Genomic DNA, 72,089 nt, shown 5'->3' with positions numbered 1-72,089 from the left:
CTGATAGATGGTATTCTTCACTTGACAACCAGCAGTTGATCAAACTTTCAGATGCAGAATTTGAAAAAGTCTTTTTGGACAAATGGTCTCGGGCTAGAAAAAAGGAGAATGAGACACATAAGGGGTTAATTGCTACGGGTATATCCTTATTGCAGATTCATGGATTGATTCAGAAAGAGAAGATCATTGTTTCTATCAATCCTAGTTGTAAATATAATTTTATCAGTGTTAATTTGGCAAAAAGATTGCAAGTTCCAGCAAAACACATTGAAACTTTACAAGTTGATAATGAGGATGTTCAAGTGTACAAGGATTTGAAGATTTCTATGGATAAATATGTGTTGCATGGTGATTTTTATGCTTCAGAAATGGATAATATGGATGTTGTTTTGGGATACCCTTGGATGGAATCAGTAGGTACTATCAACATTAATGTGCAGAAGAAATTCTTGAAGCTCTAGTATAAAAAGAAGAAAATTACATTACAGGATATGTCCATTAATAAGCAGGTAGAATCCAAGGAGGTTGAAGGAGAATATGTTACAGCGACTGACATATCATATGATGAGCAGTTGATGGTTGACAATCAAACACAAACAGAGGCTGAAGCCGAACAGGTAACAGGTGCTGACACATCTAATGAGGGTTCAGTGGTTGAAGTCATATTGGAAAAGAAGACACCACAGCAGGGTGAATTAAAGAAACAGACACCGTGGGTTAAAACTTCAACATATCATCACCCACATCACCCCGCAAGAAAACAACCAACAAGATGGCAACCAACTAGCCACAAGGACAACCCCAGAAAGGCGCCTAGATCCACCTACTACACATCAACACAGAAGAACTGCCACGGTCAACTTCCATCTCAAGCGAGCGAGGCACCAATGAGATCAAGGGTTCACCTTTCTCTTGGATGGCTAGATGCACGTGCATGGTACCAGTGGACTACTCTTTTGAGTAGATATTATTATTTATGTTCTTCCCATGTTTCGGGGACGAAACATGCTTAGGGGGGTGGAATGTTATGTACCTAGGGGGTAATATGGGGTACCAAGGGAGGTACCCAAGGTAATAATGTAATAATGGGATGGGCCATAGTAATAAATAAGGTGGTTAACCCATGTCATGTAAGGGACCACAAGTAGTTAATAGTAATGTAATGGGCCCATGGTATTAGTCGATGGTATGAGGGAACCATGGTAATAATCCATGGTATTGTATGTATGAGGCCTATATAGAGGCTAGAGACTCCACATATGAAGATGAAGAGAAGTATTCTTGTATGAACAGGCGTATGGCTTGTGGAGTGTTCTCCTTCCTTAAGGAGTGAATGTATGGTGTTGCCCTACCTTAAGGGTTTGATCAATAAAGAATCATTTCATATTATCTTTGGGTTTATTTGAATTATCTTATGTTTTGATATCAGATCTATAATATCTTTGGGCTAGATCTACAAAAATTGGTATCATAGCTACAACACAATGGGCAATTAACAAGTTAGATGTCACGTTTACAAGCTAGACCGGAGATTGACTGAAGTAGCGTTTATCTACTTCCGCTAATGCAAAGCAAAAGTGTTTCGAAGGCTACTTGGCATAACTTCAGGCTCCGTCTGTAGCTATAAAACAAATGACATCAACAAGAAAACCATTTTCATCCCCAGTATGGTCGCCACTATGTTAGAGCCTAGATTTGCCTCAAGCTGAAAGACAAGGTTCTAGGTCCACATCAAACCACGCTCACCCTCGTAGCTATCCCTACGAGGACAGAAGAGGGCTCTCTCCGGGTCAATCCCGACAAAAGATAATCGATGGGGCTCGATATGACTGTAATAAAAGCTAATCTTAGGCTAGGTATGAAGTACAAAGGTTTGAGTTGAGTTTTTGGGGGTTTTTGTGCTGGAAACAGGGAAAGGCAAATTGGGCTCGGGGATGAGGCACAATTTCTGCAGAGTTCTGATTGGGGTAAGGAAGGCAATCGTTTTGATACTTTAAAGTGAATGAATGGATAGATCAGAATGGTGAGGAGCTAAGGAGAGCAAGAGAGTCTCAAGAATTCTCCTTAAATAGATGAAAACATGGAAATTCAAAGGGAGAGCACAGCAGTTAATGGATTCTACGTTAATCACTCATTTGTTCAAATTCAGAAGAAGAGACAGGAAAATGATACACATAACACTAATGAACTTACAATTACTTAGAGAAGTGCACCATCAAAACATAAAGCCACATGGATCCCAAACAGTGCTGCAAAACCTTGGTCTTTCTTTAGCCAAAAATGCAGAGATAGAATGTACAATGATATGCCAAAGCAATCCCTAGTGTCCAACCCTGAAAATGACTTAGAAATTACATAATATAGACAAGCCAAATCTATTCCCTTGCCTCTAGGGTTCGAGCTCATCATTCTAGGAGTTGTTTGAACCAATTCTAAACAAGGAACTGAAAACTAGGAAGTCAAACAACTTACCCCTATATGCTAGGAAACTGATTCATCCACTCACATTTCACCTTTTGATGAATGAATCTTCTAGAACAAGTAAATAAGTGGCAAAATTACATCATGTTTATAAAAATACGTCATGAAACGTCAAAAGTAACACCAAAAAGCAAAACTGGTCAAAACTGGGCAAATTGTTGAGCTGAACAGTGACAAACAAGCCAAAATTCTCTATGCTTCGCGCCAAAATCTGTATGCACCGCGCCACTTTGGGGCTGATTTTGAGGCACTTCCTAAAGTCCAAATTGAGCCCAAGTGTGCTTTTTGGAAAGCCCTACCTGTATAATTTCCAAGTCAAGTGGAATTTTTGAATTTTTTGCCCATTTTCTCCTCCAAAACTTCAATCTCCCAAGACTGCTTCCTGTGTGTCAAAATAGGGGCAATGAGGTCATTTTTTTAAGTGTTTTTGACCTCCTGAGAACTCAAAACTTTCCCAAACTTCTTGGCCATGCACTAGAAGTCATGATTTTTCATGCCAAATCCAAAAATGTAAACTTTTTGCAGTTTGGAGCTCCCTAGAAAAAGAGCGCGCCAGGTGGCGCGGCGCACAGGGAAGGCGCGACACATTGGGCTTGAGGCGCGACGCATAGAGCCTGTGCGTAGCGCTTTTTACAGGAGACGTTTGGAGGCCTTCCCAGTGTCCAAATTGATCACATGATAGCTCTTTGGAAAGGTATTTGAGTCTAATTTTAAAACCAACTAGAATTTTGCAATTCGGAGTTCATTTGCCCTGTCAAAATTCAAATCTCCCAAGACTGGTCAAAATGTGCCAAATGAGACTGCCTCAAGGCAGGGTTCTGTTGCAGTCAACTTTTGAATGCCTTCCTCAACTCCAAATTGAGCTCATGATATCTCATTGGAAATTTATTTGTGTCTATTTATCATTTGATTCATCAATCATGTCATTTGGCCAACCAAGCTAGGAGAAAACTTGATTTTCCCAAGGTCACTTCAGAGGTGCATCAATTCTCCCGAGGCGACAGTATTTTTGACTTTTCTCTAAAACCATGACACCTGTGTAAAAAGTGAAGGATTATTTTCTTCCTTGGCCTGTTTTGGACAAAAACCTCTCTCAGTTTTTCCAAATTCATCTTTTATTTCTCAGAAACATCATTTTAGTGAAACCTACCCCGATGTGTGGAACAGGGGATTTGTTGAAATGAAGCGAAATGAAGGGGATGGGGAGCTTCTAAATTATTGAGGAAATTTTGAGAATTAGGGAGGGATTTTAGGACATAGGGGAAAGTGGAATTTCAAATATTAAGTGAGGGGAAGGGATCCAAAAGGGCAAAACACAGGCCTAGCCTTGAAAATTGCCAAGTTGTAGCAAGAAACTAGGGTTTGTGCAAAAATGAGGAATTCGGGGGATCTCAGTGATGGGAAGTGTTTAATAAGGTACATTAAGGATAGGAGAAGGTGTATGAACATCATGATACAAGTTTTGTTGATAATTTGGCCGTCCAAGAGAAATTGCCTTCAAAACCCTAGGAGAGGGAAATGACCTTACCTAGGTGCAACTGAAGCATGAACAAGGTGTAAAATGACCCATTAGAACCTGACATGATGATGACATCCCTCTGAATGATGGTAGACTCAGCTGAATAGCGACATAGACCAACATTTGGACAACTTTGAAAGGAGTAAAAGCAAACCCTAGACCTAATTCCTAGTGACCAAATTTTACTTGAAGACTCACTGAAATGATAAAATTTGACCTTGACACCTTAAAATCACTTTGTAAGAGCATGTTTGATCACTGGAGGAAGGCTGGAAAGACTGACACTAACAGGCAATACTCAATCCATTGATTGTGCAAATCTCATGCACAACTATAGTCACAACTGACAGTAGTCTTTCCCTTTCACTCACCTCTAACACTTGTCTCCACTGAACTATCCATGCACTAAGTTAACTGATGTATTCTTTAGTTGATTTATGAGTTAATAATTAGTGAATTAATTAACAATTAATTCACATCACTCATCACTAGTGTATTCTGCAGTTAGACTAAATACAACTAGTTCAACTAAGTCAAACTGAACACAACTCCATCAAATCCTCAATCAACTCCACCAAACTCAACCACATGAGTTCTAACTGAAGTCTTGCATGCAATAGCTCAACTGACCAACAATAAAAGCGTATTTCCTTCTGACAGCTGCATGTGCCACATCTGTAGCTCGAACTGAAGTGCTGCAAGAGGATAAGATAATTTTTATAGTCCAAATATTATTAAGAGCTAATAATATTCGATTGTTCTATTTTTAGACTGGCAGTCTAAAAATAGACTCCGCCCATATGTCTAAAAATAGAAGTCCATCTATTTTTACCAACATGACCAATCATCCACAAATAGCATCCTGCAACTCATAGACCATGATCCATATGTCTAAAAATAGACTTTGCGCCAAAAATAGCCTGTGAGCTCACTTAGTGAAGGCGACTCCTTTCCACTAAGCTCCATCATCTTGTTGCATTTTCAACACTCCCTCTCAACAAGATATGGATTATCTGTAACCCCTATCCTGCAACTCTGGAATGTTCTGCATGCAAAACATTTGCCCGGTCCATTTGCTCCAACAACACTTGGAACAAAAACACTCCCAACTGACCACTCTGTTGGGCTAGGAACATACTCTGATGCTGAAGCTCTACCTACTACTGACAAGTGCTCCCTCTCTGACATCTGTGCTACTGCAACATCTCCATGCATCTCGCACCATTGCACACTTCTCTGTGCCACCTAGCACTATGCAAAACACTTGTGCCTCTCGCATTGCTGCAGCCTGCTAGCTATGCGCTGTCCTGGGATTCATTGCAATGTCGCTCTCTCTGCCACTCCATCCGCATCTGTCTCTACCCAATCAGTTAGTTCCTGCTACTCCACATCGGGGCTCCTGTAGCAAGGTCTCATCCAAGAGTTTGGGTACCTCAAGGATCCTGCCCCTCCTCCTTGGGACGATCACTCTATATCGCCCCACCTCCTACCTGGAGGTATGGCTGCATGTGATCCCTCAGCCCACCTGGCTTGAGTTTCCCCCTACTGGAGGTCTCTACATGAGTAGATGTCTCTACTCGATCTCCTCTCAGTTTCCCTTGTTGTGGCTGCTCCACAACCTCCTGAAGCTGTTGCACCAATCGTGGCTCCTCCACAATCGTCTGAGACTTCTTCTGGCTCTGAATGTTGAGAGGTAATATACGCTCCCTCTCAACCAGCAAGTCTCCATCAGTTTCCTCGTTGCTCAAGGCTTTTCATGCATCTTGAACCTCAAGAGCATACAGGTTCTTGACCCGTGAACCAATCTTCTTCACCTGTCTAGTGATGATGTTCTAAGGAAAACCTTTCCCTTACTGAAGACTACATCACAGCCTCTGTCTTCCAGCATCGCGATCGACACCAAGTTTCTCTTCAGTCCTGGTACATATTTGACATTGGTCATGGTAAGACGAGCTCTATGCTCCCTCTGAAAAATAACTGTGTCTACACCTGAGACACTATACTTCTCATCATTACCCATCGCTATGAGTATTTAGAGATCTTTCTCCTCCAAAGTACTGAACAAACTCTTGTCACCGGTCATGTGGAAAGAAGCTCCACTGTTAATAAACCAACCACTTCCTGCCATGGATGAAACCATGCATGCGAAGAGTGTGAAATCCAACTCAAATTGTGAAGCAAGTGCTTCACCTTCAAATCCTTCCCCGGATCCCTTCTTGGATTTCCTCCGTGGAAAATTTGCAGCATAATGGCCCACCTCATGACAATGAAAGCATCGCGATTTCGATTTGTGAACTTTCTTCCCATCATTGGAAGAACTGGATTCGGAAATAGAAACTTTCTCCTTCCCCTTCTTCACCTTACTCGCTAAGGCACAGTTCTCCTCATCATGCATGCATGAAGAACTTTCTCTGGTGCTCCGTCTGATCTCCTCCTGTATAAGATCCGACCAAAGTCTCTCCCATCCTGGCAATTTCTCCCAACCATTGACAGAGTCCTGATAGGAATGCCAACTCTTCGGAAGACCAAGGAGAGCCAATCTCACCAAGTCCTCATCATCGACAGTCACCCCCACACTTCCCAGCTCATCCCGGCATTGGGTGAACTTCGTGAGATACCTGGGCATACTGTCTCCATTCTCACACTTAATGTTTTCGAGTTTATCCTTGAGCGCAAACTTCCTCTGGTCGCTCTTGCTTTGGAATAGATCTGTTAATGCTTTCCACATCAAGTATGTAGAAGACTTTCCATGTAGGCTGGACACAATGTGATCCTTCATGCCCTCCAATAGAATCCTTCGACACTTTGCTGTCTTCTTTTGCCAAGCCTCAACGTGAGCAGCATCAGTAGGCTTTGGGACCTCAGCCTCTATGAACTCCTTCAGCCCATTGTCATATAACACCGCCTCCATCCTGTCTTTCCATGCAATATAGTTCGAGTTGCCTTCAAGAGCATACTCCAATCACAATCCATTGAAAGACATTTCAACTTTGACACCAAGAAAACACTGCTGCAAATTCGAATTCCACCAGCTCAAAACTCAACCGCTTCTGATCTAAAATTTGTAAGAACAAAGTATTTATCGTACAGAGATTGAGTGTATGGGCTTTTACCGGATATCTCACCTTCCAAAGGAAGGATGAATCCAGAGGCTACCTGGCCCAATTACAGACTCTGCCTGAATAAATAAGATGTAAACACTTTCTGAATAATAGATCTAATGATCAACTCTGCTCTAATACCATGTAGAAATTTTGAATAATATAAAACTTATTCACAGAGATTATCCTGATTATACACTATTTTTGGAATGCATGCATAATACATAACCTCCTCTACTATTGATCATCAATTTGCAGTATTTAGAAACAATCGCATGCGCACATTGAAGCATCAATCACACATATCAACACAGTATATCACGAGGAAAGCATACAATTGAAAACCCCCAACTATTTGTATATTTTATTGATTTAGAACATGTAACAATACATAGTACAATACTCCTCGCAAGTACTCAGTACTATCTCCACATGTTACACACAAACTAGCTCAGATCTGAATCAATCACAGATTCAAATCTCCTCTACTGCTTGCCTGCCTCCACTGCGCAATCTTGCATGAGAATACATGAGAATGGCTGATCCAAACTCGTATTTCCCTTGGCTAAAACACGCAATCCTCATTGGAAATACTCAATCCATTGATTGTGAAAATCTCATGCACAACTATAGTCACAACTGACAGCTGTCTTGCCCCTTCACTCACCTCTAACATTTGTCTCCACTGAACTGTCCATGCATTGAGTTAATTGATGTATTCTTTAGTTGATTTATGAGTTAATAATCAGTGAATTAATTAACAATTAATTCACATCACTCATAACTAGTGTATTTTGCAGTTAGACTAAATACAACTAGTTCAACTAAGTCAAACTGAACACAACTTCATCAACTCCTCAATCAACTCCACCAAACTCAACCACATGAGTTCTAACTGAAGTCCTGCATGCAATAGCTCAACTGACCCACAAGAAAAGCGTATTTCCTTTTGACAGTTGCATGTGCCACATCTGTAGCTCGAACTGAAGTGTTGCAAGAGGATAAAATAATGTTTATAGTCCAAATATTATTAAGAGCTAATAATATTCGACTGTTCTATTTTTAGACTGGCAGTATAAAAATAGACTCCGCCCATATGTCTAAAAATAGAAGTCCATCTATTTTTACCAACATGACCAATCATTCACAAATAGCATCCTGCAACTCATAGACCATGATCCATATGTATAAAAATAGAGTTTGCGCCAAAAATAGCCTGTGGGCTCACTTAGTTAAGGCGACTCCTTTCCACTAAGCTCCATCATCTTGTTGCATTTTCATAACTACAAGAAAAAAGGAGAAATTATTGAGCATATCATGGCTTCGTGCCACATGGCCAACCAATTATGGGAAAAACTCACCTTCAAATGTCAACAACTGTGCAGAATATCGGGGGATATCAAAAGCACCATTCGCAACTGGGCCCCTACTCCATACAACAGCAAGCTTCTAAACTCTCTCTGGACAATCCTCCCAGGCTTATTTTTTTGGACAATTTGGAAGGAAAGGAACAAAAGAATTTTCAAAAATCAAAGCACTCCTTTGGAAATCATCTGGAACAATTTATGCCAGAACATTCAAGAAACCTTGGCACTCCAACAATGGAAAGCAGAGGACCTCCCCACTCAGGCACAGGAACAGAGTATTTGGGAAAATTGGAAAATACGGATCCCACAGGCTCAGAATGATCACAACAAAGCCACCATCATCACCAAGCAGCCCTCACGTTGGAATCCCCCTCCCACAAATGTGATCAAACTAAACTTTGATGGGGCCTCAAAAGGCAACCCAGGCAAAGTAGGACACGGAGGAATATTCAGAAATCATGCAGGCAAACCTCTACTATTATACTTTGGTTCAATTGGTTGGGATACAAATAACTCAGTAGAACTAGAAGGATTATGCCAAGGTATGAATCTAGCTCATCAACATAACTTCTATCCTATTATAATAGAAGGGGACTCTCAAATTGTCATTAATATGGTTACCCAAATACAAATGGGAACCCCAGCCTCAAAAGTCTCCACCAGCTGGAGACTATCGGCCCATCTAGAATTAATAGAGTAATGGATGAAAAATAGAAGAGCCACCACTTTCATTCACATCAAGAGAGAGAGCAACGAGGTTGCCGATCTACTGGAAAACTATTGTGTGTGGAGCATGGTTGTTCAGAGGTATTTGTTTCAGCCGGATGTATACCCCAGGAAGTTTGTACACCCCTCCATGCGGGGGGGTGCGGGGGGGACTTGTCCCCCCTGCAGGGGTCCGGGGGGCCAATCCCCCCCGGCTGGGGGTTCCGGGGGCTAGCGGTCCCCCGGTAGGGGCTCGAGGGCAGCGCCCCCGAAGCTAAAAACATGCATGATTGTTCAGAGGTCTTTGTTTCAGCCGGATGTATACCCAGGAAGTTTGTATACCCTCCACGCGGGGGGGCTCAAGGGCAGCGCCCCCGAAGCTAAAAACAGATGTTAATTTGCCTTGTAAAAGTATAGTAATTTCTAGTCAATCTAGGTCGTTCATTGGGCGGATAATCTGACGGTAGAACTTATGTTTAGTTTAGGGTTTTTTTCCCTAGAAGGCAACCCCTCTCTTTGTATGAGGGCATTGTATTTGAGGCTGTGACATAGATGTGTATTCTCTGAACGAGAAATAGAGAGGTGAGACTGTGAGAGAAAACAGAGGATATTACAGCTGATTTGTTGTAGGTTGTGTCTCTTCATTTTGCTGGATAATAGAAAGGAAGGACTGGTTGTTCGGGGTGGACGTAGCCCAAACTGGGTGAACCACGTATATCTGTGTCTCTCTTGTTTTATGCATTTTCTGTGTTTATATTTCTACAATATTTTATGTGTTCCATTGCTCCGTAATATATAATTTTATAACAACTGGTATCGGAGACGAAGGTCTATTTGGCTGATAAACTCGCAGGAAAGAAGGGTTCCTCGTTCGAGTGGGAGCAATGGCGGAAGATGGTAAGTTTAGGGTCGATAAATTTAACGGCCAAAACTTCTCGCTATGGAAGATGCAGATGGAAGATTATCTGTATCAAAAAGATCTGTACCTACCATTGAGCGGAAAAACAAAGAAGCCGACAGCTATGACAGATGAAGAATGGAACCTTCTCAATAGAAAGGCACTCGAAACAATATGGTTGTGCCTCGTTGCATCAGTCACCTTCAACATTTCGAAGGAAAAAACGACAGAGGTTTTGATTCAGGCGTTTTCGAAACTATATGAAAAACCCTCGGCCTCAAACAAGGTATTTCTTATGAAATGGTTATTTAATATGAAGATGTCGGAAGGTGGATCTATTGCAGATCATTTAAATGATTTTAATACAGTTACAAGTCAGTTAAGTTCTATAGGGGTAAACTTTGAAGATGAAGTTAGAGCTTTGTTATTCTTGTGCTCATTGCCAGAAAGTTGGAATGGTTTAGTAATGACCATTAGTAAGTCTGTCTCTGGATCTAATACTTTAAAGTTTGATGATGTTGTTGGATCTAGTACGGAAAAGCTCCAGTGAGACATCAGGTAATGCTTTGAGTGCATAGTCTAGGGGAAGAAAAATGGAAAGAGGAAAGAGCTCACGATATCGCAATAAATCAAGGAAAGGCAGATCCAAGTCTAGATCAGGGATAGTGTGCTGGAAATGTGGAAAGAAAGGACACCTAAAGAAAGACTGTAGATCTCAGAAGGGAAAAGAAGGAGATGCACAACAAGAAAACAATCATGAAGCAAATGTGACAGGAGAGGTGTTACAAGATGCTTTGATTCTTTCTTTCAAAAATATTATTGATTCCTAGGTGGTAGATTCAGGGGCCTCATTCCATGCCACACCTGATAAGAAATACTTTCATGACTATGTTCAAGAAGATTTTGGACAAGTTCGCTTGGGTGATGATAAACTCTGTAAAATTGTTGGAATGGGTAAGGTTCTTGTAAAACAGTAGAATGGAAACCAATGGCTACTAAAGGAGGTAAGGCATGTTCCAGATCTAAAGAAAAATCTGATTTCAACAAGGCAGTTAGGCGATGAAGGTTGTGTGACAACTTTCACAAATAAAGCTTGGAAGGTCACCAAAGGAGCCCTGGTAATAACAAAAGGCGAAAAGGTTGGTACATTGTATTTATGCAATGGTATTTCTAACTCTGTTAATGCTTTAACTTCCAAAGAAGCAGATGCAGCATTATGGCATCATAGGCTTAGACACATGAGTGAAAAGGGGATGAAGATTCTTCACTCAAGCAATTCGTTGCCGGGTTTGAAGAATGTTGATTTGGACTTCTGTGAGAATTGCATTTATGGAAAACAGAAGAGAGTCAGATTTCTCAGAGTTGGGAAAGAAAAGAAGAGTGAAAAGTTAGAGCTTGTGCATACAGATGTATGGGAACCTGCTCAGGTTTCATCTCTCGGTGGCTCTCGTTATTATGTTACTTTTATTGATGATGCAACTAGAAAAACTTGGATTTATTGTATTAAGAATAAATCTAATGTATTTGATATTTTCAAGAAATGGAAAGCTTTGGTTGAGATTGAGATAGGAAAGAAATTGAAGTGTCTTAGATCAGACAATGGAGGTGAATATTGCAGCAAAGAGTTTGATAGTTACTATTCAGAGCATGGAATTCGCAGAGAGAAGATAGTTCCAAGAACACCACAAGAAAATGGTTTGTCAGAAAGGATGAACAGAACAATCATGGAGCGTGCAAGGTGCATGAGATTGCATGCAGGATTGCCTTTACAGTTTTGGGCAGATGCTGTAGATACTGCTGTTTATCTAATAAATAGAGGGCCTTGAAGTTCCTTGGATTGTGGTGTTCTAGAGGAAGCATGGACAGGAAAAAAGGTAAACTACTCTTTTTTAAAGCCTTTTGGTTGTGAGGCCTTTGTCCATATTGATAAAGAAAATAGAACAAAACTTGAGGCAAAGTCAAAGAAATGTACCTTTATTGGATATGGTGTTAATGATTTTGGTTATCGCTTATATGATTATGAAAATCACAAAATCATTAGGAGCAGAGATGTAATATTCAATGAAAAGATCTTGTATAAAAATCAGTTGCAGGAAAAGAAACAGGAAAAAGAAAACAAGGAATACGCAGTTCTTGATGAAATCACTGAAAAAGTAAAGTTTCCTGAAAATAATAATAATCAACAACAACAACCACCACAATAGCAACAGGCACCCCAAACACCTGAAAGTGGTGTTAGAAGATCTACCAGGATAAGTAGACCCCCTGAAAGATACTCTCCTTTATTATATTATTTATTGTTGACTAATTCTGGTGAACTCGAATGTTATGAAGAAGCAATGCAGGTTGAAAGCAGGAAGAAGTGGGAGGTATCCATGGAAGAAGAGATTGACTCCTTAATGCGTAACCAGACTTGGGACTTAGTCAGGTTGCCTGCAGGAAAAACTACATTGAAGAATAAATGGGTTTACAGGCTGAAGGAAGAAGATGGAGGAAAGCAGAGGTACAAAGCTAGGCTTGTGGTGAAGGGGTTTGCACAGAAGAAAGGTATTGATTTTGATGAAATATTTTCTCGTGTTGTTAAAATGACTTCAATAAGACCTATTTTAAGTCTAGTAGCAGCTGAGGTTTTGCATCTTGAGTAGTTAGATGTAAAGACAGCCTTTCTCCATGGGGATTTCAAGGAAGATATATATATGCAGTAGCCACAAGGATATGAGGTAAAAGGGAAGGAGAAACTAGTGTGCAAGTTGAAGAAGAGCTTGTATGGCTTAAAACAGGCTCAAAGGCAGTGGTATCTAAAATTTGACAAGTTTATGTCTGAACAAGGTTATACTAGATGCCACTCTGATCATTGTGTTTATTTGAAAAAGCAAAACGATGGCAGCTATATTATATTGTTATTGTATGTAGATGACATGCTTGTTGCAGGGTCTAACATGTAGGAAATAAATGTGCTCAAAAGAAAATTGGCAAATTCATTTGCAATGAAGGATTTGGGAGTTGAAAAACAAATCCTTGGTATGAGAATCACTAGAGATAGGAAAAATCACAAATTAACATTGTCTCAGAATGAGTACATACAAAAGGTGTTGAAAAGATTTAATATGCACAATGAAAAACTAGTTAGTACACCTTTTGCTAGCCATTTCAAACTCAGTAAGGAAATGTGCCCAAAGACCCAATAAGACATGGATTATATGTCTAAAGTTCCATATGCATCAGCAGTTGGAATCTTAATGTATGCAATGGTCTGCACAAGGCCTGATATTGCACATGCAATGGGAGTTGTAAGCAGGTACATGAACAATCTAGGAAAGGAACATTAGATGGCAGTGAAATGGTTTCTCAGATATTTGAAAGGTACCACAAATCAAGCATTATGCTTTGGTGGTGCAAACATGTCTCTACAGGGATATGTTGATGCAGATATGGCAGGTGATAGAGATAACAGGAGGAGCACTACAGGATATGTATTTACTATTGGTGGAACAGCTGTCAGTTGGGTTTCAAAAATCCAAAGTATTGTTGCACTTTCAACAACAGAAGCAGAGTATGTTGCTGCTACAGAAGCTAGTAAAGAAATGATTTGGTTACAAAGGTTTATGGGTGAAGTGGGTAAGGAGCATGATATGGGCACGTTATATAGTGATAGCCAAAGTGCCATTCATCTTGCAAAGAACTCAGCATTTCATTCTAGGACTAAACACATACAACTCAAGTACCATTTCATACGATCAGTGTTGGAAGATGGAGAGTTGAAGCTGGAAAAGATACACACTAGCCAGAATCCTGCAGATATGCTAACAAAAGTTGTAACTAGGGAGAAACTGAGAATATGCTCAGTTTCAATTGGTCTTCAAGGATGACGATGAATATGAGAAATAGCTAGGTCCAAGGAGGAGTCATTGTTTAGAAATGAAGCAGCGGTGGAGTTGCTATAATCATTCTCCAAGTGGGAGATTGTTGTGTGTGGAGAATGATTGTTTAGAGGTCTTTGTTTCAGCCGGATGTATACCCCAGGAAGTTTGTACACCCCTCCACGTCGGGGGGTGCGGGGGGACTTGTCCCCCTCGGGGGATCTGGGGGGGCTGATCCCCCCTGGCTGGGGGGTCTGGGGGCCAGCGTTCCCCAGCGGGGGCTTGGGGGCAGCGCCCCCAAAGCTAAAAACAGATGTAAAATTTCCTTGTAAAAGTATAGTAATTTCTAATCAATCTGGGCCATTCATTATGCAGATGATCTGACGATAGAACTTATGTTTAGTTTAGGGTTTTTTTCCCTAGAAGGAAACCCCTCTCTTTTTATGAGGGCATTGTATTTGAGGCTGTGACATAGATGTGTATTCTCTGAGCGAGAAACAGAGAGGTGAGACTGTGAGAGAAAATAGAGGATATTACAGCGGATTTGCTGTAGGTTGTGTCTCTTCATTTTGCTAGATAATAGAAAGGAAGGACTGGCTGTTTGGGGTGGACGTAGCCCAAACTGGGTGAACCACGTATATCTGTGTCTTTCTTGTTTTATGCGTTTTTAGTGTTTATATTTCTGCAATATTTATGTTTTTCATTGCTCCGTAATATATAATTTTATAACACAAACATAGGAGTCGAACATGATCAGGCACTCCATTCTGGAACCATCAACATTTTAAACAACCAAACTCAAATACAAGATTGCACTGACCTGGTGCACAAGGAAGCACAACTCCTGGATGTGGGTGCACATCAAAGTTAATAGGATGGCGGCAGAATGGGACGACAAGTGGCCTTGCCACATGGCCCTCTGTAATGCTACACACCAATCCACAAATTGTGTTAATAGTGGCCATAAATGGCAATTAAGCTAGCACTATCTTTAAACCAACTGCATCTACCCACCTCGGCTCAGCTCAATGATGACCTCTGGTAATTTTACTTCCACTGCCCCAGTCTCTAATCCCCTACCTCTACATTGCCAATGTCCTCTGGCAGCAGCGGAACCAAGTTCTCACACTACTACGAGCAGGCGCTGCAGCATCCTTTGATGCACTAATCTTGGCTCAAGCATACATTTGACTCAAAGCTTGGTCTGCAATTTCATCTTCCACCCTGCATCTACAGCTAATCCTTCCTCTGAGCCGACCTCTGAACCTACTGCACCCTCTCTTCACTGTGAGCCGTCTCCCTTCAGTCTTTCTCCTACCCCTGGTGTCAATATGCCCAGAACTCACCATAGAATGCACAATCGTAAAGGGGGCAGCAGAGGCAGATTGCCCTATTCTCCTCTGTCTTCGGCCTTTGACACTTCCTCCCCTTCGGCTCAACAGACTTCAGGCAGATACCCAAATACTCGCAGTGGCAGAGGCCACTCACGTCCTCTCTGCCTCCACCCGACGCACTCTAACTCGCCACCCAATGAAATTCCCTCAAGTTCTCAGCCGCCCCTCTGCTCAGCCCAATTCATCTACCGTTGTTCCTTGAACCAGCCCATCATTACCGAAACCATCTCCCTTACCTTCTACGAGGAGGAGCCAGCCACAACTAGTGGACACCCTACTCGTGCGGAGCCTACCAGGGTCAAAAGGAGCACACACTATGCTAGGGCGAAGCAAGACACTCCTCTGGACAAGCAAACTGAAGAGGTGATGGACCATGACCATCAAGCAAAAGACAGCATGGAACACTCGGAGCAGTGGGAAGATGACACACGAGCAATGCAGGTAGAAGATGACATGGATGAATATAGATGTTTCGTTGTTGAGGAACACCCGTCACCGCCGCGTAACACCTAGCTTGCTAGCATGCAACCTGACCAGCCACACAACTCGCCACATGTCTTGAAGTAGCAAGTTCCAGGAATTATGGTTTTATTTTTTTCGAGGTTTTTAGGAAAATTTGATATCATATGGTTACCTTGATGATTTTTTTGTTTTTCTGAAAAATTGGTTAAATACTATGCGTAATTGTTGGTTTCCCCTACGTGGGCAGCAAGATAACACCTACAACTATAATTTTGAACTGGACTAGTTTCCCATTATGGGCAATCCAAACCTTTTTTTGCTAGTTTTGGGCCCAAACTATGGCATGGATAGGCAAAGGCTACAACTTCAGTGTACCAATATGTTTCAGTAATAGAATTTAGCATAATTTAGAAAGAAAAAAAAGTACTACTCTTTTTGAAAACCAAATTGAAAGTTTCTCTTTATTATTGAATTGTTAACTTATTTAAGAAACAATTTAGAAATAAAAACTTTAAATTGGAATCTAAATATTGAATATATTTTAAAGCTTTGAGATAAGAGAACCATTTAATTGTGAAATCTTTTGGTTTGAAACTCTTAAAAAATATATTTGTTGTGAATTGGTTTTGAAAAGTTATCTTTATAAAAGAAGAAATTATTATGAAGTCTTTAGCATATTTTATTTAAAAAGGTCATCTAAGACTCATAAAGAGTGAATGAAACCTCCTCATCTATTTATTTAAAAAAATTTGAGAGTGTATTTCAAAAATATAAAAAAAGTTAAAAGTTAAGTGGTTCCATCACAAGCCTGCTTACCATGATCATAGGAAACTAATAAAATTGACATCATCACTATTGGCAACCAAACCAAGATAGTAGCTCATAGTCACCAGACTTTGAGACAAGAGATCTCATTACGAGTCGGCTTGTTCAATTTTATTACAACTTGTGAATGCAATTATCATTTTATGGATACCAAACTAGGATAATGACTTTTAAGTAAATAAATAATAATAATAATAATAATAAGAATAATGAAGAAAAAGAAACTCATTACTACTAAGGAATTTAATTATAACATGGATGTGATACTGGTTCTTTTTGGTTCAATGGTAACCTTGTCGAGGCTATGAACGCCTGCTTGCAACAATGGCTCTACCAATAACAAATAATTTTATCCAATACGCTAAGCTTCTAATAGTTTTTGCTTCATATTTTCAACCTATTAGCGACTAATTTACACAAACAAACATTTTCATCTATAGCAAGCCTTGAAAAAAAATTACAATAGAACAAATTATTTCATCTCAAAGTTATCTATATCGATCTAGATTTCAATCATTTTTGAACTTTCTAAAAGATTTCTTGATAAATATTGACATCTTATTTATTATTACGAAGATTAACTATTTTGACTAGTTTGTCACCAATTGTTGTGGTACTCAACAACCCTCCATTATTTTTAGACTTAGGAGAAAGAACAATGGGGGACCTTAAATTTTTTTAGGATAGAATCCTTTCTTGTTTAGATAAAATAGGATAAGTTTTATCTTTGTTCTTTTATTTTGAATAAAACAAAAAAAAAATTATGAAAAAGACATAAAACCTTTTTAGGATTCCTTTTGTAGTTTTTAGGAAATAAATTGCAATTCTTACGAATCCCAAAAGCATAACAAATAAATAAAAAATTGGTCTTATTTAAACCCACATGTAGTATCAACAGTTTCAAAGAAAAGAAAACAACGAAATGCCAATTGCAAAATATAAAAACCAATTGCGAAATAACGAAAAGCTGATTACGAAATAATGAAAAGCCAATTGTGAATTTCCGATAGCAATATCTGTGAAACACTGATAGAGAAATGCTGAAATCGATATCACGACCCATCAAATGTCAATATTGCATTCCGTTAATTGATGGATATCGATATCGCATTCCATTTAAACCCCGGTATTTCGCTAAATATAAATCCCGCACCTATATGTTTTTTAGAAATCGTAGATCATTGAGTTATGTCAATGTCACCTGATACTAAACATTGATATAGGATTTCTCGACATGATGACAAGTGTCAGTGTCACATGAACAAACATTCAAAAATTAAATGACCACTCTGCGTAGTTCTACTTTCGAGGTTTTTTGATGATTTGTAATAATTTTGAGTTAATGTGAAAGGATTTTCCATAAGACTCACTTTGAATTGATATGACTCTTTGCATGTTTAGAGTTCTTGCTTCTTATCTTGGTTTGTTTCTTAACAAGTTAATTCCAATAAAGAGCAATTAAAGGACATGTCAAGGATAATAAAGGCGAGGAGAAAGTTTGTAATTCAGCAAGAAACAGTCTTTCCCCCTGAAGAAGTGTCTAAGATGTCTCCTTTCTTTACAGATGCTACATGCACTCTGGATGTAGGTTCCTCCTCCTGGTAGGCAATATACAAACTACTCGAGGATGAAAATCCAAGAATAATGGTGAAACAAGCTACTAATGCTAATGATTCTCCTCCAAATAATAAAGACACATGAAATGATGTGGCCAACTCATTTCTCCACAAAATTGCTACCTGCCCCAAAATTATGCCATATACAGATATGGTAAGATGGGTTATTGACCATCTGGACATTATGGAAAAAGCATTTATAACTCCGAAGAAGACATTTATTGGGTCTTTCAAAGCTTAGGATTTAAGGAAAATGTATCATGTACCTCAACCTGAGAAGAAATATGATACATAATTTGTCCATAAATTCATGCAAGAGAATCTAAATCCTGTGGAGCTGATCAGAGAATGGATAAGGGACCCATACAAACAAAAGCATGAGGACAGGGGTATGTATTCATTAGCATCTATTGTTGGCCCTTTCTCTCATATTTCTTCTATGTTATGTCACCTCTATGGTTATGCAAATACAAAGAAATTCCCTAAATAATGGGTGCCATCAATAGAATCCACTACTAATGGATATATCATGGATTGGGCGACTATTTTGTTCAACAATTTGACCACTCAAATCCACAATTATAGACATAATCACAATGTTCTTGAGATAACAACCCCTCCTTTCTTTATGAGCACATATGTCATGGATGCAATTTGTTTTTCTTATATTTTTCCATCTCTAGGATGGAAATGGACAGATCAATTTCCTGGTCCTATATCAATTTATCTCGATATCCTTTGCGAAACCAAATACCATTCTCACTTCGATAAAATATGTCATGAGATCATGCTCCCTATCCACCAAGAGGTCTTTGGCAACAAAGTACCCATGCTCACTACGGAAGCCAATAGAGACTTAAAGCCATTAGGAAAGTGGTTTGGGGAAGATTCATTTACTTACATTCGAGTTTTTGATAGCCTTTCCCATCCTCATGTTTTGCCCCTTTTTGTCCCGAATAAACTATTGGCTAAGGAAATTACTTATGAAACAATTGGTAAGGGCTTGACTAAAGTGCTTAAAGATGCCAAGAAAACTACGTGGTTGTCTTTTCCTATCTCATGTGGTACCTATGCCTGAGAGAATTCCAAGCATTCCTTGCTTGAAATTGAACAATTAAAAGCCTTTAATTTTCAAACCATACCAAATAGGCCATATGACCCTGGTGTCATGAAAAGTGTTACAGCACAAGCTAATCTCAAACAATTTTCAAGCGAGCTAGACAAGTTTGATGATTTGTTTGAAATGGTTCTAGAGTATTTTTATGGTAGAAAAATTAGCAGCATATCATTTAAGTTCTGACAAATTGATAGATTAAATCAATATCATCACCGAAGAATATCCCATAAATTGCCAGAATTTCTTCCAAACAGTCTCGACAGAACTCAGAAGTTTCAGATACATCAGCATCCCCTTTGAAAGCTCCAATTATTGCCAAAGCCTCTGAAACAACTACTGTAGTTGTTGAGAAAATGAGAAAAATTAAAGAGGAGAACAAATTGGATGAAGTATGTGAGGAATTCAATCATGTTTTGACAACCAAAGAAACTTGAGTTATAGGTATATATGTCAATATACAAGTAGAATAGGTTACAATCAATAAAGAGACATAGCAGGTTCCATAAACTACATGGACAACCCTATTTACTATTGAGGCTTCCCAAGGGAATATTATTCCTAAGACTCCTAGAGTTTGAATTGTAAACGTTGGTTCGAAATGTCAATTACAAAAAACATGAATGCGATGAATCCAGAAGATATCACCACACAAAAAGAACATTGATGCTGAAATTGTTAATAAATCCACTATTGTCGATGATATGGAAATAATTCTTGCATTCCCCACTGCTAAGATAATCATAAAAATCCCTCTAGACGTATTTTACATTCCAAAACATAAATTAGTAATGAGCAGGTCAAGAAAGAAAATAAAGTTAGAACAATCGCAAGCGCTAGTTTCAAATGAAACTCCTTTTCAAGTTCTTTGGAAAGGAGCTCAAACAGCCACTGACGAGGAATTGAAAAGACTATCTTAGTTTGCAGGAGCTTACACTAGTGCTATCATTGATAAAGCAATGGAGATACAATTGTTGATAAAGTAAAAATATCAAAGGATTATACAATAAAAAAAAATTGCAGGTTGAAAAGAAAGCAATTGAGAAAAAATGGAAAACAAACCTTACCAAGTTACAAAAAAGTTTTAATAATTTAAAACTACAATTTGAATTTGAAATAAAGGACAAAGATGAAAAAATACTACAATTGCAACAAATGATAAACCAGTTGAGGGAAAATCCAGATATAAATGAAGTCCGCAAGGAGGCATCGGAACTGGATATACTCCTAACAAATTAACAAGCTATCTTTTGTCAGAAATTGGCTCTAATTCAAGACTTGTCAAAGACCAGCGGTTCTTTAGTAAACCAATTGTCCGATTTGAAGATGTTTTATGAAGAAATTGATAAGAAAATCTCTGAGTACATAGATTGGCAAGAGAGTGCTAAGGGAAGATCCACTGATATCCTTCGAATTGAAGAATTATAGAAGGATATCATTTTCGGTAATTGGGATATAAAAATGAAACAGGCAGAAATGGATATTATCAGATCCAAAAATCTTGCCTCAAATTTCATCGAATACATTACAGATACCTTGTTATAGGCCAATATAATACAGGAATGCCTGAAGGACACCTTGCCAGATGTCAAAAATTTAAAACAATCTTGGTAGGAAACATCTAAGAAGAAGGTTGAAGATATTTAGAGTTTATCACAAGAAAACCTTGAAAGTTATTGACATTTCCTAGTGAAACCACATAGTCAGTGGCTCGTGCTGAGGTATCTCTCGAATGCAGTAGTGCAACTTCTTCCAGCACTTAGTGATGCAGTGTTTACGGGGCAAATGCACATGCAACTAGTACATCCCCCCGAGTTGAAGCCTCCCACAGACATATATGGTCTCAGAGAGCAGATGAAGAATCAATCTGGAGCACAGTCATGAGTTCTTTTTACAACAAATCACTAATTTAGTTGCCATTTATCTTAGCTTAGTTTGTTGAATCTTTTCTGAATGCTTTTTTAAAGTTTACTATTTTTGTAATATTAATAGGTTATTTAAACCCCTTTCATGCATTTAGAAAGGGGTTAAAACTTTTGAGAAGACAAATTTGAACTTGCACTATTGTTTGATTCAAAGTTATCTAATTGAGAAGTTTAGCCTGAAAGCTATCTTTTCATAAGCAGAGTGCTAACCCATCAGGTACTATTATCTTTATGTTATCGCTATGTGTTTGAATTAGATAGTGAATCTCTTATATGTTATTTCATTATATAAATGCTTTGAAAACAGTTTGTCATTATCACTATTGATGTGCAAAATTGAATGATTTGTGATTATGTATGATATAACGAGATCTTTTATGTGATAGATTTTTAACCAACAAAATTAATTAACTAGTTAATTAATTTAGTTGATCATATATGCTTTCTTTTCATAAAATTATTGAATGCCTATATTATTATATAATTTGTCAAATCTTTCTTTGAGTCACATATAAAGGTTTTCTATCCCGGGAAATAGGTAGAATAAGTTTATTTGTTAGCTTTATCATTAGCTATAAAATCATTTCATTAGTTTCATTCTATTATTATCATAAATCTCTTTAAAATGGGAAATAGGTCCCTTTATACCCAGTCAAACCCATCAATTTCAATGGAAACAGAGTTGATTTAAGCTTCCGAGCGGGTGGTATTCCCTGATGTTGAGGCAATCAAGTTCCAGCCTTCAACAGTGCTGAGGAGTGTTAATGGCTTAAATTGTCCAGTTCCAAATTCAGTGAAGGTTGTGATCAACTCTGGGGAAGATCTTATGAAGGGTAGCACACCATCAGGGGTGGTGGATATATTTTTTCTAATAGTATGTGAGCTGGTCAATTGCAACAATTTTTCCCTCACGAGGGAACATCATTATCTTGAAGACAAAATATGCCACTATAGTCATTGCATACATGTAACTTTGGCCAAGAAAGATATTATAATCCAACTATGCATCCAATACTTCTATGTCAATGAGCACGGTTTTACCAGCGAGTTGCACTGACATGTCTTGGAATAGGCCTACAAATTCCGTAGGGCGCCCATCATATGATCTAAGAGTGATGTCAGAAGGTTTGAGTTCAAGCGATCCTAGTTTTTGCCAAACTATTTTGGACATAATACATGTAGATGCTACTTCATCAATTATGTAGTGGGGGATGTTGGTATTTTAGATTGTGACCTGAATTTGGAAGGCAACTATCAATGGAATATGTGGGGTAACATTATCCAAGTTGAAAGACATTAAATGAGAATCAGAAGGGTTAATTTAACCTAATGTTGAAAGTAAGAATTTATGTTGGGTTGGGCATGTTTTTAGGACTTCCAATGCCAACATAGTTGATGAAGATTGAGCTAAGTCATCAATTATGTTGTTCTGTGAGAAACCTTTGAGTTATGTCTCATTCATCGCAAATTCCCTTTCACTATTCTTTCGATGCATTCTATAGACTGTCAAGGGATTATGATAGGTGTTGTAGGTGTTGCAGTGGTAGAGGTGGATGGGTTATTTTTTGGAGGAGTTCCGTAATCATGGTTCTAGGTCTATAGGAGAACTTCTTAACCTTCCATGTAAATGTCGCGACTTGAGGTGTTCTTAGAAATTCCTCCTGGAGGATTCTGATACTATTGTTGAGAGGGTTCATACTAAATATTTACCACACCTTGATGGGGGAATGATTCTGTATTACTATAGGTTGTTGGTTCCCTCCTCCCTGCACCCTAGTATCTTTCATCCTTTTAAATTCCTGGAGTTGAAGGAAGTGATGAGTGTAATGACCGTATTCCTCAAAGATGGCCAAGCATGATTATTTCATAGAATGGGGTTCTTATTTTACCTCTGTGGGTTATTATTGATATGTCCCTGGTTTGGATCCTCATTTGGGTTGCCCCTAATTAGTTCCCACAGAGGTTCTTGTTGATTGTTTCCCACTTGGCTAGGCTTCCCTTTTGTCTTTTTATTTACTTTTTCTTAGCAGCGTTAGGTTGGTTAGTTGTGTTTAGTTGTTCATATGATTGATTCTATTGAGGGAGACAACGTTGCACTAAATTAACCCATGTATTAGCCTGTGTTTGTGGGTTATTCTATTGTGCTGCTGGGAAAGGGAAATACAGGTTCCCTTGTCCTTGATTGGAATATGTGTTACGGGAAGAGGAAATTTCTTCCACATTCCTAGGGGTACTAATTTTCATATGTGGGAGGATATGGGAAACCTTGCATAGGAGGGTATTGTCCACCCAGCGTGGGATGGTATTGGTTGACCTATATAGCAGGATTCTGCATAGGTGTAGGTTTACAGGGGTAATAAATTGTGTTTTGTGGTGATGGTGTTGCAAGTGTGGCACTAATGGTTGGCCACAATATGTATTTCCTGGGTACTGGAAGGTGTTTAAAGGTTGATTTTGGGGTATGGACCCAATCAATCTATCAGTAGCGATAGTCCTAAAGGATTCTCAACTCAAATTATCAACCCGAGGTTCATACAAACCTATGGGTGACAATGTTATATGCACAATATTTTAGGTTCTACTCATCTCACCCTCAGTCATGAAATAATACCAACGTATTCAGAGACCACTCCTACAACTAACTACAGTGAAAACTTCCTATAAAGGAATAATTGAACCTGATCCTAGCTACAAAAGTGAAAATGCCATTCATTCAAATGTAAATAATTATTGACATTGCATGAAAGAAAAGGGGCTAACCTACTTGGAGAGGTAAATAATGCAACTCTACTTTTCACATTTAATCGCATCAATAATGTATTTGTATGCATCATTTTTCTACTTCACATTTTCTTTAAAATAAGGAATCTAATTTTTAACATGCTTATGAATAAAGATACCAATTCTAACTTTGTTTTGCTATATGATAGTTGTAGTGAGGAAAGTAGGAGGTTGGAATGGTATTAGAGTCTTCCTTAGTCATCAAATCACAAGTTGGGGGCCATTATTCATCTTAACTAGGCTAGGATCAAATTGGGAAGCAAATATAGTTGAAAATAACACTACTACATGAGGTGCTACAGGAGGGCCTGTATTGCTACAAGAGGCCCCATTTTGCTTCAGAAGGGGGTCCAAGAGCGTTTAAAGGATGGAAATGGTGTCTTAGAAATGGAGGAATGTAGATGGTGATTAATAAATTTTGTGGGAGCCCCTTGGCCAAGCCTAGCACCCCTAGGAAGTCTATCTTGCACCAAAGTTGATGCCCATGGTGTCTCTTATTTGCCTTTATAGAGTTATTTTAGAGACAGAGGTTGGGAGCAACATGAGGTGACTAGGAGGAGGATGGAGAAGTCCAGGTGAATGTAGGAATGTATGCCCACTTCTGTAGATTTTCACAATCCTTGCAGCTAGCCAAATACATGCATCAAGTGACCAATAACATAGTGAAATAAATTAACATGGAAAATATGAGTTGAATTTGATTAAAATATATTCCATCCCACAACACCACTCTTTTCACTAAATAAATGACATTAAATCCTAAGTTTCAAATAATAAGCATGTAAAAGGATCACAACTAACATCCATCCATTTCTAGGAAATCATAAACAAATATTTTTGGATTGTGATTATCAACCCTTCCAATCACTCTTCCCACAAGAGAGGTGATAGGCAAGCCTGCAATCATAATTTTTATGCTATAACATCTACTAAAACAAGAGAAAGACTACAATTGTTTGCAACAAGAACAAGAAGGAAAAAAAAAAGGGCTAAAGGCTATGGGTTGGGCCAAAACCCAAGGGTTTCAACACTCCAAAACTAACTCAGATGCAGATCAATGGTAAGCTTCTCATTGACATAAAATAATGGACTCATACATGATATGAAAGTTAAGAATAACAATGTCAAACACTAGGATCAATAGATACACTTAGTTGCAACAAAAAATCGAATCCTAATGAGCCTTTAAGTTGGTTTATTTATACAAAAAGGTAGATGATGGCAGCGACCTTGAAAAGAGGAGTGATTCCCTCCAAGATCTCGAGAATTGTGGATTTGGTCCTCCTTGGTCTTTACATGTACATGGATTCCCTCGGTGGTTAGTGAATTCAAACCATGAGTGAGGATTCTATGATACCAATCAGAGTTAGAGAGTTAACGAGGTGTACAAGGCCCCTGTATTCTCTCTTGGTTGTCTCCATGAAGCCATTGCATAGTAAATGCCCAAAAAATGCTTCTTTTTCCTTAAAATCAATCACAGTAGGCCACACAATATGACAAACACATTTTAATATTCTTACTAAGCATATTTTGGCTAAAAATGCTAATTAGTGTGATAAAATGATAGTTTTAGGGCTAGAGGATAGCATAATGAACTTCAAAATATACAACTTGGGTGGGCTTAATGGTTAAGAGCATTTTTTTTCTCCTAAGAGGTCACATGTTTAAAACCACAGGGGGGTAGAGTATGTATGCCTTCATAGACTTAGCAATCAAATCACTGCGTGGAGGTACGTCCCTTGTCCCACAAACAAGGGGGTCTCATACACCAATTTGTTGTCTAACTTGGTCGTGTCCTTAAAATTGGATAACAATATAATAAAAATAATTGGATAATAATAATAATAATTAATGGGACCCATCATCACCCCCCTGTTGAAGGTTTTTCTCATCCTATAAGAAACTTAGTCGTCCATACGAAGCTCATTCATGGCCCTGGTGGCCTCTTTGACATCCCAAGGCACCTCGAATGGTGTGCATTCCTGTGGATAAAACCCTGCATTTGCCTCTATCTCTATCCATAATTTTTGTTCCTCTAACTGGTTTCTTCCTTCTTGTAAGCCCAATAGTAAGGGAGTATTTAGTTTGAGTCCTATCCATTTGTTTTTTAGCCTTTGCATGATCCTTTTTTACAAAAATGTTATTTCCAAGGCATTCCTTAGTATTTCTAGAGACTGATACTATCTGATTTGTAAACTGTGAGGTAAGGCCTACCGCCTTCTTTGAAAAGATTTTATACTCTCTATTCCCAACATCCTAAAAGTGTCCTCAAAATTTAGAATGGATTTATCTTGGGTTTCTATGTACCGAGGTGTTATATCAGAATCAAAGGAGATGAGATTGTGGTTGCTTATGATAGTTCTGGGGCTTACTAATTCTACTTTGATGTATAATGGCTCTTTTTCTTCCTTTTCCATCACCTTCTTTACCTCTTGATCTCTTGTATCCTCATGTGTCAACCAAGATGCTAATGCCATGAATTTATTGTCCCCCAATCTTGAATTGGGGTCCTATACATTCAGATCTACTAGGATCATATTGTGCATATAAAACTCAACTAGTTTTTCCCTATCCTCTATACTTACCTTTTTACAAAAATCAATAAATTTCCTGTAGTCTTGGAAAGGTAGAGACCCATATTGTTCTAGTGTCTTTACCTGGAATTGCAACCACTGCTCCTTAAGTAAAATATCATAGGATTTGGATGGATTCTTGCATTGTATAACTTCCATAAATAGGCTTTCAATAGTAGCAAGTTGTGTTTCCTTTTCTTGCAGATGTTCTTTTAGCCTAGTGTTCTCTTCCTATAGTTTCTCCCTCATGGTTGACTCCCTTAGTTTTAGGCCAGTTAATTCCTTACCATTTCATTGATCTTTTCTTCCATGAGGCCCACACATTATACATTTTTGGACTTGGAAATTTGTATCCATCTATGTGTACTTCCTCTTTCCTTTTCTAACTCAAAGAAGAGTGGGATGGAAAAATTGTCAGATATAACCCTATCTCCTTCAAGAAATTTGTAGTAGGACTCTAGATTGGGTTATAGATTAGGCTCCTATATCTCTTGGATACCTTTTTAATCCTTTCTTGAGGTGGATGCTCTTTCTTGTAGCATCTCCTTATCGTCCTGTAGCTGCTCTATTTCCTTCTGTAGCTCTTCTTTTTCTCGTTGTCCAATGGTAGTTTGTGTTTTGAGTCTCTTAAAGGTGTCTTCCTTAGTGGTGGGCCTTCCCATAGGCATCATAAGTTTCTTTGTTTTGGCCTTAAGAGAGGTGACCTCCTCAATTTTTCTCTCACTGGGTCCCACTTATTCCTCTTTGCTTGGTGACTCATCAATAATGATAGGGATTTTCGAAGGAGGCTATGGTTTCCTTTATCTTACCTTAGTTCTCTTCCTTGTTTTGAATTATATGGGACCTTGCCTTGAATGCCCCCTTTTGGGCTTAACAGGTGTGCTCAATGTGACAAATTTGGCAACCACTTCTTGCTCTATGTTCCCTAGATAGAAACATGGTTTTTTCCCTTGTTTTCCTATCTCTTGGGGCTTAGGGGTGTCTTCAGGGTTCTCTTTTTACTCTACCTGCTTCTCTCCTTCTTCTCCCTCTATTTTTTCTACCTCTTATTTATCTGTTTCTACTGCCTCTTCTTCCTCTTCTTTTTCTCCCCTACCCTCAATGATAGAGGCTCATGTTTCTCCATGTGTGATGGCTTCAGTTTCAATGAAATTTTTTGTGTCCACGTATAAAAAATCATTCCATAGAATAAGGTTTTTAAGTGAATTAAATAATCCATCACAATTAACTTATTGAGGCCATGGTGGGAAAAGTGTTGAAGCTTCCCTTCCCTAAACTTTTGTCTCATTTCAATGATAGATTATAGGAGGAAATTGGGAACACTTAGTCTCTTTCGAATTGGTAAATATACTTTGAATCTTAGCTCATGGAGTAGCAAAAAATGATAGGCATATACAACGCTCAACCTACCCTCACAGGATATGTATTTGAGAATGTGATAGGCCAATTCATCCCAGGGGTAAGGTAGGATTTCTCTTCTTACTCCATTCTTATCTTCTATACGCTTCTCTTTCTGAATGAAAAAGTTCTTCCTAACTGTAACACCTATTTATTTCTCATCCTTGCTCCATTGAGCTCCTAAAGATAAGGTAGTCACTCTGCTTATGGTTTTAGGACTTAAAGAGATGTTCAGTCCTCTAACAACAATAGTGGCACTATCTTCTCTTTAAGAATGTAGTGCCATGTAAAATTCTTGAGTTATGTCATCATCATACCCTTTGAACTATTCAAAGAAGCCCATCCGTTGATGCCTTAGAAAAATGTCTACTACAGGAGGATGTTGGTGAATTCTCTTTATGTATGTGGGCTCTCTTCTATTGATTCCTCCCTCCGTTTCTTCTGTTGCTCCTTCTCGGGGTCACTTAGGTGTAAATTTCAATGCTTCTTAAGGATTATTTTGGTTATAGAAACAATACCACAACTTCATTTTTATCTGAGAGGGAGGATGATACTAAGATTTATACCAAAACAAATTCTCTTTTTTATCTTTCCTTTACACACATCAATTTCCAAAGGGAACTACTGCTCAATTGTATATTACAGGGTATTAATCTTCAAGCATAATTCCTCATGAAAATCTATGGAAATTAAAAATGAATCCTTTTCAAAATAGATTTGTCATAAGCATGAGGGTTTGAGGAAAAGCTTGGGTCACCTTGGATCCCTTTTTCCCCTTCAATTCTCTCCTTTAGATTCTTTTCGTACCTCTTGTAGCAGTTCAGGTTCTCTTGTAGCTCCTCTTATAGCTTCTCCTCGGTCTTGCAGCTATAGTTCAAAGCAGCTCGGTGGAACCCAATGTATTCTGATAGCACTAGATCATCCTCTGTAACTGTTTTTTCTTGGGAATGAGTGACAATGCAATTGTATTTGAGCCTTGTACTTAATATTCCATTCTTTTGGTAAAGGCTCGAAGCACTTTGGTGACATGGCTCTTACTCGAACTTCCCTTTTTTAACCATTGTCCCCTCTCCTTGTAATCATCACCCTACTCCTCATGATCATCACCTCACTCCTCATAATCACCACCTCACTTGAGTTTAATTTTCCACATTGCATATGTGACTCAATGAACTTTAGTTTACTTGTCGAGGGTGGTCAAGTTTACTGGCCACCTCCAACCCATAAAAATTCCTTTCTTGACCATTAACACATTTTAGCATTATATGCATAGGGAAGAGGTGAGAGTTATCATAATTGAGACTAATTGTGGGATCGAATTGTTGGAAATTCCTGCATGCTGGAGCTGGACCTCATAACATAGTTATCTTGAGGGTGTTGAATTTATTTGCTTGTTTCTACACAAATCTTCATAACTTGATGATCCTTTTTTTTTCTATGCTGGTTGCTTCTGAGTGTCCAGGCTAGTACTGGTGGAGTGGATGGACTGCTTCTTATGGATGGTGTGCCTCTTCTCCAGTTTAGAAATGGCTTCATGATGCTGAAGGTGGCTAGACTTTCTGCTATGTGGGTGAAAATAGAATTGATGATGAGTTATGCTGTGACTGTATAGGCTACTACAGGAGGGGTTTCTTCCCTGTAGTAGTCCCTTAACTCCATTTTTTGAGACCTCATATTGTATGCCAGATTGAGGGAAATTCATGAGAGGTATGAGCAAAATATTAGGGTCATGAGGAAGTGGTGTAGGTCATGGAAGAACCAAAATCAAAGTTTTTTGTGTTTTTTATATGCATGACATAGTGGAAATTGAAGCTAACTTTCTTCTAGATGGAGTGGATGGGTGATGAAATTAATATTGTTGGACCTCTCCAAAAATTACCTAAGGAAGACATGACCTTTTGGGCCCTTTCCCAAATTAGATCTTCCTCCTGAAGCATTTCAGCCTACTCCTGTAGCATTTTAGGCTCCTCTTGTAGCATTTTAGGTAACTCTTGTAGCATTTCAGATAGTTTCTATAATATTACAGTTAGGAGGAAAATTTTGAATCTGTTGCTAGATGGATGATGGAGAGAGGTGGGGATGTGAGTGGAGAGTGTGAAAATGCAATGGGTGGCTGAAAAAATGGACGAATAAACTTGTAGAATCTGTCTTGTAGCAATGGTTTCATTGATTTCCTAGAGTCCTGCAAAAGAGATGTTAGAAAAAGTAGTGTAAGAACTCGTTTTTTTTTTCTTTTTCCTTTTTCTCTTTTTTTTGAGACATGCATGTTGCCTCTATAGAGGTTTTCAACCTGCATGCCTCCCTAGGTGCCTCAAAGGAGGTTTTCACCTGGGGATCTTTTCAACTTTTTTCTTTTTTTTTTCTATTTTATTTTTTTTGCTCCTGGGCTGCCTCAGAGAGGTCTTAAATCTTGAAGTTGGCCTCAGATGCCTCATGGAAGTTTTCATCTAGGCCCTCTTATTATTTTTCTTTTCTTTTTTTTAAAGAAATTTTGTGGAATGAGGGTTGTGAGCCTACCAATTGTTAGGGTCTTATGATTTTTGATGTCAAATGTATTTTCCTTATTCATTCATTTTCAGTTTTTGAATAAGTTGAGCCTATGACCCTTGCTATTATCATAGTCTCCAAATTCACTTTCGACATTGTCGAGTTTCTGTCATAAAGGTTCACCAAAAGCATGGAGTGTCAAGTTAATGGTATTCATGGTAGTTGCGCAACTGCTGTGCAGGTGGGCATCAACCATTTAGGAGGCTTGAAAGAGTTGGAGATCCTACTTAAAGAGTTATACACCATCACACATACATATAAATCCTACCCATTTGATCCATTCTTCCATAAGAGGTGTGCAACCATACATAGAATGAAGTGCTATGCAGATTGTTCGTTGCACAATGCTGCACAAAATACCATGTTTTAGTCATCGGTTTGAAACGATGCTTTGGACCACATGGAGACAAATTTAAAAACCTAAAAGGATTTTCTCTCAATAACATACCAAATACCAGTAACGTCTTCCACTTTCTGTACAGGTGTCACAGATGGAGATTTTCGAATGAATCTTTAAGGCCTATTTTTTGGACTGTGTATTTTCCTCTTTTAGCTATGATTTTGTAGAACCATTTTTGAGGATATGGGGAAAGAATTTTAAGAAATAGAGAGAGTTTTTCTTCAAAATAATATCATATACAAAAACCTATATCATATTTGACACAAGGTAACTTTTTGGAGGTACATGTGTCACTTGGTGGCCCATTTTTGCAGTTTTTATTGACAGAATGATGAAATTTTTGGATTTCAGTTTGAAAATGTGGACATGTATAGCTATCCAGAATGATGTTGGTGATATGGATAGAAAGGAAGGATAAGGATCAGAGAAGGAGATAGAATAAAGCTAATTTTATCAAAAAATATGTTTCAGTTTTATTTTTGGCTTTATCTTAGTTTTTTGCTTTCAAATATTGATGTTTCTAAATTGAAGATGATTTGATCCTCTCAAGTGGATGAAAGATAAATTGTATCTTATTTTGATTGTTCAATATGCCTAATGTATTTAAATTGAAAAAAATAAGAGAAAAGGGTTGGGTTGAGAGTGTTAGAGGTTAGACTACTTTTATGTAAGTTTTGTATCTTTGTTGAATGAATTGAAGAAGGAAGGTGCATATTTATATAGTGATACATGTGTCTGACTTATTGGTATCTTGTTCCTCTTGTTACTTGATATGTATTATTTTTATATATTCTTATAGTTCTTAATTTCATACAATAATTTTCTTCATGTTCATGTTTGAAAGATTTCTCAGAATTCAATAATTTGCTTTGACAATTTTCAACTAATCATTATATGTGCGTTGTTTTCTTCCATGGAAAGTTAAATACATCCTTGTATGGATGATTAGGCTGTAATTTTTCCCTTTCCTCCCATTCATACTATTACTACAACGAAATTAATTTTTCACCCGTAGGTCTGCCTATGTTTCTATTGTGTGAATTACACCATATCTCTGGTTCATTTGAACCTATAACAATGTTATGATCTAAGTAGTCCTACCCTCTATACCCACCTTAAACAAATCAAAATCAAAACATCCTCTATTCATCATAATCAATGTAAAATCCATATCCTATTAGTCTTTTATTGATATTTGATCCAGTGAAAGATCTCTCTCAAAGGTTAGGGGGACTGGACCTTAATATACAAGTGGTTTATGGTCACCTTTGGGATTTCTCTCATCAGTCTGGAGAAATTTATGAAGTACTAACACCAATCACATTCAATTCTTTGCTAACTAAACTGACAAACTCTTCCTTGGACAAAGGTCTTTTATACAACTTCAACCTATATCCATCTACAAGTAATGGAATATCTTCCTCATCATTCGTTCTAATATGGACCAATCCATTCTCATGGAATTTATCTACTAGATATGGACCCAACCATCTTGTCACTCATTTCCCCTTGAAATCCTTAAATCTAGAATCATACAACAAGGACCAATATCCTTCTTGAAAATTCTTCTCCCTAATGTGTTTGGCATGCCAAATCTTTGTCCGCAGCTGGATTACCTCAGTGTGTAGGAGGGCTTGCAGCCTGATCTCATTTAAGCCATTAAGTTGGAGCAGCATCTCCTATTGTGTTGTGGTGAAGTCTAGTTCCAACTGAGATACCATCCTAAAGGCATTGTATTCAATCTCAATAGAAATTAGAGCCTTCTTCCCATAAACTAGCTCATATGGAGTGAATCTAGTGGTGGTTTTCCAAGTGGTGTTCTAAGCCCAAGTGTCTTCTACCAATTTATCTGCCCAATATTTTCTACTGCTTCTAATAAACTTGGTTAGAATGTTCTCCAATGCTCTATTTGTGACCTCTACCTGGCCATTTTCTTGAGGGTGATTGGAAGTGGATGTCTTGTGCTTGATGTGTTGCTGCTTCATGAGATATTCAATAAGATTTGATGTAAATTGTGCTCCTTAATCAATAACTAACTCTCTCAGATTAACAAAATTGTAGAATATATTATGCCTTAAAAACTCAGCTACCTTATTCTTAGTTGTTGGTTTAATTACCTTTTTTCATCCCATTTTTCAGTTAATCAATGCACACAATGATATATTTATTTTGTCTCGCTGGGGGATCAATAGGTCCAATGAAATCCATGCCCCACTTATCAAATGGCTCTATGGTCACTTGAGGTTGTAACGACATTTCCTCCTTGGGTGTGGGCTTACCCATCCTTTGGCACTGATCACACCTGGTGGTGTACCTCCTTGCATCTTGATGTAAAGTGGGCCAATAGTAACCAACTTGTAAGACTTTGAAGGTTTTCCTCTTAGAAACAAAGTGAACCAAAAAGGTCCATCATGGCATTGTGAGAGGATTTCAAAGACCTTCTCTTCCCTCACACGTCTCCTCAGGATTTGATTTGGTCCCAATCTGAAAAGATTTCCCCCAATCCAAGTGAAAGGGGAAGTTTTCCTGACAATCATGCTTTTCTCCTTGGATGATTAATTAGGAGGGAACCTTCCAATAATTAAGTAGTTGGATATGTCAGAAAACCAAGGAGAAAGCACCGAGATGGAAAAGAGATGTTCATCTGGAATTTGATCATCTCCCATCTCCTCATTATCTGCAAGCAAGCTTAGTCTTGACAGGAAAGTTGAAACCACATTTTCTTTCCCTAGTTTTTTAATGGTAGCTCTATAATAATAAAAACCATATAATTATCATAGCATTAAAATAAGGCTTATTCATTAAATACTTAATGGTTGCATGATCAGTGTGAACAAAAGTTTGATAACCAGTGAGATAGTGCCTAAACTTATTTAAAGAATGTACCACAACCAAGAGTTCCTTTTCAAAAACTGTATAATTCAACTCAGCTTTATAAAGGTTCGTACTAACGAAACATAAGGAAATTTGTCTTCCACTTGTCCTAAGCTCTCCCCTACAACTTTATGTGATGCATATATGTGTATATTGAAAGGTAATTCCTAGTTGGGACCCCTAAGGATAGGTGCATTGATCAAATTCTCTTTCAACACTTCAATGGCCTCTTGAGAGTTTCTTGTCCAACAAAAGTCTGATCTTTGGCCAATAATCCAAACAAAGGTGAAGCCATCTTACTAAAGTTTGTAATGAACCTTCTATAATACCTAGCTAATCCCAAGAAGCTCCTAACATCTCTTTATTTTTCAGGGATGGGGACCCTTTTAATGGTGGAAATTTTGTTTGGCTCAACCTGTATCCCCTCCTTGGATATAGAATAGCCAAGGACAATCCCTGCATTCATGAAAAAATAAAATATCTCAAGACTTAATCACAAATTAATTTCAATGAATTTTTGTAAGACTTTGCACATATTAGACAAAGCTTCCTGGAAGTCACATCCATAAGGAGTGAAGTCATCCATGTATATCTCAACAATGTCATGAAAAATTTCAACAAATATATTTAAAACTACCCTCTAGGAAGTAGCAGGGGCATTTCACAGACCAAACGGAAGGACACTATAGGAAAAGGTATCCAAAGGACATATGGATGTGGTCTTATCTTGGTCCTTAGAGCTAATCTATATTTGGTTGTATAGACTAAATCCATCTAGGAAAGAGAATAATTTATTCCCTATAAGGCCATCTAGGACTTTGTCAATGAAGGGAAAAGGAAAATGGTCCTTCTTTGTAGCATTGTTAAGTTCTCTATAGTCAACATAGATCCTCCACTTCCCATTATTCTTTGGGACTAAAACGAGAGGGGACACACACTCACTATTTGAAATGGGGTATATGAACCCTGCATCCAATAGTTTTTATAACTCTTCTTTCACTATGTCCCTAAGAGCTAGGTTAATACTTCTTTGGGATTGTCGAACATGTTTCCATCCTTATTTAATTTAAATATTATGAGTACAGACTGAGGTATGCACACCTTTCATCTCCTTATAATCCCAAGAAAAAGCGTCTAGGTGTTGCCTCAGTACATTGCACAATTGTTCTTCATGTTTGGATGAGAGAGGGGTTGATATTTCAAGTTCTGGAGGGGCCAAAATCGACAATATTGGCATGTTCTGGGATAAAATCAACAGAGCAAAAGTTAGTCCAAGGACTACTCTCAGATTCTTCCATCAGTTCATTAACAGTTGTGGCAATGAGAGGTCGATTTTGTAAGATATGGTCAATAATGTCATCTTCATCAAGTTCCCCCCGTCCTATAATAGTATCTAGAGTGAAAACTGGGTAGAGAGATGTTTGATAAAATTCTTCCTCTTCCTCAACCTTTAACCATAAGGATAAGTCATGTTCACTAGAAGGTTAAGTAGGAGGATACACCACAAGTTGTTTCGATAAATTCCCATTCTTAATAGTCATGTTCCCAACCTTGCAACTAATGTAGGCATCAATAGTGGCCAACCAAGGTCTTCATAATGAGAGTATATACATTAAGCTTTGTTTTTGGGCTGGAGGACTAGGAAATTAGTGGGGTACTCTGTTAAGTCAATCGAGACCATCACATGCTCAATAACTCCCTTAAAGCTACTATGGATCTATCTACAAGTTTTAAAATTGTGGTCGTCTTCCTTAAATCCCATTATAGGTTGATATTTAGCATGGTTTCCCTATTTTTTACATTGATTGCAACCCCAAGATCAATCAAGGTATTAAGGAACACAATGCCATAGATGTGCACACCCACTACTGGACTACCAAGGTCCAAGTACTGCGGGGAAATTAATCCTCCCAACATCAGATCAGATAGTTTCCCAACAAAATTGATTGTGGAAGTATCTCTTCTCCTCCCAGGCCTTTTGAAAAAATCCTCCTTGATAATCTTGTTGTAAATGGGAACATCTTGGATGACATGGAGGAGGGGTATCTTGTCACACAAATTCTTCAATTCTCCTAGAATTTCAACCTCTTCAAGGGTGTGTTGTTTAGGGTAGACCAACCTTTCAGGATAAGGAGGTGCATTGAATTGAGGGGAACTCTCTTCCTTCTCTTCTTAAAGCTCTTTAGGTGGGGAAGATAGGTAATTATCTAAGATCACTCTCCTAGACCAAAGGTTGATCTCTTGTGTTTCCACAACATAACAAGGATAGGATGTTCCCCACTATAGACCTATTGTGCCTGCTTATTATTCAGGTTCAGATTTGGTTGAGCGGGAATTTGAGGTTGTTTAGGTTGAGTATGTTGAGGGAGATATGGTTGTGATTGAGGTGGAGGTAGTAAATCACGAGGTTAGGGTGTTTTAGGCCTCCACCCTTGTGAGGGGTTTCCCCATTGGGAAGATTGAGGTGGATATGGATCGAAAGGAGGGTGAGTAGTCTGGGGAGCATATTGAGGAGCATGTTAGAATCCATCTTGCATGTTTGTTGTCAGCCCGCTGCAATCAATTCGCACCACTTGAGTTCAAGTCTTCAGCAGGACAGCTCCTCTATTCCATATTCAATCAAAGGGAATCGAATAATATTGGATGAGACACATTTTATCAAGGAAGCTTTAGCTATTGTATTGGAGATCCATGAGTTTTTATTGTCCATTCCATGCCTTTTTGCAGAACCTAGATTCAAATTGTTTGGCAAAACAACTGCCATTGCTGCTAAGTCAGGACTTCTCTTGAAATGGATGCTTCCCCAACTGTTTGCATTTGCAGTAAATGTATTTGTTCAGAAGTTTTTACACGCACAGAGTTTAGTCTTACCAATAGTTTGGATATCGGGAGGAGTATTAATCTTGCACCTTATATTCTGTTGGATAACTGCCTTCAAACTAAAACTAGGCCTCATTGGTATTGTCATGACACAATGTATCGTGCTGGTTTATGACCATCCTTGAGTTTCTTTACATAATGCATTCTGCTTCATGCAAAGCTTCATGGACGGGCTTCAAATTAATTGCATTCCATCAACTTCCATCATTCTTAAGACTATCTATATTTTTAGCCATAATGGTATTCCTGCAGATATGGTACTATCAGATCCTCGTTTTTCTTGTTGGGACATTGAATGATCCAGCAGTTGATATAGATGCACTTTCCATAAGGTAGTTAATCGTGATGCTCCACGACATTGGTTATCAAAGCATTAGTATGATACTTCTGGAGATGATGATACCACTTGGCTTCAACGCAGCCATAAGATGTTCCCTCCTGTTCATAATATTCTCTTTGCAGTGTAAGGGTCTCCAATGAACTTGGTGTTGGGAATGCTGAGACTGCATGCTTTTCAGTTTTTGTTTCAGTCACGACATCTTCAGTCATCAGCATATTCTTTGCAATAGTTTTTCTTCTTTGCAAAAATGTCTTGGGTTATCTCTTCACAAGTAGCTCGACTGTCACAGAAAGAGTCTCAGAGTTGGTTCCATCTATCCTTCTTAATGGAATACAGGCAGTGCTTTCAGGTGTGCGCTACGCATTGGAGGTGTGCGCTACGCACCGGGCAGTGCGCTACGCATTGGGTTAGCGCGGCCAGTGTAAAAATACATAGGCGCTACGCACCGGGCAGTGCGCTACGCATTGGGTTAGCACGGCCAGTGTAAAAATACACAGGCACTACGCATCAGGCTGTGCGCTACACACTGGGATAGTGTGCTACGCACTCAGTCCAGCAAAAATTTTGTTTATATTTATGCGCCTAGATCGTGTCTAATCGCCTCCAAGTCTGCAATGTTCCACAACCACACATTGCATTTGAGGCTCGGCTAGTAACAGGAAAGAGTTATGACTTTGGACCAATGACATGTCCTGAATAACATGTTGCACCTTCAACAATTTCTGATGTAACAGGAGGCTGAATTGAAATATCCACAAAGAATTTGAAGGTTGCAGTTATTTCCACTGTCAAAAACAGAGGAGGAATTGCGGCCAATAGATCGTTTTGTGGTTGAGGAATATTTGCTTGATGTGCTGCTATACATGAATGGCTGCCGGAAGGAATGTCCTGTATACATGGTTGGCTTACCATTCTTATTTCGGCCCTTCCTGGAGCTTTCCCTGCAGTAGTGGCTGGAGCTGTGCGTACACTTTTTGATAGAGTTGGTGAATTAGATATGGAGTGCCGGACTCGCTTTGTCCATTGGTTTGCACATCACTTATCAAATTTCCAGTTTATTTGGCCTTGGAAAGAATGGGCGCATGTTTTGGATCTTCCAAAATGGTCATCACAGCGTGTCTTTGCACAGGAAGTTGCTTTATGAGGGAACAAATTATGCTAATAATATTAGTTCAGCCAGTGCCAAATCCAGGTCACTCAGTCTGAAAATCATTGTTAGCAGTATCTTGCAAAGTATGGGTTCGGCAAACAATATAATGGCTGTAGGCTTTCTAGTTGTGGCAAATATATTGGAGAGAATAGAAGAGGACCGCACCAATAGGATGGAGTGCCTAAGCCTTCTGAGAGAAATGACCAAATTAGCCAACGACATTTCTTTTGCTCCCATTAGACTAATCGAAATGTTCAATTCTGGAGGAACTCGTTGCATTGAGCGAAGTTGTTGGCACCCAGAGTAGAGGTCTTGCTCCAGATTTGATTTCTTCTTTGTCTTTGTCTAAATATGTGCCAGAAAGTCCAAGTTCAAAGCAACTCTGAGAAGTGTGTCATCTGTCATCTGGAATATGAAGGAGGGGACATAATACAGACCCTTCCATGCAAGCATCAATACCATTCAGATTGCATCAAAATTTGGCTTCAAATAAATAAGATATGCCCAGTTTGTAGTGTGGAGGTCTCAAATAGAACAAATCATTGACATGGATAGCTACATAGTTAATCTAGTACTTTCAGGATATAAGCTTGGCTATATTTGTGGAGTAACTTGTAATTTTATTGGTAAAAGCGTACATTTTTATTAGGATATTAGGACAGGCTCTTCTGCATTGATTATCAATTATATGTTCATGTAATTCAGAGAGTGAATGGCGGTTTGAAACAACGTTTCATAACGTTCCACCTCAGAAATGTTATCGCTAATGGTGTTGCACATGTCAAGATGGTAATCAAACAGTGGTGACACAAGTAAATGTCTTCAAATGAGAACACGTGTTGAGCTTGGTAAATTGCAGCTGGGATTGTTCAGGTGAAATCTTTAAAGGGCCAGTTCTATTAAAAATTATTGTTATTCAAACAGAAAGCAAAGGTGAAAGGTCAAAGTCCAATAGCCAAACTTAAAACAAAGATATTTACAACAGACGAATAGGATTCGATTCCTATTTAGGACTCCAGTTAATGATTCAACGGGATCTGCGCTCCAGTTTGTTGGCCATCAGAGGATTTTAATGGGAACGATCTTCTGTTTTAGAATAAAGAAATGACTCCATCTATATTTTTGTAATTTCAGGTGAAACAGCGCCCTTGTTTTGGGTCGATCTGTTTTCTCCTAGAATAGTTTTTTTTTTTTAATGTATTGAAAATCACTTGTAAAAGTAAGGGAAGGATTTTTTATTTTTTTTATTTTTTTTTATTTTATTTTTTTTTTTATTTTTTTTTTCTGAGAGGTGCATGGAGGAAAACAGAGCATTTCATTATACAGTTGAATGATAGAGATTAATTAAATGGCTCAGCTCTGATCTGTAAGATCCTTGTGGTGTGAAAGTTTAGCAAGTGTATCTTTCTTTCTGTTTCAATGTCTTTTGTAATGTTTCATAGTCCATTCATAATCGTTTCTAAATGAATACTTTTAAGTGAGAAAGGCAGAATTCAATTTATTTGCTCTGTCTTGAGGAAGTGTTCATATTTAATGTTTTCTTCTGTTTGATAAGGATCCATCACACATGCCCTTATCGACTTCTCAGCAGTCTTGCCATTCCGTTTAATCTCAATTTTATTATTAAACTTCACTCCTACCTCGCCTTATGGATTAAGCTGTGCCTTTGATTAAACCTCTGCTCTTGCTGTCTTTGCGCAGCCCAGAAAACCCAATCATTCATTAAAACCCCTTTTCATATCTCTTTACTAGCCTAAGATCAGCATTCACTATAGGTCATCTCAGCCCCTTTGAAGAATTTTTGCTGAGATAGACCCGGAGAGAGTCGTCTCATGTCCTCGTAGGGCTAGCTACGAGGATGAGCATGGTTTGATGTAGCCTTGATTCTTACCTTATTTCAGCCTGAGGCAGATTCGAGCGCTAACATAGTGGCGACCATACTGGGGAAGATGGTTTGTTGTTGATGTGACATTCGACTTGTAGATTGTCTTGTCCCAGTATATGAAATAAAATTGCAGATCTGATGCTGATGGTGGACAACAGTCAGACACTTATGAAGGCTGAGAGATTCACCGAGCGACTCCAACTCGATCCAGACATTCCAGTGCTCGCTGATCCATTTATGCAATGGTGGGGTATGTGGCAAACCCTGCACTGTGTGAAGTTGTAAAAGATGTTAGAAATTGGTTAGCGGATTTTGAAATTAATGAAGATTTTTTCAGTGCCTTGCTTCAATGTTTGAAATCTCCGACGTTTCCTCTTGAAGCTAAAACTAGTGTTTGTGAATTAGTTGTTGAAAGAGTTGAGAAGGAGATTCAGTGTTTAGATGAGCAGATCCATTCATATGATTTCCAAGACCCTAAAAAGTTCTTGGAAATCCTTCCTCCTTCGAAACAAGAAATAATAGAATTGCCTACAGATGTTTGCATTGACAGGGTGCACCTGGAGGTATGTATTGCGGAGTTGGGGAAGCCAACAGAGTCTGGCTTTCGTGATCCAATGGCAACATACATGGAAATGTTTTTCAGTTTGATTGATAGATCAGGCTGTATTTTCCGTGACCAGGCTCATTACGTGTATGAAGGACTGCCAGCAATTACATCTGTGTCCTAGTGGAAGAATTCTCAAGCGGCATCATTCTCAGGTTTACTTGAATGGTTGATTTGGCATTTCAGTATTACCTGATCTATTGTTTCTACAGCAAAGTAGGGTAGATTTTGTAAATAAATAAGCAGTCAAAAGGAAGCATTTTGTTCTAGTGCCATTGCAGCTTTAGTTTCAAGTTCGTTGAGTAAGTTTTCAGTCATTCAGATTTACAATTAAGTCGGTTTTAGTCCAGTTTCAGTCAATAAATGTGTCAAAGTCTATGTTGGTTGTCGAAATGATGACTCCATAGCCCAATGGATGAAGGCATTGTCTGCTCACCCAAAGATCAGCAGTTCTTGGCACCTCCAAGAAGCGGCAGCTGCCATCCCCATTGGAGCCAATGTTAGACTCCGTCTTGCATGTTTGTTGTCAGCCCGCTGCAATCAATTCACACCGCTTGAGTTCAAGTCTTCAGCAGGACATCTCCTCTATTCTATATTCAGTCAAAGGGAATCGAATAATATTGGATGAGACACATTTTATCAAGGAAGCTTTAGCTGTTGTATTGGAGATCCAGGAGATTTTATTGTCCATTCCATGCCTTTTTGCAGAACCTATATTCAAACTATTTGGCCAAACAACTGCCATTGCTGCTAAGTCAGGACTTCTCTTGAAATGGATGTTTCCCTAACTGTTTGCATTTGCAGTAAATGTATCTTTTCAGAAGTTTTTACATGCACAGAGTTTAGTCTTACCTATAGTTTGGATCTCGGGAGGAGTATTAATCTTGCACCTTATATTCTGTTGGATAACTGCCTTCAAACTAAAACTAGGCCTCATTGGTATTGTCATGACACAATGTATCGTGTTGGTTTATGACCATCCTTGAGTTTCTTTACATAATGCATTCTGCTTCATGCAAAGCATCATGGATGGGCTTCAAATTAATTGCATTCCACCAACTTCCATCATTCTTAAGACTATCTATATTTTCAGCCATAATGGTATTCCTGCAGATATGGTTCTATCAGATCCTCATTTTTCTTGCTGGGACATTGAATGATCCAGCAGTTGATATAGATGCACTTTCCATAAGGTAGTTAATCATGATGCTCCACAACATTGGTTTTCAAAGCATTAGTATGATACTTCTGGAGATGATGATACCACTTGGCTTCAACGCAGCCATAAGATGTTCCCTCCTGTTCATAATATTCTCTTTGCAGTGTAAGGGTCTCCAATGAACTTGGTGTTGGGAATGCTGAGACTGCATGCTTTTCAGTTTTTGTTTCGGTCACGACATCTTCAGTCATCAGCATATTCTTTGCAATAGTTTTTCTTCTTTGCAAAAATGTCTTGGGTTATCTCTTCACAAGCAGCTCGACTGTCACAGAAAGAGTCTCAGAGTTGGTTCCATCTATCCTTCATAATGGAATACAGGCAGTGCTGTCAGGTGTGCACTATGCGTTGGAGGTGTGCGCTACGCACCGGGCAGTGTGCTACGCATTGGGTTAGCACGGCCAGTGTAAAATTACACAGGCGCTGCGCACCGGGCAGTGCACTACGCATTGGGTTAGGGCGGCCAGTGTAAAAATACACAGGCGCTACGCATCAGGCTGTGCGCTACGCACTGGGATAGCGCGCTACGCACTCAGTCCAGCACAAATTTTGTTTATATTTATGCGCCTAGATCGTGTCTAATCGCCTCCAAGTCTGAAATGTTCCACAACCACACCTTGCATTTGAGGCTCGGCTAGTAACAGGAAAGAGTTATGACTTTGGACCAGTGACATGTCCTGAACAACATGTTGCACCTTCAACAATTTCTGATGTAACAGGAGGCTTAATTGAAATATCCACAGAGAATTTGAAGGTTGCAGTTATTTCCACTGTCAAAAACAGAGGAGGAATTGCGGCCAATAGATCGTTTTATGGTTGAGGAATATTTTCTTGATGTGCTGCTATACATGAATGGCTGCCGGAAGGAATGTCCTGTATACATGGTTGGCTTACCATTCTTATTTCGGCCCTTCCTGGAGCTTTCCCTGCAGTAGTGGCTGGAGCTGTGCGTACACTTTTTGATAGAGTTGGTGAATTAGATATGGAGTGCCGGACTCGCTTTGTCCATTGGTTTGCACATCACTTATCAAATTTCCAATTTATTTGGCCTTGGAAAGAATGGGCGCATGTTTTGGATCTTCCAAAATGGTCATCACAGCGTGTCTTTGCACAGGAAGTTGCTTTATGAGGGAACAAATTATGCTAATAATATTAGTTCAGCCAGTGCCAAATCCAGGTCACTCAATCTGAAAATCATTGTTAGTAGTATCTTGCAAAGTATGGGTTCGACAAACAATATAATGGTTGTAGGCTTTCTGGTTGTGGCAAATATATTGGAGAGAATAGAAGAGGACCGCACCAATAGGATGGAGTGCCTAAGCCTTCTGAGAGAAATGACCAAATTAGCCAACGACATTTCTTTTGCTCCCATTCGACTGATCGAAATGTTCAATTCTGGAGGAACTCGTTGCATTGAGCGAAGTTGTTGGCACCCAGAGTAGAGGTCTTGCTCCAGATTTGATTTCTTCTTTGTCTTTGTCTAAATATGTGCTAGAAATTCCAAGTTCAAAGAAACTTTGAGAAGTGTGTCATCTGTCATCTGGAATATGAAGGAGGGGACATAATACAGACCCTTCCATGCAAGCATCAATACCATTCAGATTGGATCAAAATTTGGCTTCAAATAAATAAGATATTCCCAGTTTGTAGTGTGGAGGTCTCGAATAGAACAAATCATTGACATGGATAGCTACATAGTTAATCTATTACTTTCAGGATATAAGCTTGGCTATATTTGTGGAGTAACTTGTAATTTTATTGGTAAAAGCGTACATTTTTATTAGGATATTAGGACAGGCTCTTCTGCATTGATTATCAATTATATGTTCATGTAATTCAGAGAGTGAATGGCGGATGTTCATGTAATTCAGATAGTGAATGGCGGTTTGAAACAACGTCTCATAACGTTCCACCTCAGAAATGTTATCGCTAATGGTGTTGCACATATCAAGCTGGTAATCAAACAGTGGTGACACAAGTAAATGCCTTCAAATGAGAACACGTGTTGAGCTTGGTAAATTGCAGTTGGGATTGTTCAGGTGAAATCTTTAAAGCACCAGATCCATTAAAAATTATTGATATTCAAATAGAAAGCGAAGGTGAAAGGTCAAAGTCCAATAGCCAAACTTAAAACAAAGATATTTACAACAGACGAATAGGATTCGATTCCTATTTAAGACTTCAGTTAATGATTCAACGGGATCTGCGCTCCAGTTTGTTGGCCATCAGAGGATTTTAATGGGAACGATCTTCTGTTTTAGAATAAAGAAATGACTCCATCTCTATTTTTGTAATTTCAGGTGAAACAGCGCCCTTGTTTTGGGTCGATCTGTTTTCTCCTAGAATAGTTTTTTTTTTTTTTTTTAAGTATTAAAAATCACTTGTAAAAGTAAGGGAAGGATTTTTTTAATTTTTTTTCTGAGAGGTGCGTGGAGGAAAACAGAGCATTTCATTGTACAGTTGAATGACAGAGATTAATTAAATGGCTCAGCTTTGATCTGTAAGATCCTTGTGGTGTGAAAGTTTAGCAAGTGTATCTTTCTTTCTGTTTCAATGTCTTTTGTAATGTTTCATAGTCCATTCATAATCGTTTCTAAATGAATACTTTTAAGTGAGAAAGGCAGAATTCAATTTATTTGCTCTATCTTTAGGAAGTTTTCATATTTAATGTTTTCTTCTATTTGATAAGGATCCATCACACATGCCCTTATCGACTTCTCAGCAGTCTTGCCATTCCGTTTAATCTCAATTTTATTGTTAAACTTCACTCCTACATCGCCTTATGGATTAAGCTGTGCCTTTGATTAAACCTCTGTTCTTGCTGTCTTTGCCCATGCAGCCCAGAAAACCCAATCATTCATTAAAACCCCTTTTCATATCTCTTTACTAGCCTAAGATCAGCATTCACTATAGGTCATCTCAGCCCCTTTGAAGACTTTTTTCCGAGATAGACCCGGAGAGAGCCCTCTCCTGTCCTCGTAGGGCTAGCTACGAGGCTGAGCATGGTTTGATGTAGCCTTGAGTCTTACCTTATTTCAGCCTGAGGCAGATTCGAGCGCTACCATAGTGGCGACCATACTGGGGAAGATGGTTTGCTGTTGATGTGACATTCGACTTGTAGATTGTCTTGTCCCAGTATATGAAATCAAATTGCAGATCTGATGCTGATGGTGGACAGCAGTCGAACACTTATGAAGGCTGAGACATTCACCGGGTGACTCCAACTCGATCCAGACAGTCCAGTGCTCGCTGATCCATTTTTGCAATGGTGGGGTATGTGGCAAACCCTGCACTGTGTGAAGCTGTAAAAGATGTTAGAAATTGGTTAGCGGATTTTGAAATCAATGAAGATTTTTTCAGTTCCTTGCTTCAATGTTTGAAATATCTGACGTTTCCTCTTGAAGCTAAAACTGGTGTTTGTGAATTAGTTGTTGAAAGAGTTGAGAAGGAGATTCAGTGTTTAGATGAGCAGATCCAGTCATATGATTTCCAAGACCCTAAAAAGTTCTTGGAAATCCTTCCTCCTTCGAAACAAGAAATAATAGAATTGCCTACAGATGTTTGCATTGACAGGGTGCAGCTGGAGGTATGTATTGCGGAGTTGGGGCAGCCAACAGAGTCTGGCTTTCGTGATCCAATGACAACATACATGGAAATTTTTTTCAGTTTGATTGATAGATCAGGCTGTCTTTTCCATGACCAGGCTCATTACGTGTATGAAGGACTGCCAGCAATTACATCTGTGTCCTGGTGGAAGCATTCTCAAGCGGCATCATTCTCAGGTTTACTTGAATGGTTGATCTGGCATTTCAGTATTACCTGATCTATTGTTTTTACAGCAAAGTAGGGTAGATTTTGTAAATAAATAAGCAGTCAAAAGGCAGCATTTTGTTCTAGTGTCATTGCAGCTTTAGTTTCAAGATCGTCGAGTAAGTTTTCAGTCATTCAGATTTACAATTAAGTTGGTTTGAGTCTAGTTTCAGTCAATAAATGTGTCAAAGTCTGTGTTGGTTGTTGAAATGATGACTCCATAGCCCAATGGACGAAGGCACTGTCTGCTCACCCAAAGATCTACAGTTCTTGGCACCTCCAATAAGCGGCAGCTGCCATCCCCATTGGAGCCAATGTGAGACTCTGTCTTGCATGTTTGTTGTCAGCCCACTGCAATCAATTCACACCGCTTGAGTTCAAGTCTTCAACAGGACAGCTCCTCTATTCTATATTCAGTTAAAGGGAATCGAATAATATTGGATGAGACACATTTTATCAAGGAAGCTTTAGTTGTTGTATTGGAGATCCAGGAGTTTTTATTGTCCATTCCATGCCTTTTTGCAGAACCTATATTCAAACTGTTTGGCCAAACAACTGCCATTGCTGCTAAGTCAGGACTTCTCTTGAAATGGATGCTTCCCCAAATGTTTGAATTTGCAGTAAATGTATCTGTTCAGAAGTTTTTACATGCACAGAGTTTAGTCTTACCTATAGTTTTGTCAATGAAATTGACAAGTGATTGTCAGACTGAAAGTCTCGACAACTTCAGCGAAGTCGCCAGTGGGCATCTTCATCAGTTAGTGGGCATTTTTCATCAGCAGTGAGCCAAATGCCAACCATTTTCCAAGTTCTCATGTTGATCCTCAAAAACATTGCTTGAAAAAACCGCCAAAACTGGATGCTGGAAAAAACTCAAATCTGAAGAGAACATGAATCAGCTGCATGCCTGATTCATCTCTGAATGTTGCTTGACAACTCCATCACGTGCCAAGTTGCAAAAGGATCCAACTGTCCTTTGTTTTAAAACAGCATCCGGTGTCCACTGACACAATTTGATGAACGCCCACTGGCGTGTTTGCTGATGACTGCCCACTGGCTGAAGATGTCGAAAAACAACTCAATTTTGTTTTTGCTATGATCAAAGCTGCTCACTGCTGCTTCGGCTGTCGATCGCCCACTGGCGAATTTGCTGATGCTCACTGCTGATGACAAATGCCCACTGGCTGATGAAGATGCCCACTGGCGACTTCGCTGATGTTGTCGAGACTTTCAGTCTGACAATCACTTGTCAATTTCATTGACATTTCCCCCCTTTGTTAGCTGAAAGGAGAGACAATCTTCTCCAAAAGATATTTGAACTCCCCCCCTTCAAGTGTAGGAGATTTTCACTGTTGTACTCCCTCATTCAACTGCATGAGAGTACCATTATCTGTTCACTACTGGCTGCACTATGTGTGATTGTAGTCGGTTGTAGAACTGAGACAATCTTTTGACTGTGGATGACCATTCCCAAGGATCAATCCATTCATAATGTATCTTCAATCTGGATGATTTTTGTTGGTTGCGACATTTTTCTGAGGAATGATTGGGCTTGCCACAATGGCAACATGGATGGAGATCAAAACACTGATCTTCCATATGACCAGTTCTTTGACAATGAGAACACTTTGGTTGAACTTCAACTTCAGGTTGCGTGCAATTTTGTTTGTCTGCAATTTTCTCAGAACCTTCTGAGGTGAGTTGTTCAAGAAATCCTGCACTCACAAACTTAATTGGCTTGGAATAATTTGGGATTTGTAAGTTGCTGTCATCAGTGACATATCCTAAGCCTCGTCGATTCTTGTTATTTTGAATCTCCTCCTAGGGCTTGATGATGGGTTTGGAAGAAATTTGAATTTGATCATGAACAACTTCAACACTTGAAGTTGTTTGGATGAGTGATTTGGAATCAACATTTTTATCTTCATCTGTATGGTTGAATGACTTGGAAGAAGCACTCTTTTGTTGCAGCTCATCTCTTTGTAGTTGCGACTCTAGTTGAAGAAACTCAATGGTTTCATGTGTTTGTTGTAGATGCCATGAAAGATCAGCAAGAGTTTCTTTGCTGATGTGCACCATGTCTTCATCACTGGAGATGATCAAACTGTGAAGAATGTTTAACCACTGAATATGTTGCGCCATCTGAACTTGCTCACTTGAAATCAGGCTCTCTTGTCGTAGATGTCGTGCTTTGAATTGTTTCACTTGATTTTGTTACTTGAATGACAGGCTCGCTTGATATGGGACTTGAATGGCACGCTCGCTTGATTTGTTGCTTATTGCACTTGCTGGGAACACTTGCTAGAGTTGTAGAACTTTCTTGCTTAAACTCTGGAATTCTCGCTCGCTTGATGATGATCATATTTGCATGAATGCTCACTTGCCTTACTTAATGACTTCACGCTCCCTTGAAGGAATAGCTACGCTCGCTTGATGTCAATTTCAACTTTCTTGATTAGTGTTAGAGTTGAACTTGTTTGGTTGCTTTGATGGTTGCTGTAATGAACTTCACTCTGGCTTGCTTGAAGGTTTGAACTTTGTACTATTTTGATACAAATTGCTTGAATGAATACTCACGCTCGCTTGCAGGAGATGTGAACTTGTTTTTTGTTTCATTTGGAGTTAAAACTCATGGACTCACTTGATTGTGCTTTAAAGGAAGGGTGTCGAACACTGTCGAAAATGCACCCAAAAAAGCTTACAATGATTTCAGTGATTCACGACAATGAATGCAATTTGACTCAATTCAAGACTTGGGTGTCGGTTTCAACCGAGAATGCACCCTTACAATTCAATGTGATTTGAGTTTGATTACAAGTTCAACAATGTTGATGTAGACTGTGCGCTGAAACGTTGAAGTTTACAGATTCATTAACTTGAATATAGTGATGTAGACTTTGCTTTGAAATGTTGGAGTCTGTAGATTCATGAACTTGATTGTATTGAGTGAATTTGATTGTTGAGGTAGAATACCGATGTTGAAAACTTTGATTATTTGTTGTAGTGACGCAAATGCATGTGTTGAGCTTAATTATCCTTCCTTGATGCTATTCTGTTACAAGTGTTGTACTTGCTTGCATTGAACTTTATGTGTGTTAAATGAGATCATTTATGTGTCAAAACTAGACACAAATCATAAGCAACAACATGAAGCCATAAAAACACTCGCCATCACAAATACACATGGTGTACCTAAGATCCCCTTATTCAATTTCGGGCGGATCTTGGACACAATCACCATAAATAATGTCTTTATTGAGTATTGAGATCATCAACCTTGCATCTTTTACAACATTGCCATGAAAGCTTTCTCAAACAATGAGAATTTGACACTCACAAATTTGGAAGAAAATGCATTCAAAAACCTGACTCAACCTCCTATATCAATGAGCTCTCCTTTGAAAAATATATCACTTCAAAGATTTCAAAAATTAAAGCAGCCTTATGCAATAATCCTCTTTCCTATTCACTCCTTATATCTCCCAAAATTATCCACCACTTATCACTCCAAAAAAGGTTTTACAAATTTAAAGTCACACCTTATCACTCCATTATGAAAACATCCCTTAAAAGAATTTAATGAATTCCCTTTTAAAGAAGTGAATTAAAAAGTGAACGAATTTCATGAAGTTCCTTTTTGAATGAAGTGAATTAAAAAGTGAAGTTTATGGATTCACTTTAAAAATGAAAAATCTCCTTTAACAAAGTCAAATCGCATTTTTAAAAAAAATTTCATGTGGAGAAGTTATGTAGAACAACATAAAAAAAAATCAACGCACTGAAAACCTCCGAGCTGGCTCAATGCACAAACAAATGCTCAGGACACTACAGTAGCCACACCAAGAGCAGAACTCGGCTTCATGCTTTCACACTTTGGCTAGTCCTCATGTGATTCTCAGGTTGTATTACCAACTTCCACCTCTCGTGACACTATATGGCAGCTAGCGCGCGCTCCTTTTAACCCACATCGATCTCATATTTTAGCAAATATCAGGGCCAATTCTTAGCTGCACTAGACATGGCCTTCGACTCATCAACAACTTCAACACACAAGAAACGTAGGGCCAATCACTGTTGGCGCTTTACTCCAGTGCATTGGTGATCCAGATCAGCGTGAGCAACTTTAATCCAGAAACAAGCATCTCTGATCTGGAAACAAACATCAGCACTGCTACTACCAAGATTCTTCAGCTTCGGCACCACGGATCAACAACGAGATGGGTACTATCATTTGACTTGGTTTTGCTGCAGATGATGTGACTAATGTGCATGATTGGAGTTCCACCTTTTTATGTGCACATGTGTGCTTGGGATTCCAATGTTTAGAGTCTACTTAGCCTCTTCACGCCATCAGAAACCTCCACATAGGTCTGCACGGTTAATGCCTTGGGGAATCCCTTACACTCAACAACTAGCAACACTGTAATAGATGTCAATTATTGGATGCAAACACATAAGAATTTATCATATTCTACACTCTGATATTTGAAAAATAAATACTCACACACATTATGTATCTATGTATGAAGAATAGAACATCATATCTTTCTCATCTTTCTGGAAAGAAATGGCGAAGACTCGGCCCCAACCTTCATTTCTTTATTTACTGTCTATTTCACTTGCAAAAAGAATCTACTGCCAAAAATCATTTGATCATTTCGCTTCGAATTGAATTGATACTCAGAACTTTGGTAATCTGGATCGGATTGGCAATTCAGGGGTTTTTAAGGGGTTTTGAGAGCTAAATTCAGAGGCAGTTTTACTAGTATTACACAAATACTTTAGCGATCAAATTGGAAACCATGTCTGAGCTAGTCTACGGAAAAAAGTCACTTTTTGAAGATATGCAGACTCTACCACCCATCTCCAAGAGGCTTCACTGTTCGGCTAGTAATTCACCAATCTGATTCTCTTCCTATTCTCCCACAAGGAGCCCCACAACAATATATATTCATAACCAAAACCACTCTACCAATATTGGCATTCCAGTGGAAAAACGGGTTGCTAATGACCTTGCTCCTTGATCCAGTTCAAAGCAGCGATGGCTCCGACTCCATACAGTGATGTGAAGGAAAAATACTCTCATGTACGATTTTCCTGCGAAATTCAATTCTTAGTGGCTGCACAATTGCAGCAGTAAGTTAAGTTGCACCGCGTTTAAAAGAGGCACCTATTCATCTTTATCAATAAGCAAATAGATTTATTTTTTTTCTCAGCAGGCTATTGGTCATATAGCAATTGAAGAAGCTTCGATACCACATATTGAAAAGAGAAATTAACTCCAAACAGATTACAGAAAAAACACACACCAATATAGGAGTTACCTAAATTAACTCCTATCTTAGAGGAACAACCCAAGAGTTAGGCACAAATTCCTAACTTGGAATATTTAATTTATTTATTTATTTTGAATTTATTATTGTTTTATGAGAGAGGCTAACAAGTTTGGATCTCGGGAGGAGTATTAATCTTGCACCTTATATTCTGTTGGATAACTGCCTTCAAACTAAAACTAGGCCTCATTGGTATTGTCATGACACAATGTATCATGCTGGTTTATGACCATCCTTGAGTTTCTTTACATAATGCATTCTGCTTCATGCAAAGCTTCATGGACGGGCTTCAAATTAATTGCATTCCACCAACTTCCATCATTCTGAAGACTATCTATATTTTCAGCCATAATGGTATTCCTGCAGAAATGGTACTATCAGGTCCTCGTTTTTCTTGCTGGGACATTGAATGATCCAACAGTTGATATAGATGCACTTTCCATAAGGTAGTTAATCCTGATGCTCCACGACATTGGTTATCAAAGCATTAGTATGATACTTCTAAAGATGATGATACCACTTGGCTTCAACGCAGCCATAAGATGTTCCCTCTTGTTCATAATATTCTCTTTGCAGTGTAAGGGTCTCCAATGAACTTGGTGTTGGGAATGCTGAGACTGCATGCTTTTCAGTTTTTGTTTTGGTCACCACATCTTCAGTCATCAGCATATTCTTTGCAATAGTTTTTCTTCTTTGCAAAAATGTCTTGGGTTATCTCTTCACAAGCAGCTCAACTGTCACAGAAAGAGTCTCAGAGTTGGTTCCATCTATCCTTCTTAATTGAATACAGGCAGTGCTATCAGGTGTGCGCTACGCGTTGGAGGTGTGCGCTACGCACCGAGCAGTGCACTACGCATTGGGTTAGCGCGGCCAGTGTAAAAATACACAGGCGCTACGCAACGGGCAGTGCGCTACGCATTGGGTTAGTGTAGCCAGTGTAAAAATACGCAGGCGCTACGCATCAGGTTGTGCGCTACGCACTGGGATAGCGCGCTACGCACTCAGTCCAGCACAAATTTTGTTTATATTTATGCGCCTAGATCGTGTCTAATCGCCTCCAAGTCTGCAGTGTTCCACGACCACACCTTGCATTTGAGGCTCAGCTAGTAACAGGAAAGAGTTATGACTTTGGACCAGTGACATGTCCTGAACAACATGTTGCACCTTCAACAATTTCTGATGTAACAGGAGGCTGAATTGAAATATCCACAGAGATTTTGAAGGTTGCAGTTATTTCCACTGTCAAAAACAGAGGAGGAATTGCGGCCAATAGATCGTTTTGTGGTTGAGGAATATTTGCTTGATGTGCTGCTATACATGAATGGCTGTCGGAAGGAAGGTCCTGTATACATGGTTGGCTTACCATTCTTATTTCGGCCCTTCCTGGAGCTTTCCCTGCAGTAGTGGCTGGAGCTGTGCCTACACTTTTTGATAGAGTTGGTGAATTAGATATGGAGTGTCGGACTCGCTTTGTCCATAGGTTTGCACATCACTTATCAAATTTCCAGTTTATTTGGACTTGGAAAGAATGGGTGCATGTTTTGGATCTTCCAAAATGGTCATCACAGCGTGTCTTTGCACAAGAAGTTGCTTTATGAGGGAACAAATTATGTTAATAATATTAGTTCAGCAAGTGCCAAATCCAGGTCACTCAGTTTGAAAATCATTGTTAGCAATATCTTGCAAAGTATGGGTTAGGCAAACAATATAATGGCTGCAGGCTTTCTGGTTGTGGCAAATATATTGGAGAGAATAGAAGAGGACCGCACCAACAGGATGGAGTGCCTAAGCCTTCTGAGAGAAATGACCAAATTAGCCAACGGCATTTCTTTTGCTCCCATTGGACTGATTGAAATGTTCAATTCTGGAGGAACTCGTTGCATTGAGCGAAGTTGTTGGCATCCAGAGTAGAGGTCTTGCCCCATATTTGATTTCTTCTTTGTCTTTGTCTAAATATGTGCCAGAAAGTCCAAGTTCAAAGCAACTCTGAGAAGTGTGTCATCTGCCATCTGGAATATGAAGGAGGGGACATAATACAGACCCTTCCATGCAAGCATCAATACCATTCAGATTGCATCAAAATTTGGCTTCAAATAAATAAGATATGCCCAGTTTGTAGTGTGGAGGTCTCGAATTGAACAAATCATTGACATGGACAGCTACATAGTTAATCTAGTACTTTCAGGATATAAGCTTGGCTATACTTGTGGAGTAACCTGTAATTTTATTGGTAACAGCGTACATTTTTATTAGGATATTAGGACAGGCTCTTCTGCATTGATTATCAATTATATGTTCATGTAATTCAGAGAGTGAATGGCGGATGTTCATGTAATTCAGAGAGTGAATGGCAGTTTGAAACAACGTCTCATAACGTTCCACCTCAGAAATGTTATCGCTAATGGTGTTGCACATGTCAAGCTGGTAATCAAACAGTGGTGACACAAGTAAATGTCTTCAAACTGAAAACACGTGTTGAGCTTGGTAAATTGCAGCTGGGATTGTTCAGGTGAAATCTTATTTAAAGGGCCAGTTTTATTAAAAATTATTGTTATTCAAACAGAAAGCGAAGGTGAAAGGTCAAAGTCCAAAAGCCAAACTTAAAACAAAGATATTTACAACAGAAGAATAGGATTCGATTCCTATTTAAGACTTCAGTTAATGATTCAACGGGATCTGCGCTCCAGTTTGTTGGCCATCAGAGGATTTTAATGGGAACGATCTTCTATTTTAGAATAAAGAAATGACTCCATCTCTATTTTTGTAATTTCAGGTGAAACAACGCCCTTGTTTTGGGTCAATCTGTTTTCTCCTAGAATAGTTTTTTTTTTTATGTATTAAAAATCACTTGTAAAAGTAAGGGAAGGATTTTTTATTTTTTTTTCTGAGAGGTTCGTGGAGGAAAACATAGCATTTCATTATACAGTTGAATGACAGAGATTAATTAAATGGCTCATCTCTGATCTGTAAGATCCTTGTGGTGTGAAAGTTTAGCAAGTGTATCTTTCTTTCTGTTTCAATGTCTTTTGTAATGTTTCATAGTCCATTCATAATCGTTTCTAAATGAATACTTTTAAGTGAGAAAGGTAGAATTCAATTTATTTTCTCTGTCTTGAGGAAGTGTTCATATTTAATGTTTTCTTCTGTTTGATAAGGATCCATCACACATGCCCTTATCGACTTCTCAGCAGTCTTGCCATTCCGTTTAATCTCAATTTTATTGTTAAACTTCACTCCTACCTCGCCTTATGGATTAAGCTGTGCCTTTGATTAAACCTCTGCTCTTGCTGTCTTTGCTCATGTAGCCCAGAAAACCCAATCATTCATTAAAACCCCTTTTCATATCTCTTTACTAGCCTAAGATCAGAATTCACTATAGGTCATCTCAGCCCCTTTGAATAATTTTTGCTGAGATAGACCCGGAGAGAGCCCTCTCCTATCCTCGTAGGGCTAGCTACGACGGTGAGCGTGGTTTGATGTAGCCTTGAGTCTTACCTTATTTCAGCCTGAGGCAGATTCTAGCGCTAACAGAGCATAAGGCCAAGAAGGTGTAGGCCATGATGGATGAGTGGAAGGGTACCAATCATTTGGATTGTAATGAGAATAATGTGCACCTTTCATGCCCTATTGATATGGTTGAGGACCTTAAGGCCTTCTTTGGTTAATGAAACAAAGTTTCTCTGATGCACCTTCTACCCCATGGTATACAACCTTGATACCTGAAAAAGAGGTACATTTATCTATTACATGGTTCTCTTCGCATACAAATCATAATTCTATGACATTCAGTGGGCACTCATTCCTAGGGTGTCTCTTAGTCCATTTAAGGCAGAAGATAGCTATTGTCATTTCTTCTTCCTCTTGTTTTCTTTTGATTTTCATGGTATCCATTTTCAAGGAAAAGGTATGAAATATTTCAATCTTAAAATCCTCCAACATACTTCCTATCTCATGCTTGATGGCTATAGTAGAGGGAGAAGAACTGACCATGATTTCACTAGACCTACCCTTTTTTCTAGCCACCCTGGAGTGATTTCTAAATATAGTTTTGATGTCATCATAAGGCAGTTGGTAGATATTTCCTCTAGACAACATGTTGAGAGTTTCCATTACATTCTCCCTAATCCCTCAGAGCATAACTATATTGAGTGACTCAGGATCAAGGAGGATCAAGGGTATAGTTGGCCCTACTATAATTTAGTTGGAATTTTTCCTTAGTCTTCTAAGGATTATTTAGGTCCAAGGGTCATCCTAAAAGTTTCTTCCTTTGTTTCTTTGGACCTACAATAGTCCTTGTACTTTCCATTGAAGGCTTGTTGCATATAGTCCCAGGTAGTGATGTTGTCTCTAGGTAAACACATAAACCAGTGCAAGGTTTCATCTTTGAGGGTAGATAGAAACAACTTCAAATTTTGTTCATCAGAGGCATAGTCATAGGTCCTATAGACAACAACAAACTCAAACGTGAAATAGGATCCTTAGAGGTTAGGCCATGGAAGTTTAGCAGGGAAGAAAGGCTTATATTATTCATTTTGGCCTCACCATTGGTATCTTTGATAGGGAAAATCTCATTGTGCCTATTTTCAGCCATGGTTTGGGTGGGGGAGATGAGTTCTTCTTCTTCCCCAATAAGTTCTTCAAAAAATTCAGGTTTCTCACCTAGAGGGCACTCTAACTCCCTTGTAGTTAGAGAGGGAAGTTTGTAGTAACTGAAGAAGAATGAACATTGAATTCTTGAGAGGGTGGGGGTTGTTGGTAAGAATTTCCCTTCATTATCACTACTCCTACAAGGAATGAAAGCACTAGCTCTTTTTTTTTTGGATTTTTTTCAAAAACATTTTAGAACAATAAGATGGATGCAAAACAAGAGAAATTACTCCTAAATAGAAACATTAACTACTTAGAAACCTCCCTGAAAATGACACCATAAAGTGATGAGCCCTGGTAGTTCACCAATAATATTGCAACTCCCAAAGGCTTCTCAACTCAAATTATTAACCCAAGGTTCGTATAAACTTAGAGGTGAAAATGTTATATGCACAATAGGTTAGGTACCACTCATGTCACCCTCCATCATGAAATCATATCAAGGTGTTTAAAACTTATCCAACTAACTATAGTGAAAACTTCCTATAAAGGCATAATTGAACCTAATCCTAGCTACAAAAGTGAAAACGCCATTCATTCAACATTGCATGAAATAAAAGGGGTAACCTACTTGCAGAGGTAAACCATCCTACTCTAATTTTCACATTTAATCACACCAGTAACCTATTAGTATGCATCATTGTTCTACTTCAGATTTTCTTAAAAATAAGGAATCTAGTTTTTAACATTTCTATGAATAAATATACCAATTCTAACTCTGTTTTGCTATTTGATGGTTGTTGTGAGGAAAGGAGGTTGGAGTGGTCTTAAAGTCTTCCTTAATTAAAAAATCACACATTGGGGGCCATTATTCATCTTAACTAGGATAGGATTAAAGTGGGAAGAAAAACTAATTGAAAATAACATTGCTACAGGAAGTGTTATAGGAGGTCTTATATTGCTACAGGAGGCCCTATTTTGTTGTGGGAGGGGGTACGAGAGCGTTTTCAGGATATAAATGGTGTATTATAGATGGAGGAAGGTGGATGGAGGTAGAAGGTTATGAATGAAGGTTTTGGGAGCCCCTTTTCCAACCCTAGACCCCCTTAGAGGTTTATCTTGCACCAAAGTTGATGCCCACGGTGTCTCTTGTTTTCCTTGACAGTGTGATTTTGGAGACAGAGGTTGGGAGAAATGTGAGGTGCTTGGGAGGAGGATGGAGAATTCCAGGTGAATGTGAGAAGGTATGTCCATGTTTGATGCATCAAATTACCAATAACACAATGAAATAAATTAGCATGGAAAAGATGAGTTGAATTTAATTAAAATCTATTCTATCCCACAACACTACTTTGATCACTAAAAAAATGACATTAACTCTTAAGTTGAAGAGAATAAGCATGTAAAAGGATCACAAGTTCTATCCATTTCCAATAAATCATAAAAAAATATTTTTGGATTGTGATTATCAACCCTTCCAATCACTCTTCCCACAAGAGTGATGATAGCCAAGCCTGCAATCACAATTTTTTATGCTATAATATCTACTAAAACAAGAGGACGATTACAATTCTTTGAAACAATAAAAGGAATAAAATACAAAAGGGGGACTAAATTATCTAGGTTGGGCCGAAACCCAAGGGTTTCAACCCTCCAAAACTAACTCAGATGCAAATCAAATGTAAGCTTCTCATTAATAGAGAATAATAGCCTCACACATTATATAAAAGTTAATAATAACAATGTCAATCACTAGGCTCAGTAGCTACTCTTAGCTGCAACAAAAAAACGAATCCTAATAAGAATTTTAGCTCATTTATTTATACAAAAATTTATCTGATGGCATCTCCTTGATATTCACCTGTACTTGGAGCCCCTTAGCTACTAGTGAATTCAAGCCATGAGTGAGGATTTTGTGATATCAAGATGAGTTAGAGAGTTAAGGAGGTGGACAAGCCCCCTATATTCTCTATTGGGTGTCTCCATTAAGCCTCTGCATATTAAATGCCTAAGAAATGCTTCTTTTTCTTGAAACTCAATCACATTAGGCCACACAATATGAAAAACACCTTTTTACCTTCTTACTAATCATATTATGACTAAAAATGTGAATTGATGTGATAAAATGATAGCTTTAAGGTTGGGGGATAGCATAATGAACTTCAAAATATACCTATTAATGGGACCCATCATGCAACATTAGATTCACCTTGTAACTCTGGTTTAAAAATTTTCAGGTGGGGTGCATCTGGAGGGACATGGGAGAGGTATCTAGATTGCGTATATATGAGCTCTAATTGTTGAGCTTTGATGATGGCCTCTTCCTCATTTTGTGGGGAGGAATTCACCACATATTTTGAGATTTCAGATGCGAGCGATGTCAAGAATAAGTCAACAAGGTTTTTTTCTTCCAGATGGACCTTGCACAAGCTACAACGTTATCTCCATTCATGGATGTGATCTGAAATTTGCGTGGAATATGTATTCTTGAACTGAGTTAGAAGATCTAGTCCCCAAACTTCACAGACGAGGAGCTGAAAAAAGGTGAGGAATGTTATGGCTAATGAGCTGAAGTCCCCATGATACCCATAGGGTTGACCTATGTACCATTTTGTTGCGGGCTCTTTAATGGTTTGTTGAAAGAGTCACAGGTGAATAATATCTTCTGTGATATTGTTAGATGAAAACCAAAGTTAAAATGTCATAACATGTTTCCCTGGATCTTCTCCTTTTTTCCCTTAAAATTTTGGCACATTCGAAGGTAGCTTTGTTGGCATAGGTGGCCAATTTTTGCCATGAGCAATAGGTTCAATGGTTAACTGGATTAAATAAAGTAGATTTAAGGTAGCTAAAAATAGGATTTGGAATTTTTTTTCCAATAAAAAATGATTTTGGATAGCTATATGTAAAGGGATTCCTTGTGGGGAAGTGTGAGAGGGGTTACCCTGGTGGGTGCCTTGTGGATTTTCCGAAGGGGTGGTTTGTGGGATTCCTAAAGGGGTAGCATGTGGGGACCTTGAAGGGGTAGTGAAAGGAGTGTTTTACGAGGAGGGGACCCGACAAAATTTGCACTAATAAAAGAGGATCCTATAATGGTGGTTGTATGGTGTCATCTATGCATAAATGGCGAGAGACGAGTACACCTCTCGATAATGGGGGAGGTTTTGGAAGCATCTAGAGTGATGAGAAGCCATGGGGTCCCCTATAGTGTTGAGTAGAGTGTGTTTCACTTTGTGTGATGAGGGAAGGAATAATTATCAAAGCAAGTAAATCACATACATAAAACAAAGAAAAAAAATAAAATGATTACTTTCCATTTAACTTATGTTATGTGATCAATCAAACAAAAAATGGTTTGTGTTTATTTTTTCATATGATAAAACATCCTATGAAGACCTATTCATCCTTACCACTCTCAAAGTAATTAGGCCTTGTAGATATATCTTTTGACAAGTACGAGGGCAACATCCTAAGAGAACAAGCAACACTTTCCAACAACTAAAGAATCAACCAAGGTATCAAATGAGGCTTTAGTTCTTCTAGGACCTCCACATATAGCGAAATGATGCCCTAAATTTGGCCCCTAAGATACCTTCATCCCACGTGATCATTCGAGTCTTTAGATTCTTGGTAGTCAGTTACTAGTACTGAGCACTAGACAGGTCAGGTAGCACCAAATAGTACCACACACACTGGACCTATGTCAAACCCCCTCTGAATTGGGTCTTTGACATGCTCAGATATTCTTTTCCATGGGATGATAAAGGATTTTAAACACCCTAAAAGTCAATTTCTATGTTTAAAAGATGTAACTTGACCATGGCAGATTATGGGATGCCTACCCCCAATGGTCCTAACTTGAACTATAGATTATTTTGTGGCCCTTGTGGGGAACTTTAGTTGGTTCAAGTTATGGTTTCTTTTAGGAGTCTTGCTCAATTATGGTGTGAGACTAGTACACCTCCTGGTAATGGGGAGAGGGTTTAGAAGTGTCTAGAGTGACAAGGAGTTGTGGGGTCACCTATGGTGTTGAGTAGAGTGCGTGTGACTTCGTGTGATGAGGGAAGAAGAGAAGTATCAAACCAAGTAAAACACATACATAAAACAAAGAAAAAAAATAAAATGATTACTTTCCATTTAAATTATGCTATGTTATCAATCAAACAAAAAATGGTTTGCATTTGTTTTTGCATATGATAAAAGATCCTATGAAGACTAATTCGTCCTTACCACTCTCAAAGTAACTAGGCCTTGTAGAGATATCTAAAGACAGGTGTTGGGGCAACATCCTGAGAGAATGTGCGACACTATCCAGCAACCAAAGAATAAACCAAGGTGTCAAATGAGGCCTTAGTGCTTCCCGAACCTCCACATATAGGGAAGGGATTCCCTAAATTTGGCCACTAAGATACCTTCGTCCCACGTGTGCAGTCAAGTATTTAGATTCTTGGTAGTCAGTTACTAGTACCGAGCACTATAGAGGCTGGGTAGCACCAAATAGTACCACACACACTGGACCTATGCTGAACCCCCTCTAAATTGGGTCTCTGACATGCTCAGGTAGTATTTTCCATGGGATGATGAAGGATTTCAAGCACCTTAAAAGTCAATTTCTATGTTTCGAAGATGTAAGGTGACCACGACAGCTTCTTGGATGCCTACCCCCAATGGCCCTAACTTTAAATATAAATTCTTTTATGGTCCCTGTGGGGAAATTTAGTTGGTTCAAGTTATGGTTTATTTTAGGAGTCTTGCTTCACTTATGGTGTGAGAATGTAAGCAAAAATAAACTAAGTACAAAAAGCTCTAAAAACTGGATGCCCTTTTGTAAAAACATTATAGAAGCTCAGTGCATGACGTGTAATGTTTGTGCAAGTGGAAAAGTCAACATACAAAGTATGATAAGATGTGGATATGCGATGATCCTTTACAATACTCACTAATTACACTAAGTTTTGATTGTTCCTTGCATGAAAAATAAATAATGTGTGGATAATGGGCCACTTACTCCTTTCCTATTACATTATGTGTGCCTAAAGGGAGATGGAAAACACAAGTGCTTTGAGAAAGCTTTCATATGCAAGCCTAGGTTCATTTAAGAGATGCAAGGGAAGTAAAGATTACTTACTTTCTATAGTAACACTTAATCGTAGTCCCAAAACTAATGAAATAAAAATTCTTTGGTTAGTAACAAGATGTGTGGATAATGGGACACTTACTCCTTTACTGATTAAGCTATGTGACTTGTGAAGAGAAAAAAAAGTTGAAAACGATATGTGGAATGTGGCCACAAAATCAAAGATAATCTAACTACTCCATTAATAATGATTAGTAAAGAAACTAATCAATTTGAACTAACTAGAAAAAAATTACAGAGGTGAAGGTAATTCACTAAAGGCTACCAGTCACCTAAGGAAGAAAAATTACAATGTTTTTTATGCTCTATGTAAACCATGCAGGTTTTCCTATGTACAGATGCACATGCACGTCTGTCTCGACCAAAGCCGTGTGGATGACAGAAAAAATTAAACAGTGGGGCTTTCGAGCCAAAAATAAGTCCAGAAGGTTCCAGGGAGGTGATGAACGAACCAAGCAGTGATAATGCAGAGAGACGGTCTTGCAAAAAAAACTGTTAGAGTAAATACAAGAAACTATTGGAGTCACCAAATCTATGGTAGTGGTTTTGTATCTATGGGGTACTAAAAGACACCTTAGAAGTTGGTTGTTCCCTCCAAATGGAACACAAATAATTGATTTTTGTTAGTGGACTAACATGAGTAAGAAAATAACTATAAATGATGAAGACAATGTATACATAAACATAAACCAAAAATTAAAATATAAACACATAAACAATACTTAATGAAGAAAACAAGTCAACAAAGTAATGGAAAATGGCTCCCTTTATTTACTATTGAATGTAGAAGAGATACAATTGATGAATGTTAAACACTTGGAGAGAATTCTTTGAGAAATGGTGCTAAAAAAAAATCCCAAAAAAGGAAGTTCCTTTCCTCAATTTCTTTGCAAGATTCTCCTCTCCCTCAAAGAAGTATGAAGACTCTCTTAATGGTGAAATCCTCTACCACTAGAATGTTGGATTTCTAGGTTGCAATTTTTCCAGCATAACAATGCTCTAATTCTTGTTTTTGGTTCTCCAATGGCCTGTGTATATAGAAAATTGAATTTCTCTTCCCTCTCTTAGTTCGTTAATGAAAAAATGACTTATGAGTAGGACAAGAGGATCCCTTGGGGATGCTTGTCTCCAAGTCGACTCAAAATCGACTGTGCTTGAGTAGTATATGTTATGGAATCCAAATTCCATGTGAGCGAAGTGGTTTTAGACTGTTGATTCAAAAATTTGCTTGACCATGCGACTATTGAGAAACAATTCATGTGGACATGCAACTATCAAAGAAAAAGACACATGATCACTAATTTCTGCCTTTGGATGGACTGCGCAGGTAGAATTTATAATTAAAACCTTTGGAAAACTTTGATTTTTATTTTTCATTATGCCTTCAGCTGGAAAGTCTTCACTTGTACGTTCTATTGGAAGACTATGGTTGTCATCCGGATTGTACAGATGTGTGTATGTTTTTTCCATGTTAACAAGTACCACACTAGATGTAACCTTGATGGAGATTGCAAATGCAATCTTGCATAGCTATTTAGAGAAATCATGAGTAGATTTTGTCAATTGAGGCCTAACATGCAAACAATCAATGTGGCCTATAATTTGGCACTAAGAAGGATGAAATTGATTATATGGAATGTTTCCATCATAAAAGGATCCTTATTTGGTCACTACTCCTCGATGGATATGCATTTTTCATGCTTAGATATCTAATTACTCTATGAAATTATGGAATGGCATTTGTGGGGCTTATTTCTATTGCAATGGTTTTAGTTGATTACTCTCATTGCAATAATGGGATGCCACAAGGGAACGGGAAAGGAACCCATGTCTAGGCCACTCTGCCACACCAAGGCAGAGAAGGACATGATTACAACAACCATAATGTTACTTACCATGACCTCCTTGGAGAAAAGGAGGTGTATTTAGGACACTGAAAGGAGGACTAGAGCTACTAGGTGGATGATTGAGAAAGGTCAAATGGACGTTGAGGTTCTAGAGTTTTCCATAGGCCCGAGCATCTCATGTACATGAGACCCAAAATTCCATAGAACTAGAGAGCTGTATTGGCATACAAAGAGATTATCTACCCAAGCATTTTTGTTTTAAGAGGAGTAGAATAATTGCATTAATGTGTGACTATAATCATCAATAGGGGAAATAGGTTCATCATCTCCCTTGTTTCTTAATTGTGCAATAAGAAGGGAGGGAGGATTCTACTACAAGCATTAAGAGCCTCCAAATTATCCTATAAATATTTTTAATGAGGAAAAGCACTTTGATAATAGCTGACCTTCTTTTTCATTTTTGGGTTTTACTTTTAGATCTATTTAGTTTTATATATGTCTAAGCTAGTAGAAACTACAACCTAGTTTCCCTCCAAGGCTTGGTGTAGTTTTGTCTTTCTAAAATACTAAAATACTAGTTTCCCATCTTAGGCATGATAAAACACAATATGTTGATTAAACACGATTACAAATTTGGTTAAAGGATAATCAATTATTGAAAAAAAAAATCATGAGAAAAATATTCATATTTCATATAAGGAATATACATATTTTGGTCCTCAAGGGACTTGTCAAACTCAACACAGAGGGTCAAAGTCATTACAACAAATCTTGTCATGTCACTTATAGGAATTGAGCCTAGGCGGGGAGGATAAAAATCATTCCTCCCAACCACCCGAGAGAAACCCAATTGACAATAATTGTATGGTTTGATTTGATAAAGGAAACATATTTGTGAAGGGTTTATGTTTCAATTATGTATAGTTTATCTCTATTTTAATGCTATATGTACATTAAAATATGTTGAATCCTTGATATCTACTGAAGGAAATACCATCTAAAACAATGTCTTTGGTTTTGACACTTTTTATATTAAATCCAATGTCCTTTAAAATTATAATGTATCTTATAAATTTGAATTATGTGATTAAGTTAAGCCAAAATTAGTAATCTAGAATCCATCATTACTTGGGATATTTTTGTGGGTATAATATTATATTTCAATTATAGCAAATATGTTCACCGACCAATTTTGAATTGATACAAATTTCCAACTATGTGCATTATATCTAATTTAGTTAAATAATGCCATTTACAAAATATCACAATGAAAATTATTAAATATGTGTACTTTGCATTCATTCTATTCATATCAAGTAGGGAAAATGAATAATGAAGGGAGCCAATAGTGTATGTGTCGCACATTGATGATCTATTATTTGTCATAGATACACATCTAATGATGTTTAGAAGGATTGTTTGGTAGATCAATAATTCATTGATGTATTATAATTATTTAAAATAAATATTTACTTATATATCACAAGAACACATCATTAACTTTTTGATACCTCAAGTAATTCTTATTAATTCAAAAGTTAACACAAACATATGTTAATATAATAAACAATAAATATGGCCACAAAAATATATCAAAAGCACATTTTATGCTTCTATTATTTAATGTATTTTCAATATGATGGTTGTAAATAGTAATTAACTTTCCATATCCAACATTATTAATGAATAAGAAAAACTAATTGGCCAATTATAGATATCCATAATAAAATGACATATGCACAATATCAATGTTGAAACAAAATATTTATATGTCATTCTTCATTTCCATCACCATGATCATCTTTTTCACTTGGAATTATAACATTATCATTCTCAAAAATATGCTTTGATCTTAGATCATGTCTCCTTACAAACCAACATTCCCCGTTCAACACATTTGGGTGAAAAAGACACTTGGTTGCAATGTTTTGTCAAAACCTAACGCTCCTTAGTTTCAACCCACATTTTCTAAGAGTTAATACACATTATCCCACTATCATTTCCTTTACATTTATCCATTCAAGAGTGTCTCACCACTTGAAACTAAAATTGAATCATTGAAAAGAGGATAATTCCACTTACATGATCTTCTATATCATTCCAATAACCTAACTTCCCACTCTATTAGGTTTTGATCACAGTGGCTATCATGATATTGCTTGAACTCAATTTCCACTCCATAATTTTGTGTGATATGTCCACAATTGGAATCTTCACTGTAAACCACATCTTCTAGTGCCTCCTAAAGCACAAGAAGAGGGCTACCAAATTGATTTCTTATTACAAATTATTACCAATTATCTTTTATTTTCCTTATTCTTTCATAATCATAATTTTAATAAGACCATAATGATACAGTTGATGCTTTTCATTAATATGTCTTTTATGAATATCCTCAGCCATGCATCCCATTCCCCTATGTAGAAAGTGAGGAAAATTAATAAGCTCATTGGCTTAAATATGAAATAGTATGTGGATGTGGTATAAAAGGTATTGGCATACCTACCCTCAAAGGTCATAAAACTTGTAGCACATAAAATAATTTTCTTCTCTAGTTCTCCATGGCACAACATTTTTCTATCTTTTTTTAATTTATGGTGTGGTAAAAAATTGGGCCCAAACTCCTTGTTCCACCTGTTTGTTCTTGAATCATCGATCACCATGATGAGGGAGTCATGTGGCTTGAACACTGAGTCCTTAGTTACTTCCATGAATAAATCACCAAATTTGGCCATCCTCCCATCAAATCCATGAGTGAAGGCCATTGTGATGGCATCATCATGTCCCTAAAACATTTTAAGGTAGGGGAGCCATCCTGCAACTTTCAAAATTGTTATTCTAGTAGTGTACTCAAGAGAATTCTCCAAGACTACCAATTACCACAACTCTTGCCTCACAAGCCCAAGTTTTCCCATTAGGGTGCATCAAGGCTTGGGATTTTAGACTTTTGTTGTTAGTTAAAATGAGGTTAACACTCAATACAAGAGATATGGTTATGTGAGGGAATAGTTCTACATATGGGGTGAGGAGAAAATAACATATACAACAAAATGGATTGATATGTGAAACAGACGATGAGAGGATGCATGCAACATTGTGTGAGATGAAGCTGAAATAATACCTTAACAAGGAATACAAAATGGTCAAAGAATGATGAGGAACAACACTCATATGCATGCATACTAATAATAGCCCATGGCAGTGGGATCATGTTAGAGGAGTATCATCATTATGTGATCAAGAAACTTGTCTAAACGATTTCATGAAGGAATAGAGGAAAATAATGTATTTATAGATATGCGACTAAGATGTCAGATTGCCAATATTACCTAGGTTTTAAATACACCAAAGAGACTTATAACATGAAAATATTAACTTAGGTTACCTTTATAATAAAGCTTCTTGTGATACTATAAAAGAGCACGGCTATTTTTTGTGTAACCAATAAGGTGTTGTGCTAACTATGAAGAAAAAATATATGGACTGGAAGTTGACTTTGGTTGTTGTGTTCTTAAAATTTTGAAAAAAAACATAGATTCAATATGTTGGCAATATCTTGAAAAAAAAAAAAAAAAAAACCAAATCCTTTCTCACACCCTTTAGGCATTGGATAACCTTGAAATATATACACTAACTTACTAAACATTCACACATGCAATCTTTTGACTCATATAGAGATCTTATAACTGGGACTGCTAGAAATGTGTTGACTTGAAGATCCATAGAGTTGTTGAGGTTGTTGATCTTGTATTTTCATAAATTTATAGATCCAACCCTTAATAATATAATCAATATTAGTTTCTAAAAAAATTCAAGGGCTAAAAAATAAAAAAATGTTGGAAAAAAAAATGAAAAATGACCATTGTGTAATGATTTTCTCCCCTTTATTGATATATGCTATTGTTGCTAATAATTCTGAGTGAAAATGGTACTCAAGCTAATTTTGTCAATGAAAATGGTGGTGTTGATGTTGATGATGTTATAATGAGTGATAATGGTGTTGTTTTTATGATGGTGCTAGAAGTGATACTCATGCTAGTGTTGATGACAATAATGGTGATGCTAAGAGGTGCGGATGTTGGTGCTTGATAAAAAATAGCTACAAGAGAGGATCGTGTTCAAGTTGTGATGGTGAAATTGGATAAGTGGTTATTTCAAGCTTTGGATTAGGGAGGCATTTCATGGACATTCCTCAACATGACTCAGGTGTTGTAATCAAGGCTAGACATAAAAAATAACCCCTTTTTGAAACATGCCACTTGATAATTAATAGATAACACCTCCTTTTTATTAAATACACACAATGTTTGGTGAAGATTAGCTCATTAGTTGCCTAGTTTTCAAGTAGATTTCCTATCCGGTTATGTCAGCAAGTTGGTTTTCACAATTGAATGTTTTTTTCTTTACTTCCTTTTTTTTGGAATATTTGTCTGTTAATTTCCTAGTTTTCAAGAAAACTTCTTGTTCAATTGTGCCAACAATTTGGTTTTCACAATTCAACCATTTTTTCTTCAATTTTGATGATTTAACTCTCTCTTTTATTTTATCATATTATATAAAGAAGAAAAAAAAATCAATGTGACTTTGTAGTAGGTTGGGGGTCCTCCTTACCTATTAATTTCAAACCAAAATGTTGCAAAACATTTTGGACAAATTCTTCCCAATCAACAGGCTGATGGTATTGATCCATAAAATTCTGTCGATATTCCACTACACAGTTCGTCACAACATATATGATAATATTATATTAAAAATCTGAGATTCTACACTATTATAGTTTTAGCTAAATTCTAGATTTGTAAAAATTAACTGTAATTAGTGCATGCATGTAAAAGTAAATCAAGAAGAAAAGTAGAGAACGAAAAAATAATCTCACACACACATAATACACAATATATTCTCTATAGGAAACCCTTTCAGGAGAAAATCCAACTGGAAGGTGAGGTCACTTCACTTTCTTTCTCTGTCTGGAAATATGTCTAAAGATAAAAAAAAAATAATGCATGTGGCCTGTAGGCCGCTACAATGCACAAATCATCTCTGTGTGCTCTACCTCCTATCTCTCTTGGCTATCTTTTCTCAACTATGGAACAAAATTTTCTCGAAAGAATGGAATACCTCTTCCTCCTAGTGGTCTAGTTATAATACAGCTTGATGGCCTACTAGTCGTTAAGTTTGACTACATCAAATCTTAACTAGAGTTATAAAATAGACTCTTCTAGAGTATTTTACACCACAAACATGTGGATATCTCCTTTTCTGTGAATAATGGGGGATGTCACGGCATCCTCCCAAACTATAGGTGTGAAAACAGGAAGGTAAACTTCTGATTGACATAACATTTACATACAGACTCTAATTGATGTGATTCTTGCACCATTGGAAAGCTCTCTGTGTGTAGAATATCTCTGAGGATATTTCTTTTAATATGTCAACCTCATTAAAAATTAAATAAGTTTCATGAGCATGGTTCTTTTCCCGTGTCAATCTTGTTAAAAAATGAAACAAATCCCCTTCAAATTCGAGTCTTTGATTAGATCTTGTAAAATCCCAGTTGAGACTTTCACTTGTTCTCGTAAGTAAATCTTCATTCCATTCACCTGTTAGTAACCAGTCGTCTACTTAGGTGAATGAAATGAAGCTTGGAGGGCATGTACCTCGAATTGAGTCATAACATTGGGGGCATGCAAACTCTTCTCAAGCATAGTTTATCTTTGTTTCAAGCTTATGTAAAAATGAAACCAAATACAAGCATAGTTTTTTTCTCATGTTTCAAGATTGTGAAAAAACGAAACATCTTCAAGTATAGTCAAGCATAGTTTCCCATGTTTCAAGCTTGTGTAAAAATGAAACCATTCCCATTTTACCTCTCCTAATTGTCGTTTTTATCATCCTATTTTTGCTAGATGAGCCTTGGTTATTTCATTCCATCGTCACCATCTCTTTTGACGATCATACGCTTTCACTTAGTTGTTTTACCTTGCCTAGGGAATCTTTGCAATAAGTGATCTTATTAGACATCATTTTGACCTTTACATGTTTTGAGAAGTTCCATCATCACCGTAACCAGTTGTTATCATTTTATACGACTCCTTCCTCCAGGAGGAGTCATCTTTCAGCTCTTTTCTGACTCTTAAAAAATGAAAATATCTTCGAGTACTTGTCATTTCGAACTCATAAAGTTAAATGAAATGACGTCTACTCAGTGTAATTTTAACCCTTTTGTGGACTGAGATAGATTATTATATGAAAAAGGAACACCTTAGTCGAACATGGCTAAGAAGTTCTCTAGGATATTGTTTTCTACCTTTTCTAGTTCAAGAGATGATTTACAAAAAGGGACCTTTGGAGTTTGCTTTTCCGCTTCTTTTTCAAACTCTCTAAACATGAAAAATATGTCGAATTTCACCTTCGTAGAACTTGTAAAACTTAAACAATGTAGGACTTGTCACCATGATGATGACGAGTTCCTCATTCCTGGGGCTCGTAAAACTTATTAGGGTGGATTCCTTGCAATCTGTAAATTTGGAAGTGAATAGGTGTAACTTTTATTTAAGTGTTTATTAAAGGCATTGACTAAAGTGTTATAAACCCTAAATCGTAAACCATAAGCATTTTATAACATTTTAAAAAGAATTTACTAAAGGGTTATAAATCCCAAACCCTAAACCTTAAGCATTTTATAACATCTTAAAAAGCGTTTTGTAACTTTAATTTAAGTTTTTATTAAAAGCATTTACTAAAGTGTTATAAATCCTAAACCCTAAACCCTAAAACCTAAACCCTAAGCATTTTATAACATTTTAAAAAGTATTTTGTAAATTTTATTTAAGTTTTTATTAAAAGAATTTACTAAAGTGTTATAAACCCTAAACCCCAAACCATAAACCCTAAGCATTTTATAACATTTTAAAAAGCATTTTGTAACTTTTATTTAAGTGTTTATTAAAAGCATTTACTAAAGCCTTATAAACCCTAAACCCTAAGCATTTTATAACATTTTAAAAAGTGTTTTGTAACTTTTATTTAAGTGTTTATTAAAATCATTTACTAAAGTGTTATAAACCCTAAACCCTAAACCTTAAGCAATTTATAAAATTTTAAAAAGAGTTTTGTAAATCTTATTTAAGTGTTTATTAAAATCATTTAATAAAGTGTTATAAATCCTAAAACCTAAACCCTAAACCCCAAACCCTAAACCTTAAACCCCAAACCCTAAACCTTAAACCCCAAACCCTAAACCTCAAACCCTAAACCCTAAGCATTTTATAACATTTTAAAAATTATTTTGTAACTTTTCTTAAGTGTTTAGGAAAATAATTTACTAAAATGTTATAAACCCTAAACCCTTAACTCCAAACCCTAAACTCTAAGCATTTTATAACATTTCAAAAAAGGTTTTGTAAGTTTTTCTAAGTGTTTATTAAAGGCAATTACTAAAGTGTTATAAACCGTGAACCCTAAACCCTAAATCCTAAGCCCCAAACCCTAAAACTTAAACCCTAATCACTTTATAACATTTTAAAAAGTGTTTTGTAAATTTTTTTAAGTGTTTATTAAAAGCATTTACTAAAGTGTTATAAACCCTAAACCAAAAACCATAAATCCTAAACCCAAAACCCTAAAACTTAAACCCTAATAACATTTTAAAAAGTGTTTTATAACTTTTTTTAAGTGTTTATTAAAAGAATTTAATAAAGTGTTACAGACACCAAACCATAAACCCTAAACCCTAAGAATTTTATAAAATTTTAAAAATTGTTTTGTAATTGTTTTTAATTGTTTATTAAAAGAATTTACTAAAGTGTTATAAACCCTAAAACCTAAACCATAAACCCCAAACCCTAAACCCTAAGCATTTTATAACATTTTAAAAAGTGTTTTCTCACTTTTTTTAAAGTGTTTATTAAAAGAATTTAGTAAGATGTTACAAACCCTAAACACTAAACCCTATGAAATATGTGTGTTTTTATTAATAATGTAATAAAAATATATATTCTAAAGTAAATAATTATATACATTTTAGAATTATAATATAAGTATAATTATTTTAAATGGTAATTATAATTATATATAGAGAGTGATGTTTTATTTTTATTTTTATTAGTGGTGAATATATAAATCATATTTAAAAATCTGGTTGAAAATTAGCTAAATGGAAAAGCAACTTTTTTTGTATATGCAGCTTAAATACAAAGTCAACTAGTCATATAAAATAGACTAGAAGTTCAATATACATAAACCATTGAATGCACATGAGAGAACTTAAATAACATAAATTAAACAATGGAAAGCCATAAATGTTTACAAATCCAAAGACACTTTGACCAAGAAATCCTTAATCAAGAAAACTATCCAACTCTTATTATCCTTACATCATGCTCAATTTATAGTCACATACAACATGGAATCTCTACCAATCACGATTATTCATCATCCTTTCATTATCCTTACATCATGATCTATTCATAGTCACATAAAATCCTAATTTGTAGCTTTTTGAATTAGTATAAGTGGTTGGAGGTCATTGATCAAGATATCATGAATTTTGGGATCCTTAACCATTATCAGATTACTAATAACTATATTTGGTTTCGCTTTAACAAATAGTAAATCATTAGTCCTAATTAATAATGTGCTTATGTTCAAATCCTAATTTCATCAATTATACCCCATGTGATTTGATTATTTACGTATTAAAGTTAATTTCACATCCCCTCCATCATTTGAATAAGTTCTCCCTTCACTTGATTACTCATAAGTCCCTTTCATTGCTTACCAATCTTTGACATAGAGTGCTTACCAATCTTTGACATACACCTTCTTGTGTAAGGCCCTACTTTATCACCTTTTTAAATATTTTTATTGTGTTAACAAGAGACTTAGACATTCTGTTTAATGTGGATATCCCTTTGGAGTATTTACCTTTACCTTTGTCAACTAGTTAAACTTTTAGCAACAACACATTTTTTTATCATTCCTTCCTTATTCCTTCACCTTATCTCCACCAATAATATCTATGCGACTACATCATTAAGAGTTAATATGGTTTTATTACTCCTAATAGCCACAACTAGATTATTCCTTGAATCTAGCAAAGAACATAGTAGAATAATATATGTTCCCCTCCTGGTATAGATATCCACACTTAATAGCTAGATGATCACAACATTGAATGAATGTAGGCTTTATATCACTGAATTCCCTTCTCTCTCCTTAAAAAATAGAGAAGAAACAACTTATTGACTAGTGATTTCAATTAGTATATGTTTCCCAACTTATCCCATAGTTTCTTGGAAGTGTCTTCCCTTTAGAAATTAAACAACACCATATGTAGAAGACAAAGTTGAATCATAGTCCTTGATTTTCTTTGAAGTCTCTCACAATCCACACTATGATCACAATATTGAATGAATATAGGCTTTATATCGCTGAATTCCCCTCTCTCCTTAAAATATAG

The 72,089-nt window shown here is 37.5% G+C and overlaps 3 pseudogenes; all 3 read left to right on the top strand.

The window, feature by feature from the left end:
• Positions 1-36,356: 36,356 nt before the first annotated feature.
• On the top strand, positions 36,357-37,471 carry LOC149208518 (protein DETOXIFICATION 40 pseudogene; annotated as a pseudogene).
• A 3,725-nt stretch (positions 37,472-41,196) lies between these two features.
• Positions 41,197-42,311, top strand: LOC149208517 (protein DETOXIFICATION 40 pseudogene; annotated as a pseudogene).
• Positions 42,312-43,762: 1,451 nt separating this feature from the next.
• On the top strand, positions 43,763-51,923 carry LOC149208516 (protein DETOXIFICATION 40-like; annotated as a pseudogene).
• Positions 51,924-72,089: the final 20,166 nt, after the last annotated feature.

This window comes from Pinus tabuliformis, chromosome 1_2 (genome assembly GCF_031772625.1).
Source record: "Pinus tabuliformis cultivar Carrire ecotype Pingquan chromosome 1_2, CPIR1, whole genome shotgun sequence".
Classification (NCBI taxonomy): Eukaryota; Viridiplantae; Streptophyta; class Pinopsida; order Pinales; family Pinaceae; genus Pinus; species Pinus tabuliformis.
This window is presented reverse-complemented; position numbering and strand designations above follow the sequence as displayed.